This window comes from Bufo bufo, chromosome 1 (assembly GCF_905171765.1).
Source record: "Bufo bufo chromosome 1, aBufBuf1.1, whole genome shotgun sequence".
Classification (NCBI taxonomy): Eukaryota; Metazoa; Chordata; class Amphibia; order Anura; family Bufonidae; genus Bufo; species Bufo bufo.
This window is the reverse complement of record NC_053389.1, coordinates 840,701,266-840,773,354: the sequence shown is the minus strand read 5'-3', so window position 1 is coordinate 840,773,354 and position 72,089 is coordinate 840,701,266. Positions and strand designations below refer to the sequence as shown.

At 46.1% G+C, this 72,089-nt stretch overlaps 2 protein-coding genes across 2 annotated transcripts; both read right to left on the bottom strand.

Moving 5' to 3' along the window:
- Positions 1 to 26,078: 26,078 nt before the first annotated feature.
- Positions 26,079 to 28,926, bottom strand: LOC120990647 (uncharacterized protein K02A2.6-like). Its single transcript, XM_040419566.1, has one exon. The coding sequence runs from the start codon at positions 28,890 to 28,892 to the stop codon at positions 26,079 to 26,081; it is 2,814 nt and encodes a 937-aa protein (XP_040275500.1). The 5' UTR covers positions 28,893 to 28,926.
- A 15,278-nt stretch (positions 28,927 to 44,204) lies between these two features.
- Positions 44,205 to 56,284, bottom strand: LOC120986713 (asialoglycoprotein receptor 1-like). Its single transcript, XM_040415419.1, has 9 exons — positions 56,185 to 56,284; positions 54,645 to 54,696; positions 53,817 to 53,924; positions 52,386 to 52,481; positions 52,234 to 52,305; positions 51,757 to 51,834; positions 50,382 to 50,533; positions 49,029 to 49,135; positions 44,205 to 44,775 (listed from the first exon to the last, which is right to left on the bottom strand). Exons 1-9 carry the CDS (start codon positions 56,191 to 56,193, stop codon positions 44,631 to 44,633), a joined length of 819 nt encoding a protein of 272 aa, XP_040271353.1. The 5' UTR covers positions 56,194 to 56,284; the 3' UTR covers positions 44,205 to 44,630.
- Positions 56,285 to 72,089: the final 15,805 nt, after the last annotated feature.

Genomic DNA, 72,089 nt, shown 5'->3' with positions numbered 1-72,089 from the left:
GGATTTTTTGGCAGTGGTGTGACCTAAATATGGTGTCGTCTGGGGATCCCCCTGTGTTGTCCATACTCCAGTTTCTACAGGATGGATTAGATAAAGGTCTCAGACCATCGACCTTAAGGGTACATACCTCAGCTCTGTCTGCAAATTTTGGAAAACCGTTTTCTCAGGAACCTCTAGTCAAAAAGTTCCTTAAGGTAGCCGAAATAATACATCCCAGGATCCTGATCCCTATACCTCAGTGGGATCTGTCAGTTGTGCTCAGGGGTTATGCTCTCCACCCTTTGAGCCCTTTCAGAGCGTGGATTTAAAGTTCCTATCCTGGAAAACCAGTTTTTTGCTGGCTATTATGTCAGCAAAGAGTATCTGAGAATTGCAGGCCTTGGCCACGGTGGAGCCATACACACTCTTCTTACCGGATAGAGTCCTCCTACGTTTTCTCCAGAACCTTTGTTCCTAAAGTTCCTTCCTTCCACAACGTAAACCAGGTCATTTCTTTACCAGTTTTCCCTCCAGCTCCAGTATCGGAGCAACAACAGGTGCTTCAGACCCTAGATGTTGCCAGAAGCATGAAGGTATATTTAGAAAGAACTAAGGACTTTCGGAGATCCGATAATTTGTTCATTCTCTTTGCCGGAGGTAACAGAGGTCTTAAAGCTTCCAAACCGACATTAAGCCGCTGGATCAAGGAGGCAATCAGAGTAGCTTTTGTCGCTCAGGGAGTGACTCCCCCGGCTTTTGTCCACGCTCACTCTAGGAGAGCCGTCGCTACCTCAGTGGCTGAGAGAAGCCTAGTACCATTGGAGCACATTTGCGCTGTGGCCTGATGGAGTTCTCATGCTACATTTGTAAGCCATTATAGGCTTGATCTAAGAAGTTCAGAACATGCTGCCTTTGGCAGGTCTGTCCTGAGTTCAATTCAGCTGGAAGACCCTCCTTCATAGGGTTTCTTCTTGCTAAATCCCCAGTTATGCTGCTGTTTGGAAGTAAGGAAATCATTAATTTCTAACGATAATTTGTTTTCCCTTAGTCCTAACAGCAGCACACGTATATCCCTCCCTCTAGATTTTTGTTGTTGTTAGTACTTACTATTTTGCACAGTCTGTTTGTTGGGGGTGGGCTTTATAGGGGGTACTACTGGTTAATTACCACTTTGTTTTGCCTTAATTAATAAAAGTTCCACCTGTCCTGATTGTTTAAAGGGGTAGTAATACCCCTGGTTGTACTGCTGTTAGGACTAAGGGAAAATAAATTTTGGTTAGAAATTAACGAAAGTCCTACTACTAGGTGGTCACATGGAAGCCAGAGTCCTAAAGCACTAAGTTATCAGATGAAAGTCCTACAATACTAGGAGGTCACGTGGAAGCCAGAGTCCTAAAATAGTACATCATCAGTTGAAAGTCCTACACTACTACAAGGTCACACGGAAGCCAGAGTCCTATGTACTAAGTTATCAGATGGAAGTCCTACAATACTAGGTGGTCAAATGGAAGCTAGAGTCCTAAAGTACTATGTGATCACATGGAAACCAGACTCCTACACTACTAGGTGGTCACATGGAAGCCAGAGTCCTAAAGAAGTACATCATCAGATGAAAGTCCTACACTAGTAGGTAGTCACATGGAACCGACAGTCCTTAAGTACTAAGTGATAAGATGGAACTCCTACATTACTAGGTGGTCACATGGAAGCCAGAGTCTTAAAGTACTAAGTGATGAGATGGAAGTCCTACACTACTAGATGATCATATGAAAGGCAGAGTTTTTAAGTTGTACGTCATCAGATGGAAGTCCTACACTACTAAGTGGTCACACGGAAGCCATAGTCCTAATGTACTGAGTCATCAGATTAAATTCCAACACTATTAGGTGGTCACATGGAAGCCAGAGTCCTAAAGTAGTACATCATCAGTTGAAAGTCCTTTACTACTAGGTGGTCACATGGAAGCCAGAGTCCTAAAGTAGTACGTCATCAGATGAAAGTCCTACACTACTTGGTGGTCACATGGAAGCCAGAGTCCTAAAGTAGTACATCATCAGTTGAAAATCCTACAATACTAGGTGGTCACATGGAAGCCAGAGTCCTAAAGAAGTACGTCATCAGATGAAAGTCTTACACTAGTAGGTGGTCACATGGAACCGACAGTCTTAAAGTACTAAGTGATAAGATGGAACTCCTACACTACTAGGTGATCACATGGAAGCCAGAGTCCTAAAGTACTGAGTCATCCGATGAAAGTCCTACACTACTTGGTGGTCACATTGAAGTCAGGGTCCTAAAGTAGTACGTCATCAGATGAAAGTCCTACACTACTAGGTGGTCAAATGGAAGCTAGAGTCCTAAAGTACTATGTGATCAGATGGAAACCAGACTTCTACGCTACTAGGTGGTCACATGGAAGCCAGAGTCCTAAAGTACTGAGTCATCAGATGACAGTCCTACACTACTAGGAGGTTACACGGAATCCAGAGTCCTATGTACTAAGTTATCAGATGAAAGTCCTACATTACTAGTTGGTCACATGGAAGCCAGAGTCCTAAAGTACTAAGTGATCAGATGAAAGTCCTACACTACTAGGTGGTCACATGGAAGCCAGAGTCCTAAAGTAGTACTTCATCAGATGAAAGTCCTACACTAGTAGGTGGTCACATGGAACTGACAGTCCTAAAGTACTAAGTGATAAGATGGAACTCCTACACTACTAGGTGGTCACATGGAAGCTAGGGTCCTAAAATACTAAGTCATCATATGAAAGACCTACACTACTAAGTGGTCACATGGAAGCCAGAGTCCTAAAGTACTGAGTCATCAGATTAAATTCCTACACTACTAGGTGGTCACATGGAAGCCAGAGTCCTAAAGTAGTACTTCATCAGATGAAAGTCGACACTACCAGGTGGTCAAATGGAGGGCAGAGTCCTATAGTACTACGTGATGAGATGGAAACCAGAGTCCTACGCTACTAGGTGGTTACATGGAAGCCAGAGTTCTAAAGTACTGAGTCATCCGATGAAAGTCCTACACTACTTGGTGGTCACATGGAAGCCAGAGTCCTAAAGTAGTACGTCATCAGATGAAAGTCCTACACTACTAGGTGTAATGCCACCGACGGGGCGGCCTCTTGTTTGTCTGCCGCGGTCCTCTGCGTCCCACCGTGGAACGCGGAAGACGCGCGAACTCCGGGTTGTGACGCAGCGGCTGCGTTCCACGGTGGAACGCGGAAGTCGTCCGGACCAATCAGCGATCCCTTCTCACTTCCTGGCCCTACTTAAGGGCACTGATGAGGCAGCATGGCGTGCTGTGATTGTTGTCTGAACGCCTGCTGCCTCACGAACCTGTGTATGGGACTATCACCAACCGGACCCTTCTCATCCCTCGGCTGCCATCTGGAAGACGGACCCGCTCTGTCCTGATACTAGAGTCACCTGGGAGTCTCAGCCATCACACAGCTACTGCCAATCGCAAGTACCCTATCGGAGAGAGAGCACCTCTCCTCTGCCTGCATGCAGGCTGCAATAACTGTGTATTAGACTTACTGAGTACCCGATCTTAACCCTGCCGCAGCCACTGCATTATAGTGTTTCAACTACCAACCCACCGGCTATGAAGCAATAGTACTGTGTTGATTTGTGTTGGTTTTTCCTTTGATCACGTGATGGTAGAATCTCAAACTCACCGTTGAGATTGTGAGTGACGCCTGAGATTCCTATCTGATTGATCTTATTACTCCGCAGTTGAGATCCACTATTGTAGAAACTGCAGACGGGACAGAATCACAGCACCCGATAAAGATGGATCCAGCGGAACTCACTAGACATATGGTTACTTTATCCCAGAGAGTCGAGACCCTATCCACCTCTATGCAGGACCTACACGTAGAGAACCAAAGATTGCGTACTTTGGTTAACCAGAACACAGGAGCTACACCTCCCAGAGAGGGACCTGAACCCAAGGTCTGTGCCCCCGAACCTTTTTCCGGGGATAGGAAAATCTTTCGTCAATTCTTGAGTTCGTGTAGACTCATGTTCGACCTACGCCCACGCACTTATTACAATGATCGTATAAAGGTACTCACACTCATCTCCTACCTTAAAGGGGAACCCCGAGCCTGGGCCGAGACCTACTTTGATGAAGAGGATGAGGTCCTAGATTCTTTCCCCAGATTCATGGAGGCCATGGCACTCCTCTATGATGATAATTTGCTTCACAGTATTTCCACCTCGCCAGTGCGGCTAGCGGCTTCACTAATTCCACCCCGGTCAATTGTAATCCACCCGGATCCTTACAGTGAAAGGTCGGTTCCACTTCCCTCTCAGCGTTGGGCTCCAGTGATCCTCCAACTTCCGGTCTCCGTCGGACCGGAAGCGGAGCGGCACGAAGGGTTAAGGAGTTCGTTATCCTTAGTTCCAGCTAACTGGTAGCTAGGAGCTTTTACACATTTAGTCAGCTGTAGGCACTTTTTTTCTTTCTTTCTCTGTATTTGGAACTTTGAAGCGGCAGTAAAAGTTGGCTCCTCCCCTCTCTTAAGTAGGCCTTCCCTTCACCTGTCTCTAAGCCACCCTTGTGCTGAGAGTTGCTAACATTGGTGCAGTCTAGTGAGTACTACAGGCGGTTTCTCCCCGCTAGATTGTCCTTACACCTCTGCTGCTGTAAGCGTCCAACTAATATTTTCTGCAATTGCCTACTCCAGGCTCTGGCGAAATGCCCTCTTCGGGATGCAAAACTTCTTCCAAACACAGACACCTGTCATGTTGGGAATGTGACACTCCGCTGCCTGACGATTATCTATATAATAAGTGTCAGAGTTGTTGCCCCTCTCCTGAGACTGAGACCTAGTCTCTGGATATGATATCCTGGGTAAAGGAATTTGTAGGGAAGTCCATAGCTGATGTATTGGGCCACAGGAGACCTAGACACAAATGATGTCCATTCCTCTGCTTTGGATAGTGAGGAAGAGGAGAACACTACCACCCAGATATTTACGGTGGAAAAGGTGCAGCGACTTTTAAGATCCATCAGGTCAAGGGACCAGAATGTTGATCACGGGGAAGCTTCTCCATCCAGCTCTAGGGGGCCTATGGCCTTCAAGGTGGAAAAGTTGCTCAGGAGTCTGATGACAACTGAATGGAAGCATCCTGAGAAGGGACCGGTGATATCTAAGATATTCAAAACCTTATACCCCTTAATCCAGGACCAACTGGATGACTGGGGTCCGCCTCCTAAAGTGGATCTAGCCATAGCCAAGCTGTCGAGACACACTGTGGTCCTCTCTGAGGATGGGTCTAATCTCCAGGATCCACTAGATAGAAGAGTGGAATACACTTTACGAAGAGTCTATTCTGCCGTTTCCGCCTCAGTTTCGGTTGCATCATCAGAGGCTGCTAATTTTCTAAGAAAGAAGCTCCTGGAAATTCAGGCAGATTTAGACTCTTGCGTAGCTAGAACTGACATAAGTTCCCAGTTCAGGTCTGCTCAATTAGGTGCGGATTTTCTAACTGAATCAGCGTTTCAACAACTTAAGCTGTCTTCTAAGTCCATGGCCCTTTCCGTAGCCAGTAGAAGACCCCTCTGGCTTAGACCCTGGAAGGCAGACAATGCCTCCAAATACAATCTTTGTGGTCTCCCTTATGAACCTGGTAGACTATTTGGGTCCGAGCTGAATAAGATAATGGAGGGACTCTCCAATAAAAAAGGAATGTGTATCCCTCAGCAATCCTCTAAAGGGAGAAGTAGGCAATTTAGAGGATCCGGATCCCAATCCTACCGTAGATCTTGCAGGGGACAAGGCTTTCGCGGCAGAGGGAATCCGTGCACCCAGGAGCCTAGAGAAAAAAAGCCTTTGACGCCATCTCTACTCCTCTGCCAGACCTTATTGTAGACCCGTATTTCCCCCCCGGCTTGATCACTCCGGTAGGCGGACGTCTCCGCCACTTCCAAGGAGATTGGGAACATAAAACTTCGTACCCATGGGTCCTTCAGGTCATAAGAGAGGGATACAGAACAAGCTTCTCAGATCCTCCCCCTTCAAGATTCCTGAGAACCTCACTCCTTTCCCTGCTAAAACAAGCATGTTTAGAGCAGGCCATCCTTCTTTACATACAGAAGGAAGCGCTTCAGGAGGTATCCTCTACAGAGAGAGGCTTCGGAGTGTATTCACCAGTGTTTCTTTTTCCCAAACCGGACGGGAGTTGGTGAATGATTATAGACCTCCGCTATCTGAACCAGTTTGTAACTCAAAAGCAGTTCAGGATGGAGACCATTCGCTCGGTCATACAAAGTCTGCAACCAGGGCATCTCATACTCACTATAGACCTTAAAGATGCGTATCTTCATATACCTGTGCATCCAGAGTTCAGAAGATACATACACACATTGCTGTCTCCCTCAGGGGCACTGTCAGACATTTTCAGTTTGCTGTCCTGCCCATTGGAATCTCTTCTGCCCCCCACACCTTCACAAAGGTTGTGGTTGCGGTAGTGGCAGTTCTGAGGTTAGAAGGGTTAGAGATCATACCGTACCTAGATAACTGGCTACTAAAGGCCGCGTCTCTAGAGGTCTTGCAGAACCATCTTCATCGAGCTCTTACTTGTCTCCAGCAGTTAGGCTGGATAATAAATTGGGGGAAATCCGAGATCGTGCCGGCAACATCAAGAAGATTTTTGGAGTTCATAATAGACTCCTTTTCGGATGACTCTTTTCCTAACTCCGGAGAGGCGCCGAAAGGTAATCAGAGCCGCAGAGTTTCTATTGGTCCCCCGTGTGGTTTCCATAAGAACCTTGATGAAGATGTTGGGCCACATGTCAGCAACTGCAGAGGCAGTCCCTTGGGCCCTAGCACACTTCAGTCAGAAGTGTTGGGCCTGTGGAACCGCAACCCTATGGGGTTGGAAAATAAATGCACCCTGTCTCCTCGAAGTCGCCGCTCCCTCGGGTGATGGAAACAGCTAAAAGATGGGAGGTCCTTGATTCCACCCCGGTGGATCCTGTTGACTACAGATGCATCTCTTCTAGGTTGGGGAGTCCATCTGGAAGAAGTTCCAGTACAAGGTACTTGGACTCCCCAAGAGAGCTAGATGTCGTTGAATTTAAGAGAATTGAGAGCGGTCCGGTTGGCACTCCTGCAATTCGCGTCGCTAAGCAGTGAAGGTTCACTCGGACAATATGACTACAGTGTGTTACATAAACCGACAGGGAGGAACGAGGTCCCAATCTCTCCTCCAAGAAGTAGGATGGATCCTAGCTTGGGCAGAGAAGAATCTTACCGACCTGAACGCAGTTCACATCAGAGGAACGCTCAATGTGGTGACGGATCGCCCCCATCTAGAATTTAGATGGTTTTCGGCAGGGGTCCTGAGGACTTTATCTCATTCCAGAGCTGAGTCTAACAACAGAGCCTTTTCCAGAATCTGAAGGATTTTTTGGCAGTGGTGTGACCTAAATATGGTGTCGTCTGGGGATCCCCCTGTGTTGTCCATACTCCAGTTTCTACAGGATGGATTAGATAAAGGTCTCAGACCATCGACCTTAAGGGTACATACCTCAGCTCTGTCTGCAAATTTTGGAAAACCGTTTTCTCAGGAACCTCTAGTCAAAAAGTTCCTTAAGGTAGCCGAAATAATACATCCCAGGATCCTGATCCCTATACCTCAGTGGGATCTGTCAGTTGTGCTCAGGGGTTATGCTCTCCACCCTTTGAGCCCTTTCAGAGCGTGGATTTAAAGTTCCTATCCTGGAAAACCAGTTTTTTGCTGGCTATTATGTCAGCAAAGAGTATCTGAGAATTGCAGGCCTTGGCCACGGTGGAGCCATACACACTCTTCTTACCGGATAGAGTCCTCCTACGTTTTCTCCAGAACCTTTGTTCCTAAAGTTCCTTCCTTCCACAACGTAAACCAGGTCATTTCTTTACCAGTTTTCCCTCCAGCTCCAGTATCGGAGCAACAACAGGTGCTTCAGACCCTAGATGTTGCCAGAAGCATGAAGGTATATTTAGAAAGAACTAAGGACTTTCGGAGATCCGATAATTTGTTCATTCTCTTTGCCGGAGGTAACAGAGGTCTTAAAGCTTCCAAACCGACATTAAGCCGCTGGATCAAGGAGGCAATCAGAGTAGCTTTTGTCGCTCAGGGAGTGACTCCCCCGGCTTTTGTCCACGCTCACTCTAGGAGAGCCGTCGCTACCTCAGTGGCTGAGAGAAGCCTAGTACCATTGGAGCACATTTGCGCTGTGGCCTGATGGAGTTCTCATGCTACATTTGTAAGCCATTATAGGCTTGATCTAAGAAGTTCAGAACATGCTGCCTTTGGCAGGTCTGTCCTGAGTTCAATTCAGCTGGAAGACCCTCCTTCATAGGGTTTCTTCTTGCTAAATCCCCAGTTATGCTGCTGTTTGGAAGTAAGGAAATCATTAATTTCTAACGATAATTTGTTTTCCCTTAGTCCTAACAGCAGCACACGTATATCCCTCCCTCTAGATTTTTGTTGTTGTTAGTACTTACTATTTTGCACAGTCTGTTTGTTGGGGGTGGGCTTTATAGGGGGTACTACTGGTTAATTACCACTTTGTTTTGCCTTAATTAATAAAAGTTCCACCTGTCCTGATTGTTTAAAGGGGTAGTAATACCCCTGGTTGTACTGCTGTTAGGACTAAGGGAAAATAAATTTTGGTTAGAAATTAACGAAAGTCCTACTACTAGGTGGTCACATGGAAGCCAGAGTCCTAAAGCACTAAGTTATCAGATGAAAGTCCTACAATACTAGGAGGTCACGTGGAAGCCAGAGTCCTAAAATAGTACATCATCAGTTGAAAGTCCTACACTACTACAAGGTCACACGGAAGCCAGAGTCCTATGTACTAAGTTATCAGATGGAAGTCCTACAATACTAGGTGGTCAAATGGAAGCTAGAGTCCTAAAGTACTATGTGATCAGATGGAAACCAGACTCCTACACTACTAGGTGGTCACATGGAAGCCAGAGTCCTAAAGAAGTACATCATCAGATGAAAGTCCTACACTAGTAGGTAGTCACATGGAACCGACAGTCCTTAAGTACTAAGTGATAAGATGGAACTCCTACATTACTAGGTGGTCACATGGAAGCCAGAGTCTTAAAGTACTAAGTGATGAGATGGAAGTCCTACACTACTAGATGATCATATGAAAGGCAGAGTTTTTAAGTTGTACGTCATCAGATGGAAGTCCTACACTACTAAGTGGTCACACGGAAGCCATAGTCCTAATGTACTGAGTCATCAGATTAAATTCCAACACTATTAGGTGGTCACATGGAAGCCAGAGTCCTAAAGTAGTACATCATCAGTTGAAAGTCCTTTACTACTAGGTGGTCACATGGAAGCCAGAGTCCTAAAGTAGTACGTCATCAGATGAAAGTCCTACACTACTTGGTGGTCACATGGAAGCCAGAGTCCTAAAGTAGTACATCATCAGTTGAAAATCCTACAATACTAGGTGGTCACATGGAAGCCAGAGTCCTAAAGAAGTACGTCATCAGATGAAAGTCTTACACTAGTAGGTGGTCACATGGAACCGACAGTCTTAAAGTACTAAGTGATAAGATGGAACTCCTACACTACTAGGTGATCACATGGAAGCCAGAGTCCTAAAGTACTGAGTCATCCGATGAAAGTCCTACACTACTTGGTGGTCACATTGAAGTCAGGGTCCTAAAGTAGTACGTCATCAGATGAAAGTCCTACACTACTAGGTGGTCAAATGGAAGCTAGAGTCCTAAAGTACTATGTGATCAGATGGAAACCAGACTTCTACGCTACTAGGTGGTCACATGGAAGCCAGAGTCCTAAAGTACTGAGTCATCAGATGACAGTCCTACACTACTAGGAGGTTACACGGAATCCAGAGTCCTATGTACTAAGTTATCAGATGAAAGTCCTACATTACTAGTTGGTCACATGGAAGCCAGAGTCCTAAAGTACTAATTGATGAGATGAAAGTCCTACACTTCTAGGTGGTCACATGGAAGCCAGAGTCCTAAAGTAGTACTTCATCAGATGAAAGTCCTACACTAGTAGGTGGTCACATGGAACTGACAGTCCTAAAGTACTAAGTGATAAGATGGAACTCCTACACTACTAGGTGGTCACATGGAAGCTAGGGTCCTAAAATACTAAGTCATCATATGAAAGACCTACACTACTAAGTGGTCACACGGAAGCCAGAGTCCTAAAGTACTGAGTCATCAGATTAAATTCCTACACTACTAGGTGGTCACATGGAAGCCAGAGTCCTAAAGTAGTACTTCATCAGATGAAAGTCGACACTACCAGGTGGTCAAATGGAGGGCAGAGTCCTATAGTACTACGTGATGAGATGGAAACCAGAGTCCTACGCTACTAGGTGGTTACATGGAAGCCAGAGTTCTAAAGTACTGAGTCATCCGATGAAAGTCCTACACTACTTGGTGGTCACATGGAAGCCAGAGTCCTAAAGTAGTACGTCATCAGATGAAAGTCCTACACTACTAGGTGTAATGCCACCGACGGGGCGGCCTCTTGTTTGTCTGCCGCGGTCCTCTGCGTCCCACCGTGGAACGCGGAAGACGCGCGAACTCCGGGTTGTGACGCAGCGGCTGCGTTCCACGGTGGAACGCGGAAGTCGTCCGGACCAATCAGCGATCCCTTCTCACTTCCTGGCCCTACTTAAGGGCACTGATGAGGCAGCATGGCGTGCTGTGATTGTTGTCTGAACGCCTGCTGCCTCACGAACCTGTGTATGGGACTATCACCAACCGGACCCTTCTCATCCCTCGGCTGCCATCTGGAAGACGGACCCGCTCTGTCCTGATACTAGAGTCACCTGGGAGTCTCAGCCATCACACAGCTACTGCCAATCGCAAGTACCCTATCGGAGAGAGAGCACCTCTCCTCTGCCTGCATGCAGGCTGCAATAACTGTGTATTAGACTTACTGAGTACCCGATCTTAACCCTGCCGCAGCCACTGCATTATAGTGTTTCAACTACCAACCCACCGGCTATGAAGCAATAGTACTGTGTTGATTTGTGTTGGTTTTTCCTTTGATCACGTGATGGTAGAATCTCAAACTCACCGTTGAGATTGTGAGTGACGCCTGAGATTCCTATCTGATTGATCTTATTACTCCGCAGTTGAGATCCACTATTGTAGAAACTGCAGACGGGACAGAATCACAGCACCCGATAAAGATGGATCCAGCGGAACTCACTAGACATATGGTTACTTTATCCCAGAGAGTCGAGACCCTATCCACCTCTATGCAGGACCTACAGGTAGAGAACCAAAGATTGCGTACTTTGGTTAACCAGAACACAGGAGCTACACCTCCCAGAGAGGGACCTGAACCCAAGGTCTGTGCCCCCGAACCTTTTTCCGGGGATAGGAAAATCTTTCGTCAATTCTTGAGTTCGTGTAGACTCATGTTCGACCTACGCCCACGCACTTATTACAATGATCGTATAAAGGTACTCACACTCATCTCCTACCTTAAAGGGGAACCCCGAGCCTGGGCCGAGACCTACTTTGATGAAGAGGATGAGGTCCTAGATTCTTTCCCCAGATTCATGGAGGCCATGGCACTCCTCTATGATGACTCTAGTAAACAATTGACCGCTGAGACTACCATCAGAGGACTCAAACAAGGCCGACGACCAGTCGAAGATTATATTGCCGAATTTAAGCGGTGGGCTAGGGAGACGGAGTGGAATAATCTCAGTCTCCGTAACCAATTCCGCCTCGGCCTTTCGGAGCCCTTGAAAGATGAGATTGCCCGTGATGAATTACCTTCCACCTTAGATAAGCTAATCCAACGCTCTGTCACGATTGACCGCCGCCTCCGTGAACGGAGAGCAGAAAGGGTCTTCACCCCCACACCAGCCCCAAGAGGAGCCAGACCTCCCCCTAAGGAGGAGCCAATGGAGCTAGGAACCATGCGGGGACCCCTCACGCCGACTGAAAAGGCCAGGAGACGCACGTTGAACCTATGTCTCTACTGTGCCTCCCCCGACCACGTAGTGGACGACTGCCCGGCGGTTAAAAAGAAGACCGGAGGTAGGGAAATGCATATCTGCAAATTGACACGTAGTCTCTGCCACCGCAATTCTTACATATATATTTCTCTCATCCTACAGTGGGATACCGAGAGGATCATCGCTAAGGCCATGATAGACACCGGAGCCTGTGGCAACTTTATAGATTCACAGCTGGTTAAGTCCAATAAAATACCCCACACATTGAAGCAAAAACCGGTCACAATTACTTTTTTAGATGGGTCCACATCCCCTTCAGGCCCAATCTCTCACCACACCCAACCACTGCTGGTGGCCTGTGGAGAGGGTCACATCGAACACCTTATGTTTGATGTCATCTCCTCTCCCATGTTCCCTGTAGTGCTCGGGCTTCCATGGATCAGACTTCACCAACCTTCTCTTCTCTGGCCTAAAGGGGAGGTACAGTTGGATTCCCACTACTGTACCACCACTTGTTATCCAAACACTGCACTCATGCAGATCGCACCCACGGGGCTACCTCCCCATCTTGTTGAATTCGAAGACGTTTTCAGCCAATGTGGAGCAGCCACACTCCCCCCACATAGACCCTATGACTGCCCTATTGATCTTATTCCGGGCAGTCCTGTCCCTACGGGGCGTATCTATCCGCTTTCCCAACCTGAATTAGCCCACCTGAAGGCTTACTTAGACGAGAACTTAAAAAAGGGATTCATAAGGCCGTCAACCTCGCCTGCTAGCGCAGGGATCTTCTTTGTAAAAAAACAAAGATGGCGGATTAAGGCCAATAATTGACTATAGAGGACTCAACAAAATTACTGTAAAAAACCGCTACCCACTTCCACTTATCCCCGAACTGATCGAGAGGTTACAAACATCCCGTATTTTCACCAAACTTGACCTCAGAAGCGCATATAACTTGATCAGGATGCGGGAAGGGGATGAGTAGAAGACGGCATTCAGAACCAGATACGGGCTGTTCGAGTACATGGTAATGCCTTTCGGGTTGTGCAATGCCCCAGCGACGTTCCAGCATTTCGTTAACGATATTTTTCGAGATCTGCTGGACGTCTGCGTGGTGATCTATTTGGACGACATTCTGGTGTACTCGGACAGTCCTACCGACCACAGGAGGCACCTGAGATGGGTGTTGTCCCGTCTTCGGGTCCACTCCCTTTACGCAAAATTAGAGAAATGCATCTTCGAACAGCCTTCCATTTCCTTCCTGGGATATAACATCTCCCCCCAAGGGATTCAGATGGATCAGTCCAAAGTGGAATGCATCCAGGTTTGGCCTGTGCCTCACACACGCAAAGCACTCCAACGATTTTTAGGCTTTTCCAACTATTACCGGAAATTCATAAAAAATTTCTCGGCGATAGTAAAACCCTTGACAAGACTAACCAGTACTAAAATACCCTATACATGGTCCTCCGAGGCCCAAGAGGCTTTCGAAATACTCAAACAGAGATATACCTCAGCTCCCATACTCCAATTGCCCAACCCCGAATTCCATTTTGTTCTAGAGGTTGATGCTTCCCACCTCGCCATAGGGGCAGTTCTATCTCAACAACCATCCTCTTCTGAACCTCTGCACCCAGTTGCATACTACTCCCGGACTCTTAATACTGCCGAAAAGAACTACCCCATTGGGGAAAAAGAGCTGTTGGCTATTAGGGATGCTCTGGGCAACTGGAGACATCTCTTGGAAGGAGCCAAACATCCCATTATGATTTTCACTGACCACCGTAATTTACAGTTCCTCAAGACTTGCAAAACCATGTCGGCAAGGCAAGTACAGGGGAGCCTTTTTTTTGATCGTTTTGACTTTCACATATCCTATAGACCAGGTTCTAAAAACACAAAGGCTGACTCCCTCTCCCGGTTATACGAAGAGAGCGCTGTCGCAGAGCCTCCTGCCTTACTGCTCCCGGCAAACCGGTTTGTGGGACTCGCCACGGGATTCAAGGAGCTCTTAAAACATGCTCTCTCTGAAGGGGATCCTCCTGTTCCTCCTGGGTTGACATCAACCGAAGGATTCTTTCTCAAAAACGACAAACTTTACATCCCTCCTAGAATGCAACCTTCTGTCATTCGACTCATGCATGACACACCCCTAGCGGGCCACCCGGGCATCACCAAAACGTTGGAGCTTGTACGCAGAAAATTCTGGTGGCCAAACATGACCAAATCAATCCACGAATATGTCTCCACCTGTGATATCTGTGCCTCTACCAAAACCGATAGAAAGCCTCCCTATGGGTTACTGATGTCATTAGAAACACCCACCAGACCTTGGGAGATTGTCTCTGTCGATTTTATAGTCGACCTCCCTCGCTCAGAGGGTTGCAACACCATCATGGTTACTGTCGACCTACTAACCAAGATGGCTCACTTCTCCCCACTTAAAAAATTACCATCATCAAAAGAAACCGTCCAGACCTTCCTCAGCCAAGTCCTCCGATTACACGGTTTACCCTCCGGGATTATTTCCGACAGGGGCAGTCAATTTGTATCAAGATTTTGGAAGGCACTTTGCACAGCCCTCCAAATTGACCACAGGATGTCGACCGCATATCATCCACAAACTAACGGCCAGACAGAGCGAGTAAATCAGTGTTTAGAACAGTACATTCGATGCTATTGCAGCCATCTCCAAGATGACTGGTTTGATCTACTGCCTCTAGCCGAGTTTGCATACAACAATTCAATGAATTCCTCCACTCAATACTCTCCTTTCTATGCAAACTACGGTTTCCACCCGACCAACCTGCCACCTGATTACTTACCCGGTAACGTTCCTGCAGTTCAGGACTACCTCGAATGTCTAAAAGAAACTTCCCTCGCAATACAAGACAACCTAAAGACCGCGAAAGAACGACAAAAAAGACATTATGACACTCGACACTCTAGTCCCCCCACATACTGTGTATGAGACAAGGTGTGGTTGTCTACGAGAAATCTCCGCCTTAACGTGCCCACTAGGAAACTCTGTCGTCAGTACATAGGCCCATTTCCCATCGAGAAAGTCCTGAATCAAAATGCGGTACGCCTAACTCTTCCTCCCAACTGGAGAATCCATCCCTCCTTCCATGTGTCCTTGCTCAAACCGTACAAACCTAACCGGCTCCCTCTTAGGGCCTCTCCTCCTGCCCCTCCAATTGAGGTCCAGGGTGAGGTTGAGTACGAAGTCGACAAAATACTCGACTCCCGAAAAAGGGGATCATCTATACAGTATCTCATACGATGGAAAGGTTATGCTCCTGCGGATGACTCTTGGGAAGACTCACAGGATGTACATGCTCCTAGGTTGACCCGTTTGTTCCATCGTAGGTATCCGGATCGGCCTACTCCCAGGGGGAACTCCGGAGGTGTTCCTTTGAGGGGGGGATACTGTAATGCCACCGACGGGGCGGCCTCTTGTTTGTCTGCCGCGGTCCTCTGCGTCCCACCGTGGAACGCGGAAGACGCGCGAACTCCGGGTTGTGACGCGGCGGCTGCGTTCCACGGTGGAACGCGGAAGTCGTCCGGACCAATCAGCGATCCCTTCTCACTTCCTGGCCCTACTTAAGGGCACTGATGAGGCAGCATGGCGTGCTGTGATTGTTGTCTGAACGCCTGCTGCCTCACGAACCTGTGTATGGGACTATCACCAACCGGACCCTTCTCATCCCTCGGCTGCCATCTGGAAGACGGACCCGCTCTGTCCTGATACTAGAGTCACCTGGGAGTCTCAGCCATCACACAGCTACTGCCAATCGCAAGTACCCTATCGGAGAGAGAGCACCTCTCCTCTGCCTGCATGCAGGCTGCAATAACTGTGTATTAGACTTACTGAGTACCCGATCTTAACCCTGCCGCAGCCACTGCATTATAGTGTTTCAACTACCAACCCACCGGCTATGAAGCAATAGTACTGTGTTGATTTGTGTTGGTTTTTCCTTTGATCACGTGATGGTAGAATCTCAAACTCACCGTTGAGATTGTGAGTGACGCCTGAGATTCCTATCTGATTGATCTTATTACTCCGCAGTTGAGATCCACTATTGTAGAAACTGCAGACGGGACACTAGGTGGTCACATGGAAGCCATGGTCCTAAAGTAGTACGTCATCAGATGAAAGTCCTACACTACTAGTTGGTCAAATGGAAGCTAGAGTCCTAAAGTACTATGTGATCAGATGGAAACCAGACTTCTTCACTACTTGGTGGTCACATGGATGCCAAAGTCCTAAAGAAGTACGTCATCAGATGAAAGTCCTACACTAGTAGGTGGTCACATGGAACCGACAGTCCTAAAGTACTAAGTGATAAGATGGAACTCCTACACTACTAGGTGGTCACATGGAAGCCAGAGTCCTAAAGTAGTACTTCATCAGATGAAAGTCCTACACTAGTAGGTGGTCACATGGAACCGACAGTCCTAAAGTACTAAGTGATAAGATGGAACTCCTACACTACTAGGTGATCACATGGAAGCCAGAGTCCTAAAGTACTGAGTCATCCAATGAAAGTCCTACACTACTTGGTGGTCACATTGAAGTCAGGGTTCTAAAGTAGTACGTCATCAGATGAAAGTCCTACACTACTAGGTGGTCACATGGAAGTCAGAGTCCTAAAGTGGTACGTCATCAGATGAAAGTCCTACAGTAGTAGGTGGTCAAATGGAAGCTAGAGTCCTAAAGTACTGTGATCAGATGGAAACCAGACTCCTACACTACTAGGTGGTCACATGGAAGCCAGAGTCCTAAAGTACTGAGTCATCAGATGACAGTCCTACACTACTAGGAGGTCACACGGAAGCCAGAGTCCTATGTACTAAGTTATCAGATGGAAGTCCTACATTACTAGTTGGTCACATGGAAGCCAGAGTCCTAAAGTACTAATTGATGAGATGAAAGTCCTACACTACTAGGTGGTCACATGGAAGCCAGAGTCCTAAAGTAGTACTTCATCAGATGAAAGTCCTACACCAGTAGGTGGTCACATGGAACTGACAGTCCTAAAGTACTTAGTGATAAGATGGAACTCCTACACTACTAGGTGGTCACATGGAAGCTAGGGTTCTAAAGTACTAAGTCATCATATGAAAGTCCTACACTACTAAGTGGTCACACGGAAGCCAGAGTCCTAAAGTCCTGAGTCATCAGATGAAATTCTTACACTACTAGGTGGTCACATGGAAGACAGGATCCTAAAGTACTAAGTCATTATATGAAAGTCCTACACTACTAGGTGTTCAGATGGAAGCCAGAGTACTAAAGTAGTACATCATCAGTTGAAAGCCAGAGTCCTAAAGTAGTACATCATCAGTTGAAAGTTCTTCACTACTAGGTGTTCACACGGAAGCCAGAGTCCTAAAGTACTGAGTCATCAGATGACATTCCTACACTACTAGGTGGTCTCATGGAAGACAGGGTCCTAAAGTACTAAGTCATCAAATGAAAGTCCTACACTAGTAGGTGGACACATGGAAGCCAGAGTCCTAAAGTAGTACATCATCAGTTGAAAGTCCTTCACTACTAGGTGGTCACACGGAAGCCAGAGTCCTACAGTACTGTCATCAAATTGAAGTCCTACACTACTAGGTAATCACATGGAAGCCAGGGTCCTAAAGTAGTACTTCATCAGATGAAAGTCCTACACTACTAGGTGGTCACATGGAACTGACAGTCCTAAAGTACTAAGTTATCAGATGGAAGTCCTACATTATTAGGTGGTCACATGGAAGCCAGAGTCCTAAAGTACTATGCCATCAGATGAAAGTCCTACACTAATGTGTGGTCACATGGAAGTCAGAATCCTAAAGTACTAAGTCATCTGATGAAAGTCCTACACTACTAGGTGGTCACATGGAAGCCACAGTCCTAAAGTACTACGTCATCAGATGTAAACCAGAGTCCTACACTACTAGGCGGTCACATGGAAGCCAGAGTCCTAAAGTACTAAGTCATCAGATGGAAATCCTACAGTACGAGGTAGTCACATGGAAGCTAGGGTCCTAAGGTCCTAAGTCATCAGATTGAAATGCTACACTACTAATTGGTTACATAGAAGCCAGGGTCTTAAAGTACTAGGTAATCATGGGTAAGCCAGGGTCCTACACTACTAGGTGGTCACATGGAAGCCATGTTCCTAAAGTAGTAGATCATCAGATGGAAGCCTGGGTCCCTGACTTCTAGGGGGTCAGATGGAAGTCAGGGTCAACTTAACTAGTTGGTCAGATGAAAACCAGGATTCTTTACTATAAGGTGGTCAGATGGAAGCCAGGATTCCTCACTATCAGATGGTCAGATGGAAGGCACAGTCTTATACAATAGATGGGAGCCAAATTCCTAAAGTACTAGGTGGTCAGATGAAAGGCACAGTCCTATACCATATGTACTCAGATGGAAGCCAAAGTACTACATTTCTAGGTGGTCAGATGGAAGCCATAGTCCTATACCGTAGATAGTCAGATGGAAGCCAGGGTTCAGTGCTATGTGGTCAGATGGAGGCCATGGTTCTGCAATGCAAGGTGGTCAGATGGAAGGCAGGGTCCTACACTGCTATGTGGTCAGATGGAAAGCAGGGTGCTACCCTGCTAGGTGGTCACATGAAAGTCAGGGCCCTACACTGCTAGGTGGTCAGATGCAAGCCAGGATCCGACACTAGTAGGTGGGCTGTTGTATGGTTTTTATGAATACGTCGGCTGATTCTATACCTTTTGCTACTTTCACACCTGCATTCGGGTGTCCGCTTGTGAGCTCCGTTTGAAGGGTCTCATAAGCGGCCCTGAACTGATCCGTACTGCCCTAATGCATTCTGAGTGGATGCGGATCCGCTCAGAATGCATCAGTCTGGCAGCGTTCAGCCTCCGCTCCGCTCAGCAAGCGGACACCTGAACGCTGCTTGCAGCGTTCGGGTGTCCGCCTGGCCGTGCGGAGGCAAGCGGATCCGTCCAGACTTACAATGTAAGTCAATGGGGACGGATCCGTTTGAAGATGACACTATATGGCTCAATCTTCAAACGGATCCGTCCCCCATTGACTTTCAATGTAAAGTCTGGACGGATCCGTCTGAAGCTACTTTCACACTTAGAAATTTTTTTCAACTATAATGCAGACGGATCCGTTCTGAACGGATCCAAACGTCTGCATTATAGGAGCGGATCCGTCTGAGCAGACATCAGACAGACCCGCTCTGAACGCTAGTGTGAAAGTAGACTTAATTTACCTGATTGTTTGATTCTGACCCTACTAGTTCTTAAAGTCTAAAAGTCTGCCATGGAATATACAGCTCCTTTTATAATCCAATTTGACTCAAGGCTAAAAGTGGAGTCGCTGTGGAACTGCAGACACGGGGCCCCTTCCCAGCATGCCTCCAAGATCTTTTATTGCATACCAGAATCTGAGTGAATGTATCATAAGTAAAAGTCCGGGTTCGGTGTTCGGCGCTTTCTTGGCGCTTTTTGAAAGGCTGCAAAGCAGCCAATCAACAAGCATCATACTACTTGCCCCAAGAGGCCAGCACAAGCTATCACCAAGTCCATTTAACCATCAATAGTGTGGTTATTTTTTGGCCATATACTACATCAGGGGCAAGCTGTCACCAAGTCCATTTAACCATCAATAGTGTGGTTATTATTTGCTATATCCTACATCAGGGGCAAGCTGTCACCAAGTCCATTTAACCATCAATAGTGTGGTTATTTTTTGGCTATATCCTACATCAAGGGCAAGCTGTCACCAAGTCCATTTAACCATCAATAGTGTGGTTATTTTTTGGCCATATACTACATCAGGGGCAAGCTGAGCCTGTCACCAAGTGCATTTAACCATCAATAGTGTGGTTATTTTTTGCTATATCCTACATCAGGGGCAAGCTGAGCCTGTCACCCAAGTGCATTTAACCATCAATAGTGTGGTTATTTTTTGGCTATAGCCTACATCAGGGTCAAGCTGTCACCAAGTGCATTTAACCATCAATAGTGTGGTTATTTTTTGGCTATATCCTACATCAGGGTCAAGCTGTCATCAAGTGCATTTAACCATTAATAGTGTGGTTATTTTTGGGCCATATACTACATCAGGGGCAAGCTGAGCCTGTCACCAAGTGCATTTAACCATCAATAGTGTGGTTACTTTTTGGCCATATACTACATCAGGGGCAAGCTGAGCCTGTCACCCAAGTGCATTTAACCATCAATAGTGTGGTTATTTTTTGCTATATCCTACATCAGGGTCAAGCTGTCATCAAGTGCATTTAACCATCAATAGTGTGGTTATTTTTTGCTATATCCTACATCAGGGTCAAGCTGTCATCAAGTGCATTTAACCATCAATAGTGTGGTTATTTTTTGGCCATATACTACATCAGGGGCAAGCTGAGCCTGTCACCCAGTGCATTTAACCATCAATAGTGTGGTTATTTTTTGGCCATATACTACATCAGGGGCAAGCTGAGCCTGTCACCAAGTGCATTTAACCATCAATAGTGTGGTTATTTTTTGCTATAGCCTACATCAGGGTCAAGCTGTCATCAAGTGCATTTAACCATCAATAGTGTGGTTATTTTTTGGCCATATACTACATCAGGGGCAAGCTGAGCCTGTCACCCAAGTGCATTTAACCATCAATAGTGTGGTTATTATTTGCTATATCCTACATCAGGGTCAAGCTGTCATCAAGTGCATTTAACCATCAATAGTGTGGTTATTTTTTGGGCATATACTACATCAGGGGCAAGCTGAGCCTGTCACCAAGTGCATTTAACCATCAATAGTGTGGTTATTTTTTGGCCATATACTACATCAGGGGCAAGCTGAGCCTGTCACCCAAGTGCATTTAACCATCAATAGTGTGGTTATTTTTTGCTATATCCTACATCAGGGTCAAGCTGTCATCAAGTGCATTTAACCATCAATAGTGTGGTTATTTTTTGGCCATATACTACATCAGGGTCAAGCTGAGCCTGTCACCAAGTTATTCTCAATAACTTCCCACACACGCTACAGTGCAGATCCAAGTCTAATTCTGTGATTAAACGTATACCTGTCACCCAGCGCCTAAAAAATAGGCCTCACATTTATATTCATCCAAATCTGTCATTACTGCTTTAGCTGGTCAAGTTATTTAGAGTCCGACAAAGCACAGTTTTTGTTCTGGGTTGAAATACAATTCCCAATTTTGCAATTCTCTAAATTAGTGGTTTCTGCTGTATCAGGCCTACTTTAAATCTATCCCTAAAAGGGTATATTAGATTCAAGGTGCTGATAGGGTAATTCTCAAGAACTTCACACACACGCTACAGTGCAGATCCAAGTCCAATTCTGTCCGTAAATGTATACCTGTCACCCAGCGCCTAAAAAATAGGCCTCAAATTTATATTCATCCAAATCTGTCATTACTTGTGTGCCTGTATTAGTGTAATACGGTACCTAAATAGATAGCCAGATAGTGTTAGGTGTCTGTAAAAAAAAAGGCCTGAATTTGAATTCAATACATTGGGCCAAATAATATTTTTCTTATTGTGGTGAACGGTAACAATGAGGAAAACATCTAGTAAGGGACGTGGACATGGTCGTGGTGGTGTTAGTGGACCCTCTGGTGCTGGGAGAGGACGTGGCCGTTCTGCCACAGCCACACGTCCTAGTGTACCAACTACCTCAGGTCCCAGTAGCCGCCAGAATTTACAGGGATATTTGGTGGGGCCCAATGCCGTTCTAAGGATGGTAAGGCCTGAGCAGGTACAGGCATTAGTCAATTGGGTGGCCGACAGTGGATCCAGCACGTTCACATTATCTCCCACCCAGTCTTCTGCAGAAAGCGCACAGATGGCGCCTGAAAACCAAGCCCATCAGTCTGTCACATCACCCCCATGCATATCAGGGAAACTGTCTGAGCCTCAAGTTATGCAGCAGTCTCTTATGCTGTTTGAAGACTCTGCTGGCAGGGTTTCCCAAGGGCATCCACCTAGCCCTTCCCCAGGGGTGGAAGAGATAGAATGCACTAACGCACAACCACTTATGTTTCCTGATGATGAGGACATGGGAATACCACCTCAGCACGTCTCTGATGATGACGAAACACAGGTGCCAACTGCTGCGTCTTTCTGCAGTGTGCAGACTGAACAGGAGGTCAGGGATCAAGACTGGGTGGAAGACGATTCAGGGGACGATGAGATCCTAGACCCCACATGGAATGAAGGTCGTGCCACTGACTTTCACAGTTCGGAGGAAGAGTCAGTGGTGAGACCGAGCCAACAGCGTAGCAAAAGACAAAGAGGGAGCAGTGGGCAAAATCAGAACACCCGCCGCCAAGAGACTCCGCCTGCTACTGACCGCCGCCATCTGGGACCGAGCACCCCAAAGGCAGCTTCAAGGAGTTCCCTGGCATGGCACTTCTTCAAACAATGTGCTGACGACAAGACCCGAGTGGTTTGCACGCTGTGCCATCAGAGCCTGAAGCGAGGCATTAACGTTCTGAACCTTAGCACAATCTGCATGACCAGGCACCTGCATGCAAAGCATGAACTGCAGTGGAATAAACACCTTAAAAACAAGGAAGTCACTCAGGCTCCCCCTGCTACCTCTTCTGCTGCTGCCGCCTCGGCCTCTTCTGCTGCTGCCGCCGCCTCGGCCTCTTCTGCTGCTGCTGCTGCCGCCTCGGCCTCTTCCTCCGCCTCTGGAGGAACGTTGGCACCTGCCGCCCAGCAAACATGGGATGTACCACCACCACCACCACCTGCGTCACCAAGCATCTCAACCATGTCACACGGCAGCGTTCAGCTCTCCATCTCACAAACATTTGAGAGAAAGCGTAAATTCCCACCTAGCCACCCTCGATCCCTGGCCCTGAATGCCAGCATTTCTAAACTACTGGCCTATGAAATGCTGTCATTCAGGCTGGTGGACACAGACAGCTTCAAACAGCTCATGTCGCTTGCTGTCCCACAGTATGTTGTTCCCAGCCGCCACTACTTCTCCAAGAGAGCCGTGCCTTCCCTGCACAACCAAGTGTCCGATAAAATCAAGTGTGCACTGCGCAACGCCATCTGTGGCAAGGTCCACCTAACCACAGATACGTGGACCAGTAAGCACGGCCAGGGACGCTATATCTCCCTAACTGCACACTGGGTAAATGTAGTGGCGGCTGGGCCCCAGGCGGAGAGCTGTTTGGCGCACGTCCTTCCGCCGCCAAGGATCGCAGGGCAACATTCTTTGCCTCCTGTCTCCTCCTCCTCCTACTCAGCTTCCTCCTCCTCTTCTTCCACCTGCTCATCCAGTCAGCCACACACCTTCACCACCAACTTCAGCACAGCACGGGGTAAACGTCAGCAGGCCATTCTGAAACTCATATGTTTGGGGGACAGGCCCCACACCGCACAGGAGTTGTGGCGGGGTATAGAACAACAGACCGACGAGTGGTTGCTGCCGGTGAGCCTCAAGCCCGGCCTGGTGGTGTGCGATAATGGGCGAAATCTCGTTGCAGCTCTGGGACTAGCCGATTTGACGCACATCCCTTGTCTGGCGCATGTGCTGAATTTGGTGGTGCAGAAGTTCATTTGCAACTACCCCGACAAGTCAGAGCTGCTGCATAAAGTGTGGGCCGTCTGTTCGCGCTTCCGGCGTTCTCATCCTGCTGCTGCTCGCCTGTCTGCGCTACAGCGTAACTTCGGCCTTCCCGCTCACCGCCTCATATGCGACGTACCCACCAGGTGGAACTCCACCTTGCACATGCTGGACAGACTGTGCGAGCAGCAGCAGGCCATAGTGGAGTTTCAGCTGCTGCACGCACGGGTCAGTCGCACTGCGGAACAGCACCACTTCACCACCAATGACTGGGCCTCCATGCGAGACCTGTGTGCCCTGTTGCGCTGTTTCGAGTACTCCACCAACATGGCCAGTGGCGATGACGCCGTTATCAGCGTTACAATACCACTTCTATGTCTCCTTGAGAAAACACTTAGGGCGATGATGGAAGAGGAGGTGGCCCAGGAGGAGGAGGAGGAAGAGGGGTCATTTTTAGCACTTTCAGGCCAGTCTCTTCGAAGTGACTCAGAGGGAGGTTTTTTTGCAACAGCAGAGGCCAGGTACAAATGTGGCCAGACAGGGCCCACTACTGGAGGACGAGGAGGAGGTGGAGGAGGATGAGGATGAAGCATGTTCACAGCGGGGTGGCACCCAAAGCAGCTCGGGCCCATCACTGGTGCATGGCTGGGGGGAAACACAGGACGATGACGATACACCTCCCACAGAGGACAGCTTGTCCTTACCTCTGGGCAGCCTGGCACACATGAGCGACTACATGCTGCAGTGCCTGCGCAACGACAGCAGAGTTGCCCACATTTTAACGTGTGTGGACTACTGGGTTGCCACCCTGCTGGATCCCCGGTAAAAAGACAATGTGCCCACCTTACTTCCTACACTGGAGCGTGATAGGAAGATGCGCGAGTACAAGCGCACATTGGTAGACGCGCTACTGAGAGCATTCCCAAATCTCACAGGGGAACCAGTGGAAGCCCAAGGCGAAGGCAGAGGAGGAGCAAGAGGTCGCCAACGCAGCTGTGTCACGGCCAGCTCCTCTGAGGGCAGGGTTAGCATGGCAGAGATGTGGAAAAGTTTTGTCACCACGCCACAGCTAACTGCACCACCACCTGATACGGAACGTGTTAGCAGGAGGCAACATTTCACTAACATGGTGGAACAGTACCTGTGCACACCCCTCCACGTACTGACTGATGGTTCGGCCCCATTCAACTTCTGGGTCTCCAAATTGTCCACGTGGCCAGAGCTAGCCTTTTATGCCTTGGGGGTGCTGGCCTGCCCGGCGGCAAGCGTTTCCCCTGAACGTGTATTCAGCACGGCAGGGGGCGTCATTACAGACAAACGCAGCCGCCTGTCTACAGCCAATGTGGACAAGCTGACGTTCATAAAAATGAACCAGGCATGGATCCCACAGGACCTGTCCATCCCTTGTGCAGATTAGATATTAACTACCTCCCCTTAACAATATATTATTCTACTCCAGGGCACTTCCTCATTCAATACTATTTTTATTTTCATTTTACCATTATATTGCGGGGCAACCCAAAGTTGAATGAACCTCTCCTCTGTCTGGGTGCCGGGGCCTAAATATGTGACAGTGGCCTGTTCCAGTGGTGGGTGACGTGAAGCCTGATTCTCTGCTATGACATGAAGACTGATTCTCTGTTGACATGAAGCCTGATTCTCTGCTATGACATGAAGCCTAATTCTCTGCTGACATGAAGCCAGATTCTCTGTTACGCGACCTCTCTCCTCTGTCTGGGTGGCGGGGCCTAAATATCTGACAATGGACTGTTCCAGTGTTGGGTGACGTGAAGCCTGATTCTCTGCTATGACATGAAGAGACTGATTCTCTGCTGACATGAAGCCAGATTCTCTGCTATGGGACCTCTCTCCAATTGATATTGGTTAATTTTTATTTATTTTATTTTTATTTTTATTCATTTCTCTATCCACATTTGTTTGCAGGGGATTTACCTACATGTTGCTGCCTTTTGCAGCCCTCTAGCTCTTTCCTGGGCTGTTTTACAGCCTTTTTAGTGCCCAAAAGTTCAGGTCCCCATTGACTTCAATGGGGTTCGGGTTCGGGACGAAGTTCGGGTCGGGTTCTGTTATGTCCCCTGGACACTCTGTGTCTCTCAGGTGCTGCTGGCAATGCTGCCAGTATCTGCTCAGCAAGTTACACACACAGGCCGATGTACTACTTAACCAGAGCAAGGTTTATTACTCGGAACATTATGGCATTCTTACATGGAGGAGTCTTATTCCAAACAGCTTCTGTCCTTATCAGATGCAATCCCTTCTCAGCCTCATGTGTCTGCTTCCGGTTCCCCTCACACACTGTCTGACTTCCTGGTACAGCTCCTCCTCCCCCATCATGCATCAGGAGAAAGAGGGTAAAGGTCACAGTGATCTATCACAAACATCACACCTCCTTTCCTTCCCAAAAAAAAAATAAAAAATAACAAGAGAACAAAATGTTGAACACATAACATAACAAGGCAAGCGAGATCAGTTCAGCAAGTAGTATCTCCAACTCAGTTCTGTGATTTCCGCAGCACTTCATGAGCCCTTTGTCTCTGTTCCCTGACCTCCAATGTGTCCCGTAATATTTCAGCACTTTGCCAGCGAGGCGTTTGACGTCTTTGACGGGTAGACTTACGCAGAGGCACAGCACTGGGAGGGATAGAGTCAGTCAAAGGTTCTGGAGATGTCAGTGGGCGTCCCACAGACAAATCAGTCTCTGTAACTCCAGGCACATGTCCGGGCTCCTCAGGAATCTGGTCACCAACCGGTTCAGGGTTTGGTTGTAAACTTGTGGGATCATGCCAGACACCATGCCATATGTCACCAGCAGAGTTCAGAGTAGACTCTGGTGGGTGGTTAGAAAGAGGGGTCGGTTTTGTCACTAGTGGCCGGCAAATGCGTTTCCTCAATTGTGAAAGGTGTCGCCGAACACAAATGCCTTCCTCCAGGCGGACAAGGTACATTCTTCTGCCAAACGTTCCATCAATAACGCCAGGAAGCCAAGGAGGCAAAGCTCTGTAATTCCGAGACCATACAAGATCACCGGCACGGAATCCCAGACGGCCCGGCGGAGGAGGTGTTGGTGACTGTTCCTGCGGACGAACTAAATCAAGTTTGGTGCGGAGATGCCTGCCAAACATAAGAAAAGCCGGTGACAGCCCAGTAGTAGCGTGTTTCGTGTTACGGTACATGATCAAGAATTCCAGCAGCTTCTCTTCTGACAGTCCAACCTGGTCCAGAGTGGACAGTAAGTGCTTCTTAAATGTCTGCACAAATCGTTCTGCCAGCCCATTTGAAGCTGGATGATAAGGAGCTGTTTTGTAGTGTTGGACGCCCAAGCCACTAAGGAAGGATTGAAACTCATGCGATGTAAATTGAGTTCCATTGTCGGAGACTATGGCTGTTGGCAAGCCATATTGAGCAAAGAGCTTCCTTAAGACTAGAATGGTAGCAGCTGAGGTAATAGAAGGCATTTGAAAAACCTCCGGCCATTTTGAATGCGCATCTACCACGATCAAATACATTTTACCCTGGATGGGGCCAGCAAAATCAAGATGGAGTCTGGACCACGGTTCTGTTGGCCATGGCCAAGGTTGCAGGGTTCCTCTCTTTTGGGGTCGCTGGGCTTGACAGCACCCAGGACATTGAGCAACATAATCTTCAATTGCTGTATCCATTTGTGGCCACCAAACATAGCTCCGGGCTCGCTGCTTCATGCGCACCACACCAGGATGGCCTTCATGCAGTATCCTTAGCATGGTTGATTGCAAGTACTGGGGTACAATCACTCTATTGCCCCATTGTAGGCAACCAGCATTAGTCACAAGCTCACATTTTCTGGCAAAGTACGGACGAAATTCACCTGAAACTCTCTCTGGCCATCCAGTCTGAACATAAGAGAATATCTGAGACAGGAAAGGATCTGTGGCTGTATGTCTGGCAATCAGGGAGGTGGACATGCAAGATTGTGGCCTGTGTACTTCCACTACACGTACCTCTCTTAGTGGGTGGTCATCTCTTAGTGGCAATCTGGAAAATGCATCTGCATTGCCATGGGTATCATGGGAGCGGTATCTGATAGAATAAGCATAAGCTCCTAAAAATAAAGCGTACCTTTGTAAGCGAGATGCGGTTGTTGTAGAAATTCCTTTCTGAGGGTTCAGTATTGACAACAGAGGTTTGTGGTCAGTGATAAGTGTGAACTCCCGACCATAGATGTACGCGTGAAATTTTTTTGTGGCCCATACAATGGCCAAAGCTTCCTTGTCAATCTGGGAGTAGTTTTGTTCTGCTGAGGTTAAAGACCTGGAGGCAAAAGAAATGGGGCGCTCCGTGCCATCCGGCATGACATGGGAAAGCACGGCACCCAGTCCATAAGGCGAGGCATCACAAGCCAGGATGACAGGTTTCTTTAAATCATAGTGGACCAGAACTCGAGAAGACAGAATGAGTTCTTTAGAAAGCCGAAAAGCTTCTTCACATTTGTCTGTCCATATCCATTTAGCTCTTGCATCCAGTAAGCGATGTAATGGGTAGAGCTGGTGTGCTAGGTTCGGCAAGAAACGGTGGTAGTAATTTAGGAGGCCAAGGTAGGACCTGAGCTGGGTGACATTCCGGGGGGTAGGGGCATGGGTAAGGGCTTTAACCTTTTCTTCAGTAGTGTGTAACCCATGTCGGTCCACCGTGTGGGCACAAAACTCCAGTTGAGACTTGAGAAATTCGCATTTTGAAAGATTGACACGTAAACCATACTTTTGGAGTCTCTCTAGCACAGCTTCAACATTCTTTCTGTGTTCTTCATCAGTGGGACCAGTGATGAGCATGTCATCCAGTAGACATTGGGTGAAAGGTATTCCTGCCAGTACCTCATCCATGATCCGCTGCCAGATGGCTGGAGCTGGGGCTATGCCAAAAACCATGCGGTTATACTGGAATAATCCTTTATGAGTGTTAATGGTCAACAGATGGCGTGAATCTGGGTGTACTTGCAGTTGCAGGTAAGCTTGCTTTAAGTCTATTTTTGTAAACTTTTGCCCCCCAGCCAGTGAGCCAAATAAATCTTCAAGTCGAGGCAATGGGTATTGATCCACAAGAAGTTGGTTGTTCAGAGCTACCCTGAAATCACCACAAATCCTAATGTCTCCATTCTTTTTCTTGACAGGCACAATTGGTGATGCCCATTCACTTCTATCCACTTTCGTTATGATCTTTTCAGCCAATAGGTGGTCCAGCTCTGCTTCCACTTTTTTTCGCAAGGCAAAAGGTACTGATCTTGCCTTACAAAAACGAGGTGTAGCACCAGGCTTCAAGAGGAGGTGGGCCATCTTTCCTTTTACGGTGCCCAAAGAGTCCTCAAAAACCTCGTTAAAACGTGACTTCAGGGATTCCACCCAATGGTCTACTTTAGAAAGCAATGTACATTGGGCAATGGAAAAAGGAGGCATGCCCAGGGCTTTGATCCAGTCCCTTCCATACAGCGGAGGACCTCCATTCCTTACAACATAAAGGCGTAGACTTTGACTGCGGTTGCCTAATGTAACAAGGGGTTTTACATAACCCAAGGGCTGTAGTAGTTCCTTGCTGTAGGTTTGTAGTGTGAGCTTTGTAGGTTTTAGCGGCAGGGACAGACCCGATGCCTTTAAATCAGTCCATGAAATGACAGACACAGCTGCCCCTGTATCAACATCCATGGAGACAGGACAGCCATTGAGTGTGACATCCACTTTAATCGCCGGAGTACTCCCAGCTACTTGAAACAGTCCAACATGCTGGACACATGTCTCCTCATCAGAGCTAAAACCGTTATTGTCCATATCCACACGGAATGTCTGTTTACGTCTATCTTTTGTGGTAGTGTTCGGGGAGCGAGAGCTGCGGCAAACGCGCCCAATATGACCAGTCTTTCCACAGCGAAAACAAACGACATCCTTGAACTTGCAAGCAGGCGCACTGTGAGTAGTGTTACCACAACGGTAGCAAGTCGGGGTCCCAGAGACAGAAGAATTAGGGTGGCGAGGTTTAAGCTGAGTGGCAGGGGACGGCCGTCTCGAGCGTTGAGTGATAGCGGTGTGGAATATTTCCTCACCCTGGCTTGCAGGAGTTGTAGGTGGTGCCTTCAGTAGGGTGGCGTCCCGTGTTGCCAACTCCATGACCGTAGCAAGGTCAGTGGCTTTCGTCAGAGTCAAGTCGGGTTCTGTGAGTAAACGTTTCTGTATGGCTGGGTCGCAGAGTCCCATGACGAACATGTCACGGAGAGCCGTCTGTAGGTAGTCTCCAAACTGACAAGTGGCAGCTAGTTTACGTAAAGCAATGATATATGTCTTTATATCCTCCCCGGCCTGCTGCCTTCTACTGTAGAATTTAAACCGCTCTGCGATTTCTAACGGCTTCGGGTTGTAGTGTGTATGTAGCGTCTGAATTAACTCAGGCAGGGACTTAGAGGCTGGCTTGTCTGGAGAAACAAGGTCTCTGAGGGTTCCATATGCAGCTTGACCCAATGCAGTGAGAAAAACTGCAACTTTCTTTTCAACAGTCACATTATTTGCTTCCATATACTGTTCCAGCCTCTCCACCCAGGAGATCCATGACTCAGCTGCAGGATCAAATGGTTGAATAAACCCTATGAAGGCCATGTGTGCTAAAATCCACAATCCTCGTCGCCACTGTTATGTCCCCTGGACACTCTGTGTCTCTCAGGTGCCGCTGGCAATGCTGCCAGTATCTGCTCAGCAAGTTACACACACAGGCCGATGTACTACTTAACCAGAGCAAGGTTTATTACTCGGAACATTATGGCATTCTTACATGGAGGAGTCTTATTCCAACAGCTTCTGTCCTTATCAGATGTAATCCCTTCTCAGCCTCATGTGTCTGCTTCCAGTTCCCCTCACACACTGTCTGACTTCCTGGTACAGCTCCTCCTCCCCCATCATGCATCAGGAGAAAGAGGGTAAAGGTCACAGTGATCTATCACAAACATCACAGGTTCAGATCCCGAACATTTCCGGGAAGTTCGGCCGAACTTCTCGAACCCGAACATCCAGGTGTTCGCTCAAATCTAATCATAAGCTGTAACTGATTCCTAGTACAATGCACATTTTAGTAACTGTAATTGGCGGGTTTGGTATAATGTGGGCATCACAGGGAGTCTCCCCAGTCCCCACCCCACCCCTAATGGCCAGCATTCCCACATAATGAGTATCTCCTATTCTGGGACCCCTACACAGGTCATATTTTGTATTATATTGATACATGGATCATTTCTTTTCACTTCACACAGACTTCTGCTTTGTGTCAGTCAATCCCATAAAATCCTAGTTTGTGGGTGTAACGTGAAAATGTGGAAAAGTTCAAGGGGTGTGAAGACTTTTTCAAGGCACTGTTTGTTCAGTCTGTGGCCTGTGTTTACGGGAGTGCTAGACTTAGTGTGTGAGATAGATCGACCATTGGTAGTTGCACCCTGTACGTGACACAAAGCCTTACATTACTAGGTGGTCAGATGGAAGACAGAGTCCTACACTGCTAGGCGGTCAGATGGAGACCATGGTCCTACACTGCTAGGTGACAGATTGAGACCCAACACTATTAGGTGGTCAGATGGAAGCCCAGGCCCAACATGACTAGCTGTTCAGGTGGAAGCCACAGTCCTATACCAAAGGTGGTCAGATGGAAGCCAGGGTTCTACACAGTTAGGTGCTCAGATGGAAGCACAGGCTCAATATTATTAGGTGGTCAGATGGAAGGATGAGCCCAACACTATTAGGTGGTCAGATGGAAGCCTGGACCCAACACGACTAGGTGGTCAGATGGAAGCCACTCTTCACTACTCCTATTACTGATCTTTGTGTTCTCCATTAGTCCTGGTACAGATCATTGTGGTCTCCATTGCTCCTGGTACAGTTCCTTGTTTTCTCTACTCCTGGTGCAGTGGACGGGTTTGTGGTGGCCCCAACGCTATGCTGAGTCCCAAGGACACCATTAAGGTGTCACCACATGTTTCTGCTTCTGGAAGGGATGGTATGGCGTGGTGCACCCCAATGAGAAATAAGTACGGAGAGTCAAGGTCTTCAGTAAACCAGTCTTCTTCTTTACTGGATGAATTCAGGTTCAAAACAATACAGGTGAGGAATAGGGATGGCTTCGCCAGTCTCCTCCCTGGCAGAAGTGTTTAATGCTGAGGAAAGGCCTGAGCTAGCTGTGCCTCTCTCTAGAAGGCTGTTACCCTGGCCCAAGGCTGGTGGCCCCGAGTCTGTGGCAGATTATCCCAGTCTCAGCATCTTCTTCTGGTCACTCAATAGTCTGGCAGAGTCTTCCCCTCCAAGCACTGTACCCTAACTGCAAAACACTAGGGCTCTGACTGCTCTCCTTATATACCATCTCTAGCTAGACTAGATCCTTCTGGTGGGAAGGGTGGAGTGGAGAAACGCAGCATAAACAAATACAATGTTACAATTTCTGCCTATTATAGACTTACATTAGAGCTTCAATGATACTCAATGGCAATGACACAGCAGGCTTTCCAGACACAAACAAGTTTCCAGACATAACATCAGAGCTAAAACTAGACATTCACGAGGTCAGTCCGTCTGGTTTTCATCATAAACAATGTCTGGCTTTTTCCCTCCAAAACATGGTCTTGCAGCTGTGAAAAATTACCACCTCAGCCGTGTTAGCCCCCCCCATATCAAAATTTTTGAACAAAACATATGCAGTTGGTTAGATCTTTGTTTGATCCGGTTGGATTAATTGTTTGCGTTAGATCTCACACAGAAGTAGAGATATTAACAGTTATTTGCAGGGGGGGGCTAACCCGTCATCAGCCCCCCCTTATCAAAAAATTGACCAAAAAATTTGCTATTTTGAAATATATTTGTTAGATCCGGTATGATCAACTAGTTGTTTTGTTAGATCTCACATAATTACAGACTTATTAAGTGATTAATGAGGGGGGGCTAGCCCCCCCACATGCAATTTTCAGGTAAAATTTGATGAAGAGTAATAGGCCTTCGTTAGATCCGGTAAGATCAAGGGGTTTCAATGTTAGATCTCATATAATTACAGAGATATTTCACATGAAAACACAGATATTGGGTAGTATTAAATAGGGGGGCTAGCCCCCCCACATGCAATTTTCAGGTATAATTTGATGCAGACTAATAGGCCTTCGTTAGATCTGGTAACATCAAGTGGTTTCAATGTTAGATCTCATATAATTACAGAGATATTATGGATATTTGGTATTACGTCAGGGGGGGCTAGCCCCCCACATGCAATTTTCAGGTATAATTTGATGCAGACTAATAGGCCTTCGTTAGATCCGGTAAGATCAAGTGGTTTCAACGTTAGATCTCATATAATTACAGAGATATTATGGATATTTGGCATTACATAAGGGGGGGGGCTAGCCCCCCACATATAATTCTCGGGAAAAAACTCATTCAGGCTAATAGGCCTTCGTTAGATCCGGTAAGATCAAGTGGTTTCAACGTTAGATCTCATATAATTACAGAGATATTATGGATATTTAGTATTATGTCGGGGGGGGGGGGGGGGGCTAGCCCCCCCACATGCAATTTTCAGGTATAATTTGATTCAGACTAATAGGCCTTCGTTAGATCCGGTAAGATCAAGTGGTTTCAACGTTAGATCTCATATAATTACAGAGATATTATGGATATTTGGCATTACATAAGGGGGGGGCTAGCCCCCCACATATAATTCTCGGGAAAAAATTCATTCAGGCTAATAGGCCTTCGTTAGATCCGGTAAGATCAAGTGGTTTCAACGTTAGATCTCATATAATTACAGAGATATTTCACATGAAAACACAGATATTAGGTAGTATTATTAAATAGGGGGGCTAGCCCCCCCCTTATGTGATACCAAATATCCATAATATCTCTGTAATTATATGAGATCTAACGTTGAAACCACTTGATCTTACCAGATCTAACGAAGGCCTATTAGCCTGAATCAAATTTTACCCGAAAATTGCATGTGGGGGGGCTAGCCCCCCCTCATTAATTACTTAATAAGTCTGTAATTATGTGAGATCTAACAAAACAACTAGTTGATCATACCGGATCTAACAAATATCTTCCAAAATAGCAAATTTTTTGGTCAATTTTTTGATAAGGGGGGGCTGATGACGGGTTAGCCCCCCCTGCAAATAACTGTTAATATCTCTACTTCTGTGTGAGATCTAACGCAAACAACAATTGATCCAACCTGATCTAACAAAGATCTAACCAACTGCATAGGGTTTGTTCAAATATTTTGATATGGGGGGGCTAACACGGCCGAGGTTATGGGGGGGCTAACACGGCCGAGGTTATGGGGGGGCTAACACGGCCGAGGTTATGGGGGGCTAACACGGCCGAGGTTATGGGGGGGCTAACACGGCCGAGGTTATGGGGGGGCTAACACGGCCGAGGTTATGGGGGGGCTAACACGGCCGAGGTTATGGGGGGGCTAACACGGCCGAGGTTATGGGGGGGCTAACACGGCCGAGGTTATGGGGGGGCTAACACGGCCGAGGTTATGGGGGGGCTAACACGGCCGAGGTTATGGGGGGGCTAACACGGCCGAGGTTATGGGGGGGCTAACACGGCCGAGGTTATGGGGGGGCTAACACGGCCGAGGTTATGGGGGGGCTAACACGGCCGAGGTTATGGGGGGGCTAACACGGCCGAGGTTATGGGGGGCTAACACGGCCGAGGTTATGGGGGGCTAACACGGCTGAGGTTATGGGGGGGGCTAACACGGCTGAGGTTATGGGGGGGCTAACACGGCTGAGGTTATGGGGGGGGGCTAACACGGCTGAGGTTATGGGGGGGCTAACACGGCTGAGGTAAAATTACCAGCTTCTCATTTAAAGTCCCAAAAGTCTCTCAGTATTCATTAACCATTTCCACAGAGCCTCACAGATACAGTGCTAATGAACAGGCTATATATCACAACATACATATAAAATGCAGTTACACAGTATAAGATCATGCAAATTAACCTTTTAAAGCAGTGGTCCCCAACCTTTTTTTGTGCCAAGGACCGCTTCATGCAAAACAATTTTCCCGCGGATCGGTGGTGGTGGGCAGTGTCGGACTGGGGAACCTTGGGCCCACCAGTAAAATTTATTTTGGGGGCCCACCGTACGGATACATTCAAATATAATACATATTTTAACAAGTTTTTTATATGAACATAGGCCGGTTGAGGTGCTGTACATTGTATATATGTATGTAGTGCAGTAAGTCTACTGTATTATGTGCCACTTGTGCAGGGGGTGGGAGACTAGGGGCCCACCTTGCTCAGGGGCCCACCGGGGGATTCCCCTGTACCCCTGTGGGCCAGTCCGAGCCTGGTGGTGGGGATCACAGGGATAAATCACGCACATAACTAAACACAGTCATTAGTAATCCCGTTTAGGCCCCTACTCAGTTACTTACAAGTGAGCTCTCCTCTGGCTGGAGTCGTTCTATTTAATTTTTCTCAGTCCTGCGCAGATCCCCATGATGACGTCTCCTGACAGTGGCGTACCTCCAATAGAGGCAGACCACGCAGCTGCTATTTGGCCCCTGGGGGAAGGGGGCCCGCAGTGGAGGATAGGCCCCGCCCACTAATTACACTTGTATGGCTACCTGAGAATGTAAGAGGTGGAGAAGGACCTTTGGTGATGTCATCAACCATGTGACCAGTGCAGGAAGCCAATGAATAGCAGAGCAGCAGAAGGCTAAAGGACCTTTGGTGATGTCATCATCATGTGACCAGTGCAGAGGACTGGTGAAAGGCCTGTGGCATATCCCTGTGAGGGGGCGGAGCTTCTGTGTGGTGCCTGGAGGAGAGGTTAGTGGTGTTCTGGGATAACCCATAACATCCTAGAAAAGCTGGGAGTTGTAGTTCTGTCCTATTATATCTTTCTCCATGTAATTTAAATGTATGCCCTAGTACAGTCTGGTAATGCTGGGAGTTGTAGTTCTTCTGTCCTATTGTATGCCTCTCCATGTATTTTCAATTTATGCCCTAGTACAGTCTGGTAATGCTGGGAGTTGTAGTTCTCTCCTCTTATACCCCCTCTTTGGGGTTATAGTTATTTCTTTTCAAAGTTCTCACCTGGTACAACTAGATGTCCTATAATAATCTGGACATGCTGAGAGTTGTAGTTCTCTTTTCTTAGGCTGGATTCTCATCACCGTTTAGTTTTCCGTTTTGCATGCAGGACTTTTTTCTGTCTAAAATAACGGATCTCCGACAGAAATGGCATAAACGGATGCGGAATGTGCAGAACTGACGCTTGAAATACAGGATCCGAAGAACTGACGGATCAGAAGAACGGAAAACTAAACAGTGATGTGATCCCGGCCTTATACTCTGTGTGATATCTACTTGTATCCGATAATAACATACTGGACATGCTGGGAGTTGTAGTTCTTTTCATTTTACCTCTCCTGTGTTGCTCCCTAATTTCCAATAATAACAAAACATCTAGTGATGATGAGACTTATAGTTCCCTTGTCACTATTATAATGTTCTGCAGCAGCTGAGGTGTGTATTAGGAGGTTCTGCAGCAGCTGAGGTGTGTATTAGGAGGTTCTGCAGCAGCTGAGGTGTGTATTAGGAGGTTCTGCAGCAGCTGAGGTGTGTATTAGGAGGTTCTGCAGCAGCTGAGGTGTATATTAAGATGATCTGCGGCAGCTGAGGTGTGTATTAGGAGGTTCTGCAGCAGCTGAGGTGTGTATTAGGAGGTTCTGCAGCAGCGGAGGTGTGTATTAGGAGGTTTTGCAGCAGCTGAGGTGTGTATTATGAGGTTCTGCACATGTGCCTCTTTACATATGGTGCCCCCAGTAGTGCCTCTTTACATATGGTGCCCCCAGTAGTGCCTCTTTACATATGGTGCCCCCAGTAGTGCCTCTTTACATATGGTGCCCCCAGTAGTGCCTCTTTACATATGGTGCCCCCAGTAGTGCCTCTTTACATATGGTGCCCCCAGTAGTGCCTCTTTACATATGGCCCACCCCCAGTAGTGCCTCTTTACATATGGTGCCCCCAGTAGTGCCTCTTTACATATGGTGCCCCCAGTAGTGCCTCTTTACATATGGTGCCCCCAGTAGTGCCTCTTTACATATGGCCCACCCCCAGTAGTGCCTCTTTACATATGGCCCACCCCCAGTAGTGCCTCTTTACATATGGTGCCCCCAGTAGTGCCTCTTTACATATGGCCCACCCCCAGTAGTGCCTCTTTACATATGGCCCACCCCCAGTAGTGCCTCTTTACATATGGTGCCCCCAGTAGTGCCTCTTTACATATGGTGCCCCCAGTAGTGCCTCTTTACATATGGTGCCCCCAGTAGTGCCTCTTTACATATGGTGCCCCCAGTAGTGCCTCTTTACATATGGCCCACCCCCAGTAGTGCCTCTTTACATATGGCCCACCCCCAGTAGTGCCTCTTTACATATAGTGCCCCCAGTAGTGCCTCTTTACATATGGTGCCCCCAGTAGTGCCTCTTTACATATGGTGCCCCCAGTAGTGCCTCTTTACATATGGTGCCCCCAGTAGTGCCTCTTTACATATGGCCCACCCCCAGTAGTGCCTCTTTACATATGGCCCACCCCCAGTAGTGCCTCTTTACATATGGTGCCCCCAGTAGTGCCTCTTTACATATGGTGCCCCCAGTAGTGCCTCTTTAAGTAGTGCCTATTTACATATGGCCCACCCCCAGTAGTGCCTCTTTACATATGGTGCCCCCAGTAGTGCCTCTTTACATATGGTGCCCCCAGTAGTGCCTCTTTACATATGGCCCACCCCCAGTAGTGCCTCTTTACATATGGTGCCCCCAGTAGTGCCTCTTTACTTATGGTGCCCCCCAGTAGTGCCTCTTTACATATGGTGCCCCCAGTAGTGCCTCTTTACATATGGCCCACCCCCAGTAGTGCCTCTTTACATATAGTGCCCCCAGTAGTGCCTCTTTACATATGGTGCCCCCAGTAGTGCCTCTTTACTTATGGTGCCCCCAGTAGTGCCTCTTTAAGTAGTGCCTCTTTACATATGGGACCCCCAGTAGTAAATTCACTGAACGTTCCTCTCTCTGACTATATATCACTGAATGACGGAACGTTGTAAAGAAATGATAAAATCACCTTTATTAAATATTATTAAAATACAAGGAGGGAGAACACAAATTGTAACTAATTAATGGCCGACTATGACAATCCACACATGAGAGACCAGAAGTGAGTCTGATGCATTGAACAGCTGTGTCGCCGAGAATCGATGTAACTGGACATCCACATGTGAAACAGCGAGTCAACCATGTCCACCACTTAGGACTATGACCACACCATAGGCTTTAACAAGTGGTGGTTATTGCACCTCTAATAAACCAGTCCGGTTACAAAGGGTCAGCACCACTAGCGAGATGTGGTCACAGTATTACCTGCTGGTGCATCACGCTGACATATGGGCTGCAATTCTGGGTGTAGGCGCCCTACCAAAAGAGCCTCTCTGCCCGATGTCCTAGAGGAGGCTGATAGACATCTGCTCACATCCTGGTATGCCTCCACATTACAGCGACGGGATGCACCCAGTATCTGAGATGTGAGCCCGAATCAATCTCCCATCTAAGCCCCCATCCTCAGGATCAAAAACGCCAACCGCCTCGTGTTCTGAGGCCGGCGGCAGCGGTGCTAGAATGGCCGTACGCGGCCGCTAAGATACTCAGGTTATGATGAGGAGGCCCCTCCCCTAGGTTGGATTGAGCCCCTGGGTTGGCCAATAGCGTAGAGGGGGCGCGGCTAACTGCCACTCAACCCCGCCCCACTGAATGGAGCGATACCAGCCGGAGTGTCGAAACACTCCCAAGATAACCGGGGACCAAACGGCGGTAATTCATTGCTATAAGTGGATCGACGGAGTCTCCACCCCATTTAGGCTCGTGATGTTTATTTACTTTTTATTATCCTGTATGTGATTCCTTTGTGTTATCGTATATTTAATCACTTAGTAAATAGATTTATTCACGTAGCCTGCGTAAGCTTATTCATTCTCAAATCTTTCAAATTTTCTTTACGTTACAGTCCCTCTATGATTTACCCTTTATGACTGTCTCTCCATGATTGACCCTCCGTGATTGTCCCTGTAAGATTATCTCTCCATGACTGTCTCTCCATGATTGTCGCTCCATGACTGTCTCTCTATGATTGTCGCTCCATGACTGTCTCTCTATGATTGTCGCTCCATGACTGTCTCTCTATGATTGTCGCTCCCTGACTGTCTCTCTATGATTGTCGCTCCATGACTGTCTCTCTATGATTGACCCTCCGTGATTGTCCCTGTAAGATTATCTCTCCATGACTGTCTCTCTATGATTGTCGCTCCCTGACTGTCTCTCTATGATTGTCGCTCCATGACTGTCTCTCTATGATTGTCGCTCCATGACTGTCTCTCTATGATTGTCGCTCCATGACTGTCTCTCTATGATTGTCGCTCCATGACTGTCTCTCTATGATTGTCGCTCCATGACTGTCTCTCTATGATTGTCGCTCCATGACTGTCTCTCTATGATTGTCGCTCCATGACTGTCTCTCTATGATTGTCGCTCCATGACTGTCTCTCTATGATTGTCGCTCCATGACTGTCTCTCTATGATTGTCGCTCCATGACTGTCTCTCTATGATTGTCGCTCCATGACTGTCTCTCTATGATTGTCGCTCCCTGACTGTCTCTCTATGATTGTCGCTCCATGATAGACCCTCCGTGATTGTCCCTGTAAGATTATCTCTCCATGACTGTCTCTCTATGATTGTCGCTCCATGACTGTCTCTCTATGATTGTCGCTCCATGACTGTCTCTCTATGATTGTCGCTCCATGACTGTCTCTCTATGATTGTCGCTCCCTGACTGTCTCTCTATGATTGTCGCTCCCTGACTGTCTCTCTATGATTGTCGCTCCCTGACTGTCTCTCTATGATTGTCGCTCCATGACTGTCTCTCTATGATTATCTCTCCATGACTGTCTCTCTATGATTGTCGCTCCATGACTGTCTCTCTATGATTGTCGCTCCATGACTGTCTCTCTATGATTGTCGCTCCATGACTGTCTCTCTATGATTGTCGCTCCATGACTGTCTCTCTATGATTGTCGCTCCATGACTGTCTCTCTATGATTGTCGCTCCATGACTGTCTCTCTATGATTGTCGCTCCATGACTGTCTCTCTATGATTGTCGCTCCCTGACTGTCTCTCTATGATTGTCGCTCCATGACTGTCTCTCTATGATTATCTCTCCATGACTGTCTCTCTATGATTGTCGCTCCATGACTGTCTCTCTATGATTGTCGCTCCATGACTGTCTCTCTATGATTGTCGCTCCATGACTGTCTCTCTATGATTGTCGCTCCATGACTGTCTCTCTATGATTGTCGCTCCATGACTGTCTCTCTATGATTGTCGCTCCATGACTGTCTCTCTATGATTGTCGCTCCATGACTGTCTCTCTATGATTGTCGCTCCATGACTGTCTCTCTATGATTGTCGCTCCCTGACTGTCTCTCTATGATTGTCGCTCCATGACTGTCTCTCTATGATTGTCGCTCCATGATAGACCCTCCATGAGTGTCCGTTTATGATTGTTCCTCTATAAGGGATGCACTATGATTGACCCTCCGTGATTGTCCCTGTAAGATTATCTCTCCATGACTGTCTCTCTATGATTGTCGCTCCCTGACTGTCTCTCTATGATTGTCGCTCCATGACTGTCTCTCTATGATTGACCCTCCGTGATTGTCCCTGTAAGATTATCTCTCCATGACTGTCTCTCTATGATTGTCGCTCCCTGACTGTCTCTCTATGATTGTCGCTCCATGACTGTCTCTCTATGATTGTCGCTCCATGACTGTCTCTCTATGATTGTCGCTCCATGACTGTCTCTCTATGATTGTCGCTCCATGACTGTCTCTCTATGATTGTCGCTCCATGACTGTCTCTCTATGATTGTCGCTCCATGACTGTCTCTCTATGATTGTCGCTCCATGACTGTCTCTCTATGATTGTCGCTCCATGACTGTCTCTCTATGATTGTCGCTCCATGACTGTCTCTCTATGATTGTCGCTCCATGACTGTCTCTCTATGATTGTCGCTCCCTGACTGTCTCTCTATGATTGTCGCTCCATGACTGTCTCTCTATGATTGTCGCTCCATGACTGTCTCTCTATGATTGTCTCTCTATGACTGTCTCTCCATGAGTGTCCGTTTATGATTGATCCTCCATAATGGTCCTGCTAGCAGTATTTCTATCAAGGAAAGTTAAGGTGAAATTCTGAGGAATCACAAGGTTTCTGAAGAACGGAAGTGACTCGAGATTACACGGAGCGACATTCTGGAGCCTGGAACCAGTCTTGCAGTGGAGACAGAAGGGGCCCTCTTCCAGGTCACTTCCTGTTGTCCTCCATGCTCTACAGTCCAGGCACACATTGCTGGACATTTAGATGTGTGTGTGGAAATGATTGATCAGCCGCCCTCACACAGGAAGGTTGGGATCTTATCTGCTGGTGCAGCGGTGATGGGCTCCACTGCTAGGAATAACACTCAGCACTTCAGTAATGGCTTGTAGGAAAACACTAGTTTATGATCTGTATAAAAAGGAGAGGAGCTCCATCCTGGGGGTGGTCTGCACCACCACAGCCTGCCATGCATGGGCCCCTATATATGGCAGGTGGTTGTTAGGCTCCACACTTGGGCCCCTATGCATGGTAGGTAGTGGTGGGGCGCCATACAATAGGCTCAATACAATAAGCTCCTTGTATAGACATCATACAAAGACTCCATATGAAGCCTCCATAAATAGACTGCATACATGAGCTCCATACATATCCTCCATATATGGACTCCTCGCACAGGTTCTATACTATAGACTCCATACATAGGCTTTACCCATAGACTTCATACAGAGACTGCATACATGGGCTTTGTACCTAGGTTCCATACATAGACTCCATACATGAGTTCCATATATAGACTCCATACATAGCCTTCATATATGAGCTCCATACATAGACTCCATACATACCTATTATACATAGACTCCATACATGAGTTACATACATAGATTCCATACATGGACTCCTCACACAGGTTCTGTACTATAGACTTCATACATGGACTCCTTACATAGACTACATACATAACCTTCATACGTGGACTCCATACATAGCTTTCATTCATGGGCTACATACATAGCCTTCATACATGGACTCCATACATAGCCTTCATACTTGGGCTCCATATATAGCCTTTATACATAGCCTTCATACATGGTCTATATACTTAGCCTTCATACATACCCTTCATATATGGGCTCCATACATATCCTTCATACATGGGCTCCATACATGGGCTTCTTACATAGCCTTCATACATGGACTACATACATAGCCTTCATACTTGGGCTCCATATATAGCCTTTATACATAGCCTTCATACATGGTCTATATACTTAGCCTTCATACATACCCTTCATATATGGGCTCCATACATATCCTTCATACATTGGCTTCATACATGGGCTTCATACATAGCCTTCTTACAAGGGCTCTATACATAGCCTTCATACATGGTCTCCATACATAGCCTTCATACATGGACTCCATACATAGCCTTCATACTTGGGCTCCATATATAGCCTTTATACATAGCCTTCATACATGGTCTATATACTTAGCCTTCATACATACCCTTCATATATGGGCTCCATACATATCCTTCATACATGGGCTCCATACATGGGCTTCTTACATAGCCTTCATACATGGACTCCATACATAGCCTTCATACTTGGGCTCCATATATAGCCTTTATACATAGCCTTCATACATGGTCTATATACTTAGCCTTCATACATACCCTTCATATATGGGCTCCATACATATCCTTCATACATTGGCTCCATACATGGGCTTCATACATAGCCTTCATACATTGGCTCCATACATAGCCTTCATACATGGGCTCTATACATAGCCTTCATACATTGGCTCCATACATGGGCTTCATACATAGCCTTCTTTCAAGGGCTCTATACATAACCTTCATACATGGGCTTCATGCATAGCCTTCATACATGGGCTCTATACATAGCCTTCATACATGGGCTCTATACATAGCCTTCATACATCAGGTCCTTACATAGCCTTCATGCATAAACTTCATACAAACCCTTCACACATGGACTCCATACATAGCCTTCACACATGGGCTGCATACATAGCTTTTATACATGGGCTCCATACATAGCCTTCATTCATCGGCTCCTTACATAGCCTTTATACATTGGCTCCATACATAAGCTCCATACTTAGACTTCATACATGGGCTCCATACATAGCCTTAATACGTGGGCTCTATACATAGCCTTCATACATAGCCTTCATACATGGGCTCCATACATAGGTCTCATACATGGGCTCCATACATAGCCTTCATCCATGAGCTCCATACATAGCCTTCACACATGGGCTCTTTACATAGCCTTCATACATCAGCTCCTTACATAGCCTTCATACAAAAACTTCACACATAGCCTTCATACATCGGCTCCTTACATAGCCCTCATATTTTGGCTCCTTACATAGGCTTCATACATAGACTCCATACTAAGACTTCATACATGGGCTCTATGCATAGCCTTCATACATCAACTCCTTACATAGCCTTCATACATAAACTTCATACATAGCCTTCACACATGGGATCCTTACATAGCTTTCATACATCGGCTCCTTACATAGCCTTCATACATTGGCTCCATGCATAGCCTTCATACATTGGCTCCATGCATAGCCTTCATACATAGATTTCATACATTCACTCAATAACCTAGACTCCATACAAAGACTTCTGGGGTCGTTTTAGACACCGGTCGTAATACCCCTGAGCTGGTGCATGATGCGCCTAAGTTATGTAGATTCGCCGGACTTCCTTGCTGGCGTAGATTTACATATTTTTCTACACCTAAAACAGCGTATAAAATGGTAAGTGAGACGGGCCGGCGCGCCCCCTTCCCCACCCATGCCACACACCCTTTCGTAGACCTGGCGTGAGCCAGGAAAATAAGCAGATTTGTCCGCAAATCCCCTTTGCAACTGAATCTGGGACAGATATACGCCCAAAATTGGTGTATATTTATTAATAAAGGAGCCCCTTCATACATTGACTCCATACCAAGACTTCATATGTAAACTTCATGCATTGACTCCATACATGAAAGATAGCTTAGATATAGGACCTATAGCTTCATGACTGTAAAATTGAAAAAGTAAGAGATGGAGAGGTAAGTACTGTCTGGTGAGGCTGAGGGTGGCTCTTACAGTCTCCACATGTGATGGTGCACTTGTCTACATCGAGGTCGATGGCTCCTCACACTTTATAGCATTTTTTTTCCCATGGGCTCATACATAACCCTCACCCACTCATCTTTGGTCCTTGACAAATAAGCTCCGATCCCAGGAGGCACCATGTTGTCACTGTCACCTCCAGGGGTTCGTGGCGCAATGAGGTCTTACCCTCATACTTTATCTTCTCCCCTCCATAGATGTAAGAGTGATAGGTTCCTAGGGTCCCTATAGGTAAGGGGGCTTCATGTGGTCTGGTGTTCTCATCACATATCATCGTATATTGATCAGAATATCACAATTTATTTCATTACACTAGTCATTAAAGTATAAGATGAGGATCGGGAGGGTCTTCTTCACCTGAGGAGCCTTGTAAGAACTTCACAGGTGACATGAGAAGTGACCATTGGAAGATACCTTCTGAAGCTGCAGGAAACGCCAGGAGCGATCATTGCGGATTAGTTTATCGATTTAGTATATTCTCACATGAAGTGTCATCCACACGGACCTTCTACATGATCCTTCAGGATAGTCCTCCTATAGGACATACATGTATCTCCTACCAGACCTCCAAGCTCCATACATTTCTATATATTTCTCCATCGTGTCTAAATGGCATGTCAGATGTCATAGATGATAGTCCGCAGAGATGTCATCGAAGCCTTGTACCTTCTGTTCCTATCACATGTTCACTTCACAAATGTACCCATAGGGTCGTGAGCAGTGATCGTCATTCCATTGGCCAGTCGTATGGAGATGAGCACAGTCTTCTCCTCCACCAAGTCCATGGCCAAAAAACTCATCAGGCTGACCTGGCAGCCAGTTCCTAGCGCATGAAGGGAAAACAAAGGGTCAAAAACACAATGAAACTTGAGGTACACGAAATGATACACTGACACTTGGGGTACAGGATAATGACACTGACGCTTGGGGTACAGGATAATGACACTGACACTCGGGGTACAGGATGATGACGCTGACACTCAGGGTACAGGATGATGACACTGACACTCGGGGTACAGGATAATGACACTGACACTCGGGGTACAGGATAATGACACTGACGCTTAGGGTACAGGATAATGACACTGACACTCGGGGTACAGGATGATGACACTGACACTTGGGGTACAGGATAATGACACTGACACTCGGGGTACAGGATAAAGACACTGACACTCGGGGTACAGGATAATGACACTGACACTCGGGGTACAGGATAAAGACACTGACACTCGGGGTACAGGATAAAGACACTGACACTCGGGGTACAGGATAAAGACACTGACACTCGGGATACAGGATGATGACGCTGACACTCGGGATACAGGATGATGACGCTGACACTCAGGGTACAGGATAATGACACTGACACTCGGGGTACAGGATGATGACACTGACACTCACGGTACAGGATGATGACACTGACACTCGGGGTACAGGATGATGACACTGACACTCGGGGTACAGGATGATGACGCTGACACTCAGGGTACAGGATGATGACACTGACACTCGGGGTACAGGATAATGACGCTGACACTCGGGGTACAGGATGATGACACTGACACTCGGGGTACAGGATAATGACGCTGACACTCGGGGTACAGGATAATGACACTGACACTCGGGGTACAGGATAATGACGCTGACACTCAGGGTACAGGATGATGACACTGACACTCGGGGTACAGGATAATGACGCTGACACTCAGGGTACAGGATGATGACACTGACACTCGGGGTACAGGATAATGACGCTGACACTCGGGGTACAGGATAATGACACTGACACTCGGGGTACAGGATAATGACGCTGACACTCGGGGTACAGGATGATGACACTGACACTCGGGGTACAGGATAATGACGCTGACACTCGGGGTACAGGATAAAGACACTGACACTCGGGGTACAGGATGATGACACTGACACTCGGGGTACAGGATGATGACACTGACACTCAAGGGACAGGATAATGACGCTGACACTCGGGGTACAGGATAAAGACACTGACACTCGGGGTACAGGACAATGACACTCGGGATACAGGATAATGACACTGACACTCGGGGTACAGGATGATGACGCTGACACTCGGGGTACAGGATGATGACACTGACACTTGGGGTACAGGATGATGACACTGACACTCGGGGTACAGGATAAAGACACTGACACTCGGGGTACAGGATAATGACACTGACACTCGGGGTACAGGATAAAGACACTGACACTCGGGGTACAGGATAAAGACACTGACACTCGGGGTACAGGATAAAGACACTGACACTCGGGATACAGGATGATGACGCTGACACTCGGGATACAGGATGATGACGCTGACACTCAGGGTACAGGATAATGACACTGACACTCGGGGTACAGGATGATGACGCTGACACTCGGGGTACAGGATGATGACACTGACACTCGGGGTACAGGATGATGACGCTGACACTCAGGGTACAGGATGATGACGCTGACACTCGGGGTACAGGATGATGACGCTGACACTCAGGGTACAGGATAATGACACTGACACTCGGGGTACAGGATAATGACGCTGACACTCGGGGTACAGGATAAAGACACTGACACTCGGGGTACAGGATGATGACACTGACACTCGGGGTACAGGATGATGACACTGACACTCAAGGGACAGGATAATGACGCTGACACTCGGGGTACAGGATAAAGACACTGACACTCGGGGTACAGGACAATGACACTCGGGATACAGGATAATGACACTGACACTCGGGGTACAGGATGATGACGCTGACACTCGGGGTACAGGATGATGACACTGACACTTGGGGTACAGGATGATGACACTGACACTCGGGGTACAGGATAATGACGCTGACACTCGGGGTACAGGATAATGACACTGACACTCGGGGTACAGGATAATGACACTGACACTCGGAGTACAGGATAATGACACTGACAATTAGGGTACAGGATAATGACACTGACACTCGGGGTACAGGATAATGACGCTGACACTCGGTGTACAGGATAATGACACTGACACTCGGGGTACAGGATAATGACACTGACACTCGGGGTACAGGATAAAGACACTGACACTCGGGGTACAGGATAATGACACTGACACTCGAGGTACAGAATAATGACACGGACACTCGGGGTACAGGATAATGACACTGACACTCGGGGTACAGGATAATGACACTGACACTTGGGTACAGGATAAAGACACTGACACTCGAGGTACAGAATAATGACACGGACACTCGGGGTACAGGATAATGACACTGACACTCGGGGTACAGGATAATGACACTGACACTTGGGTACAGGATAATGACACTGACACTCGAGGTACAGAATAATGACACGGACACTCGGGGTACAGGATAATGACACTGACACTCGGGGTACAGGATGATGACACTGACACTTGGGGTACAGGATGATGACACTGACACTCGGGGTACAGGATGATGACACTGACACTCGGGGTACAGGATAATGACAATGACACTCGGAGTACAGGATAATGACACTGACAATTAGGGTACAGGATAATGACACTGACACTCGGGGTACAGAATAATGACACGGACACTCGGGGTACAGGATAATGACACTGACACTCGGGGTAAAGGATAATGACGCTGACACTCGGGGTACAGGATGATGACGCTGACACTCAGGGTACAGGATGATGACACTGACACTCGGGGTACAGGATAATGACACTGACACTCGGGGTACAGGATAAAGACACTGACACTCGGGGTACAGGATGATGACACTGACACTCGGGGTACAGGATAATGACGCTGACACTCGGGGTACAGGATAAAGACACTGACACTCGGGGTACAGGACAATGACACTCGGGATACAGGATAATGACACTGACACTCGGGGTACAGGATGATGACGCTGACACTCGGGGTACAGGATGATGACACTGACACTCGGGGTACAGGATAATGACACTGACACTCGGGGTACAGGATAAAGACACTGACACTCGGGGTACAGGATGATGACACTGACACTCGGGGTACAGGATAATGACGCTGACACTCGGGGTACAGGATAAAGACACTGACACTCGGGGTACAGGACAATGACACTCGGGATACAGGATAATGACACTGACACTCGGGGTACAGGATGATGACGCTGACACTCGGGGTACAGGATGATGACACTGACACTCGGGGTACAGGATAATGACACTGACACTCGGGGTACAGGATAAAGACACTGACACTCGGGGTACAGGATGATGACACTGACACTCGGGGTACAGGATAATGACGCTGACACTCGGGGTACAGGATAAAGACACTGACACTCGGGGTACAGGACAATGACACTCGGGATACAGGATAATGACACTGACACTCGGGGTACAGGATGATGACGCTGACACTCGGGGTACAGGATGATGACACTGACACTCGGGGTACAGGATAATGACGCTGACACTCGGGGTACAGGATAAAGACACTGACACTCGGGGTACAGGATGATGACACTGACACTCGGGGTACAGGATGATGACACTGACACTCAAGGGACAGGATAAAGACACTGACACTCGGGGTACAGGACAATGACACTCGGGATACAGGATAATGACACTGACACTCGGGGTACAGGATGATGACGCTGACACTCGGGGTACAGGATAATGACACTGACACTCGGGGTACAGGATGATGACACTGACACTCGGGGTACAGGATGATGACACTGACACTCGGGGTACAGGATAATGACACTGACACTCGGAGTACAGGATAATGACACTGACAATTAGGGTACAGGATAATGACACTGACACTCGGGGTACAGGATAATGACACTGACACTCGGGGTAGGATAATGACACTGACACTTGGGGTACAGGATAATGACACTGACACTTGGGGTACTGGATGATGACACTGACACTCGGGGTACAGGATAATGACACTGACACTCGGGGTAAAGGATAATGACACTGACACTCGGGGTACAGGATGCCTTCTTATATCTGGGGGTCCGTTGACCAGATATAATTGCCCCCCAGCTTTTTCTACTTACTTTAGGGCCGAGTCGTACTTGGTTCCGTCCACCCACTTCCAGTCTCCGGTCACGTCCGTCAGCCCGATCCAGGTGTATTTCCCTTTTGTTATTCCAAATAAGAAATTCTGTGGAGAGAAGAGAAGGTTTTCATGGCCGCCCTGCTTCTCCCCTCTCCCTCGCTTTCTGAGGGGTTTGGGGAGGTGGTTGATAATGGGGCTCCATGCCCACCCTGCAGTGACCCACCCCGGAGGGTGTAATGCACCCTCCCCTCTCTACCTGTCTATATATTCAGACTCCCTCTACTAATGGCTTGTTCACACGAACGTGCCATGTTTTGCGGTCTGCAAAATGAGGATCCGCAAAACACGGATGCCGCCTGTGTGCATCCGTGTTTTGGGGTCATCTTTCTAAACCCCGAAACGCGTTTGGTATTACCCCTATCTCCAAGAAACGCACATCGACCGATTGAGGAGGCGTGGACGCTATTACTGGAAATACCGAACCGCTTAAAGCAACTTTCGCTGCACAGACAAAACCCTGTTTTATCCCGGGGTCACGTGTGTTCGAAGGATTGGCGCGGAATTCAAACAAAAGTAACAGCCCTTGAGACCGGAACCCTGATTTCTACAGAAGTTATACCGTGTCAAGGGCAACGAAGTCCATTAAAGACCTCCCGGTAAGATCGTGCTTGTGCGATCACAGTTTGTGGAGTATCCAGCGGGACGCCGCTGTTTGCATCAAGTGAGCGGGACGCTGGTATACTGCTTTGGCCCTTGGAAGAACTTTTTGTCATTATCGTATTGCGAACTTTTTATTAACGAATATTTATACCATCGAACATTTCACATCATCGAACATTTTATAACATTAACGTTCTGGTTGATTGTTGCATCGCGAATATTTCAAATTATCAGAGGTCTGGTAGACTGCTGGCTCTAGAGATTGAAATCGACCAATTGGATGTACATTTTATCATGAACACGTGTGTATGTGGTTTTAATATATATTTGTATCCACTTTCTATCATTGCTGCTATTCATTTTGAGTACAATATTTGTTTTATTAACCAATCTATACAATTGTACCAATCATTATCTGAATTTTATCTTACATTTAATAAAATCCCAATACTATAGGGAGTGCCCCACTACTATTTATTTAAGAATAGGACATGACTTATACTTTTTGCGGGGCCTTCGGAATGGAGCAACAGAATCGTACACCACACGGAGTGCTGTCCGCATCTTTTGTAGCTCCATTAAAGTGAATGGGTCCACACCCGAGCCGCAACGAATGCGGCTCGGATGCAGAACCAAACCACGGTCGTGTGACTGAGCCCTAAAACTGAAGAACCCATACATCTACACTCACCTGCTCTTCCTCTGTGTTGATGACGACCAAATGAGCTTTCTTAGCTTCACAGATTCCTTTGGCAGCGTTCCATGAATTTCCCTCTCTGGAGTAGAAGTAACAGCTGAGGTCATTCTTAACCCAGCCAGTAGCACAGACAATATCTTCAGAGCCTTCATATAGAAGAGGAGACAGTTTCAATGAGAGACCAAGAGGTGAGAACATGACCTGGAGATGACATTATGACCAGGAGATGACATCAAGACCAGCAGAGGACAACATGAACTGGAGAGCACATGACCTGGTCATAACATCATAACCTGGATGACATCATGACCTGGATATGACATTATAATCTGGAGGCAACATTATGACCCAGAGATGATGTCCTCATCTGGTGATAACATCATAGTGAGGACATAGTCACCTGTAGAAGACATCATGACCTGGAGATGATACATACATAGAACTACAAGTAGCAGCACACTGCTTAATGTACAAAGACATCAGTGAACGGTGAATTCATGGGGAAAAAGGAAACTGCATTGTTACGGTCCGTACTGTAAGAAAAAGGAGAAGCTCTTTGTGCATATTATTGATCAAAAACATCTACCCTCTACAAGGTGGCTTACAACAGATGGCACCTACTCTAACACAGGCCTCTCCTGGGCTATCAGCCTGCTATCTGGGCAACGTAAGGTCCTGCTATGTGATACTTTCTACTGTAACACAGGCCTCTCCTAGGCTATCAGCCTGGTATCTGGGCAACGTAAGGTCCTGCTATGTGATACTTTCTACTGTAACACAGGCCTCTCCTGGGCTATCAGCCTGGTATCTGGGCAACATAAGGTTCTGCTTTGTGATACTTTCTACTGTAACACAGGCCTCTCCTGGGCTATCAGCCTGGTATCTGGGCAACGTAAGGTCCTGCTTTGTGATACTTCCTACTCAAATACAGGACTCTCCTGGGCAATCAGCCTGCTATCTGGGCAACGTAAGGTCCTGCTATGTGATATTCCTACTCTAACACAGGCCTCTCCTGGGCAATCAGCCTGCTATCGGGGCAAAGTAGGATCCAGCTATGTAATGCTACTGATTAAAAGCACCATGTAGCTGGAGATGATGTGATCTGGTGAGGTCTGAGGACATGATCACCTGGAGATGACATCATGACCTGGTGAGGATATCATGACCCGGAAATGACATTATGACCTGGTGAGGACGTCATGACATCAATACGACTGTAGTGGAGGACATGTAGAATAGTTTCTTTTGCTTCCATCTCTTGCTTTTGTTGCCTCCCTTGCATTCAGCTTCGATTTGTGTCTAGTTCATTGATGGGTCATTGGCCATTTGCCCCCATGAGCTACAATACAGTTTTTCTTCTGAAACTCACTATTATCAAGTCTCTTTATCCGATTGGACATTCTGCTGATGGCAGCCAGCACTCTCTGCATATCGCTCTGCAGCTGACCTGAAAAAGCAAATGACAAATCAGATGACAAAGAAAAGTATTGAAATAGAGTGAAGTTTACCCTTGTGCCTATTCTCGTGACACCCTAAACCCACTGGTCACGCAATTTACTTACGTTAGAAAGTCCAGCCAATGACTGATGAAATCTTACCATTGTTTATAACTTTGACAAGAAGACATGTTGTGCTTAAGGCCCCAAGGTCGTAACTATAATTCACAGGGCCCATATGTTAGGAATGGCCCACATACTTTTACTACACCCACATGGTGGAAAGAGACCACCAGAAATCCACCACCACAGAAAAATATACGTTTCTGCATCTTAGTGGCCCCTTAACCTCTGGGCCCATAGCTCACCCTTTCTGCTTCCCTCACCTCCTGCCCCACCAATGAGTTTACCTATGGAGGTGTCTCCTTGGATGGTTTTCAAAGTGGTGTCCATCTGCTGTAATTTCTCCATCAGCTTGGTTCCTATGAAAAGAAGGCTGGAATAAGACAAGTTCTGTTTCTTGGATTGGGGTATTATTCTCCTCCGCTCATTAATGACTCACCGTCCTGAGACAGCTGACCAACCTTCATGTTTAAGCTCTCACTTAGGTTACCAATCCGGAACTCAGTGCTACGGTCAGCTGGCTTTTCCCCTGGGGCTGTGATTGCAAACATTCAACATTTTCAGTAAAAATCTAAGATTAAATCAATATATAAATTGGGAACGACATAAATGCGGTGGGAGGGAGCCCCTGTTGCAATGCTGAAATAACCTTGGCACCTTCACAGAGCTTGTGAGGAGACCACAGAACTGGTGTGATCTAGCGCTCCGAACAAAGAAAAGGTGCAAGGGAAAATGAAGTAAGTGATGGATACTATTATAGTTCTAGATAAGGGGTCTTCAACCTATGGTTCTCAGCTTGTGGCAAAACTACAACTCTTAGTATACACAGGCTATAAGGGCAGCAAAAGCCTGGAAACCATCGTGTAGACTGTGTACAGTACAGACCAAAAGTTTGGACACACCTTCTCATTCAAAGAGTTTTCTTTATTTTCATGACTATGAAAATTGTAGATTCACACTGAAGGCATCAAAACTATGAATTAACACATGTGGAATTATATACATAACAAACAAGTGTGAAACAACTGAACATATGTCATATTCTAGGTTCTTCAAAGTAGCCACCTTTTGCTTTGATTACTGCTTTGCACACTCTTGGCATTCTCTTGATGAGCTTCAAGAGGTAGTCCCCTGAAATGGTCTTCACTTCACAGGTGTGCCCTGTCAGGTTTAATAAGTGGGATTTCTTGCCTTATAAATGGGGTTGGGACCATCAGTGGCGTTGAGGAGAAGTCAGGTGGATACACAGCTGATAGTCCTACTGAATAGACTGTTAGAATTTGTATTATGGCAAGAAAAAAGCAGCTAAGTAAAGAAAAACGAGTGGCCATCATTACTTTAAGAAATGAAGGTCAGTCAGTCAGTCGAAAAATTGGGAAAACGTTGAAAGTAAGGGCTATTTGACCATGAAGGAGAGTGATGGGGTGCTGCGCCAGATGACCTGGCCTCCACAGTCACCGGACCTGAACCCAATCGAGATGGTTTGGGGTGAGCTGGACCGCAGAGTGAAGGCAAAAGGGCCAACAAGTGCTAAGCATCTCTGGGAACTCCTTCAAGACTGTTGGAAGACCATTTCAGGGGACTACCTCTTGAAGCTCATCAAGAGTGTGCAAAGCAGTAATCAAAGCAAAAGGTGGCTACTTTGAAGAACCTAGAATATGACATATTTTCAGTTGTTTCACACTTGTTTGTTATGTATATAATTCCACATGTGTTAATTCATAGTTTTGATGCCTTCATAGTCATGAAAATAAAGAAAACTCTTTGAATGAGAAGGTGTGTCCAAACTTTTGGTCTGTACTGTATATATCTTCTCCTTTTCTTCTAGATTGAGAGATTAGTGGTGAATGAAGGACATGGGGGCACTTACTTCTAAACAAGATGATGAGAATGATTATGATGAAGAAGAGCAAGGCACAGAGAGTATACAGGCCATAGAGAAATCTTGAGGATGGCTGAGGAATCCACATCTTAATTTCTAGGAAAGAAAAGAAGAACGTTGTCAGTCATGGCTGTTTTCTGGTCTTCACCCTAGTCCTGATATAGAAACTCCATCTGTTAATCATAGATGAACCAACAGCCTGACAAAGCATAGATTCCCCGTTTCCCCTGGGTAGTCAGCCATTAGAACGACCAATCTATGAATATGGAGCGACCAGATTGAGAAGCAATTCACAGACAGGTCTGTCCTATCTGGAGAGCTGACAGGGTGATCCAAACAGTGGAAAATCTAAGGAAGTTAAGTGTTCTTAGCTTTAATCTCGAGACTGGAAAGGAGGGTGACTGGTGGTGCTGGTGGTACTACTGGGCTCAGATCTATGATGGGACCTATCTTTACTACCATCTTACGTCCAGACATCACTTATAGGCAGAAACTAAAGAAAATGACCAGGACATAATTGGTTGACTGTGTGTGCATGAGCATGAAGGAAGAGGCTTGAAGCCTTTAAACCATTCAGCTTCCAACAAGATGCTACAAGATTATTAGACGTTTGGTCTGATAACCAGGGAAATCTTGGAGACAACCAATATGGCCTCCATTATCGTTACGACAAAGGTTGTTGCTCATCTTCCCAGACTCTTGTGTGAGATGTATCAATGGTCAAAAGTTAGAGCTGCAATCCAGGAATGTGATGGATGATGATGTCTCAAGTATGTTACTTAAAGTTGTTCGACCTCCTCCTCTGGACACATTTACCTTCACTATCAGATGAGGCTTTCTGCAGGTCTTTGTAGTCTAGCAGCGTCTCCTGAAAGTGGAGGGAGAAGCTGTTAAGTTTATACTCATGACACTTGAAGTCCTATAACCTTATACTCCAGGTACAAATCCAGAACATCTCACCCCTTACCTTTTACTCCAGGTAGAACTCTAAACATCCAGTCCCTTACCCTGTACTCCAAGGAGAAATGCAGAACATCTACATTCTTCAACCCTAAACTCGTCCCTAACCTTTTACTCCAGGTAGAAACCTAAAACATTTAGTCCCTAACCCTAAACGCGAGGGAGAAATCCAGAACATCTACGGTATATAACCCTATACTCCAGGGAGAAATCCAGAACATCTATGTTTCTAACCCTATACTAGAGGGAGAAATCCAGAACATCTAGTCCCTTACCCTATACTTAAGGGAGAAATCAAAATCATCTACAGTCCCTAACTCTATACTCCCTGGGGAAATACAGAACATCTAGCCCCTAATCCTATACTCCAGGGAAAAATCCAGAACGTCTACACTCTCAAACCCTGTACTCCAGGGAGAAATCCAGAACAGCTATGGTCGCTAACTCTATACTAGTGGGATAAATCCAGAACATATATGGTCTCTAAACCTATACTAGAGGGATAAATCCAGAACATCTAGTCCCTTACCATGTACTAGAGGGAGAAATCCAAAAAATCTATGGTCTCTAACCCTATACTCCAGGTATAAATCCAGAACATCTACAGTCAGTAACCCTATACTCCAGGGAGAAATCTAGAACATCTAGTCTCTAAGCCTATACTCCAGGTACAAATCCAAAACATATAGTCCCTAACCCTACACTCCAGGGAGAAGTCCAGAACATCTAATCACTAGCCCTATGCTTCAGGGAGAAATCCAGAACATCTAGTCCCTAACCCTATCCTTCAGGTAGAAATCCATCATGTCCAGTCCATCACCCTATACTCCAAGTAGAAATCCAGAACATCTACAGTCCATAACTCTATACTCCAGGTACAAATCCGGAACATCTATAGTACCTAACTCCATGCTTCATGTACAAATCCAGAACACCTATGGCCCTTATCCCTACATTGCAGTTACTAATCCAGAGCATCTATAGTTCCTAACACTTTACATCTGGTGCAAATCCAGAATATCTAAGGTTTCAAACCCCATACTATGACTACAGAGGCAAGGCATCTACTAGATCAGGGACCTTCAGCACTCCAGCTGCTATGAAACTACAACTCCCAGCATACACACCAACTCAGCTGCTCTTGTAACTCCTATAGAACTGAATGGAGCATTCTGGGAGTTGTAGTTACACAACAGCTGAAGTGCGGGATGTTGCTAACACTTGTACTAGAACATTAACTACTACATTTACTACTAGGAGCAACATTCACCAACAGCACAACCACCAGCTTCCACTGTCACCACCTCACAAGGAGAAGACAGGAGTAGATGACTATAGGAGGACCACTAACCAGCTGTAGATGGGGGTAGGTATCAGGATCTTAGGTCTGTATTACCTGAGGCATGCTCTTCTTCCTTTCTTCTTCCTCTGGGCTGTCTGCTGTCCCATCACTTGGTTTATAGGTCCAGCTATCCCTCTCTTGTCACGTCCCTTTATCAGGGAATTTGCAGCATGTGCATAAATCGGTTTCCTCTCCTTCCATGGAAAAGATTTGCAAGTTCCTCAGAACAGTTCCTTCTAGTTTTAGCATCAGATTGTGGAGATGATAGAAAGCCCCGATACTCCACACCAGTGCAGACTGTAGTATATCTGACTATAAATCCTACATTCTGCATGGAGTTTGTATCTTCTCCCCGTGTACGTGGGTTTCCTCCGGTTTCCTCCCACACTCCAAAGACATACTGATAGGGACCTTGGATTGTGAGTTGGATGATAATCTCTGTAAAGTGCTGAGGAATATAGTAGCGCTATATAAGTGCATAAAATAAGTAAATAAATTACCCCCTCCTGCCCACAGTTAGGTGCCCCCCATCTACTGAGCTTGGCTTGTAAAAGCTCCTCTGTTCCTGTGCCTAATACACCCTAACGCCAAAGCAACGTTCATCCCCCCGTGGGGTCCTAGGGACATGTGACTCAAATGTTTGGAGTTTGGAGTGTCAGTTAGGCAAAAAAAAAAATCCCACTAGGGACCCCTCTAGGGAATACTAAAACCTAACCTTTATTCAGTGGTATGGACCAAAAATACCCCATGTATGAAAGGGTGAAATGGATGGATGTGAAATGAGGGGGCAGCGTGTGGAGAACCTGTCCTCAGAGGCTGGACCACCAGCAGTCAGGGAAGATATTACCTGCATTAGAGTAGTAACCGTGTGGCCAATGTCCCCCAGATACCAGTGCGGCTCACGGGCTATTTCCGCTATTGTTGAGCAGTAAGTGATTGGGGAGTCAGTGGGGTCAGTCGTGGTGTGTAGGTCGCTGGACCTCTTCAGCCATCTTATGAAGGACAGTAATCTGTGTACAGCAAGCAATACTAGTGAATGGAGTTGCTGGTGCATTGCACAGTTGTAGTGGAGATTGAGTTGCTGGTGTCTTACACACTCATTCTTCATACACTTCCACCTTCTCCTGGCCGTTACTACCACTGTACCGGTCACAAACATGCCCGCTCCCTCGTAAAGATGGAGGTCTCCACCGTCACTCATCCAGAACTCTCTCCCTGCTGGTATTGGATTGCTAGCTCTGCTGTCACAACTCACTCACACAGACGGATTTTCCTTCTCTCTATTGTCTAAGTTGCTGAAATTAGCCTAAAAAGCCAAGTGCAACCCTCCCGACATGTTTCTCCGACTTGCGGTTTGTTGCCCCAAGACGCCGAGTTCACCCTCTTATATAGACTTACAGGACCCCCCTCCTCCTCAGTGTTGCCCCAATGGGGCAAGGCTGCCAACCGTCCAGAAATTTCTGGATAATCCGTAAAAGTAGGCGTCTTTTTTCCTGTCTGAGATTTTTTTGAGTCTGGTGGTAGCTGACTAGGTTATTGTGGTGGTAATTCTCATCATGGTCCAGCTCCCAGTACATGCTGGTGATAGGTTTGTATCAGTACACTGAGCTGTATATGTGGATCACTTATAAGCTTTATTATTCATTATTGTTTTCCAATTTGTCCATAAAAAATGTTGCCTGTCCGTGATTTTGGGATAACTTGTCCAGAAAAAAGAAAACTTCTGTTCGGCAGCCCTGCAATGGGGAGACGCTGGTTTGATTGACAGCACACTGGGACCTATCACGCTGTCCTTCTCCGCCTCAGTGGTTGGTACCAGGAGAATGGTACCAGGAGTCTGCGGACTCCTACGTATTCAGCTCTAGTCATGGGAGCTCTGGTCTACGCACTGGCCGTGATGATGACGCCTTATAGACGCACCGTCCTGTATATTAGTGTCAGGGGTCCCATCGTATCGGACCAGGTCAGCGTCTCCATAGGAAGTGGTCGCACTCATCATTCTCCTGCAGGATATAATCAGCTGGATCAGGTCGTAACGATCGGATTCCTGGTGAATACTGCCGAGCGTACACTGACATAGACAGAGTAATACACCGACGATACATCAACTGTACAGATGTCCGATAACTGAAGGTCCAAGTAGTAGAGAGGGGAGGAGGGGTGAGAAGGGGCCACACGTGAAAGGTCACATAATGGGCCCTAGAAATGAGCTGCTTGTCGGTCCCTATGGGGATATCGGATCTATTTAATATAATATCAATACTTACTGATTATTATTGAAGGCAGTAACGGGAAATCCCTCATTAAGGACATTGGGGCTCAGTCTTTCTATCCTTTTAGCTTCCTCCTGAAGCAATTTATTATCTAGAATCCCTCCTTTTGGGTCGTTTTCCCCGTTTAATTCCCCAAAACCTCCACACGTTGATATCACCATGATGGACCTGGCGGTACCTTTTTTTGTACTGATGGTGCTGATATGTCTGATCCCTTCTTCTCAGCTTGTGGACTTTTACCCACATATCACATTGGGCATGGTCACCCATATTCTCGGGAAACGCTGCCAGTGACTATATTGATGCTATCTTCAGACCTTTCGTCACCTCCCTGTCATCTTACATATGGGACAGCGAGGACGTGGTCACCAGGATCAGTGATAGAGTCTGATCAGAAGAATCCCTACTTGTCAGTCTGACCGTGGAGTCTCTCTATGATGATGTACATCGGACTGACAGCAGTTAAGCACTTCTTTCCGGTCACACAACAGATTTATGCTGACAGTCTCGAAGTTCACGCTCACTCACAATATCCTTCTCTTTAAAGGTGTTGTGCATTTTCATACGTATACAATATTATCTAATGACATTATAATCAAAATGAATGCTCATCTCATTGCCTTTAAGAATAAGATCAGCCTGAACCAAAGTTATATTATGTGGCTGAGGAAGCCAAGATGAGTTCATGGCAAGTTCAGTCTATATAAACGGACATTGTATTAAAAGTTATTGCTAAAGATATGAGACCATCTGGTAAGGAGTATGCCAACTCCCTAAAACATGTCTGTCTGGAGGAAACAAGGTTACTTGATAAGGAACTCATATCCTTGGGGCACACCTGCTATAAGAGGTTCAATTTATATATTCATAATTATATTATATATATCTTTGCATGGTATATTTATTTTACAACATATGTTAATCAATAATTCATATAATGTGTTATCTATGTGTAACAATGTATCGATTTATATATATGTTATACCATGTATTTACCATTTAGAAGGTACAGAAACAAAGTAAGTTTAAGTTAATTGGGTTTCTGGGAGAAGTAAATGCCATTTCAAAATAATAGTTATTCATGTACGTAGATAAGTGAAATGTACAAGTTCCGATGCCAAGCATCAAAGCCGCTATATAAAACTTTCACCAAGTCAACCTATATTTCAAAAAGATAGGAGAAGACAGTCAACTCCAACAAGTCCAGGATATAGGTAATTAAAAGTGTTAGGAAAAGACCTTCCTCAATGATTTATCGTGAGAAAGGTCAACGAGGTCCTGTAAACATATTATTAGATATTTAATTTTAATGCTTAAAAGTTGGGATGTTCACCTACAGTACCGCAGTGCCATCTGGAGGCAGATGGGCAACATTATATTATTTCATTATTTGTTCTATGCCATATTAGAAGTTGAGATAATATCATGATGTTATTAGCATGCGAATACACCCACCCTACCTGATTGGGAATCCATAATCTAAAGGGGATGATTCTTAGATAAGGGGGGAATAATTACTCGTGTGCGGAATAGCATGAAAGGTTAGCAAGAAAAAAAAAAAGGGCTAGAGGAAAAGATCCATATATCCATTGATCCATCCATTCATTCAATCAAAAAGAAAAACTTTACCAGAAGAAACTTGGATTATTCTTTTTGGATTACTAGGAAAGTTCCTCAGAACTGGTCCCATCTGAACTCTGTCTACCTTTGACCCGGTAACGTATATTTTGCCTACTACTCATGATATTAATAAGATATTTCTCTCTGTATATAGCCAAGAGTCCCCATACTGTGGGAATATATAGTGTTAGGTGCCTCCATAATGCTGATTATTCTCTTAGCAAAGATGCATATTGTTAATGGAAGATCTGACATTATTTGAAAAGAGGACCAAATCCTTGGGAAGTTATTTTCTGTAACGGACCGTTTCCGCAGACAAGGGGTTAAAATCCGTTCAGGCGATGTGCCCCTTTCTGAGAGACAGGCCCAGCTACTGCAGAACACCAATGTCCCGAACTGGATACAAAGTAGCACTCCAAACTGGAACCTCACGAATTGCTGCTAGCTGACGAACAGGAATCAGCTTACACTTCTGGCAATCGGTCTTCTAACAGCATACAGTGAATCCCCCCAATAACGAGACAAGGCTCCGTGTTGAGGGTCAAGCAGTGGTCTGACTGTACTTCACGTACAGCCTCTTTTATTCATAAACCACAAACATAGTACTGCCCACAGGCGTTTGAAATACAACCAATCAGTAATTTACAACACATACAATGTAACTACAGCAACCAATCATTCACGCCCCCAGAGGACCAGAATGAAGACTGTGACATAGGACAAATACAACATATCCCCACAATGCATCATGGTCTCCTCCTCTCTGTCCCGGAGACAACCTGAGGAGCAATCCAATTATCTCTGAGGACAAAGGGAGATCGCCAATACACATGTGAGGACAACAGAACAGACATCACCATTTAAACACACAATGGGACAATGGCACAATAGAAACACACCCAGCATTTCCTCCCAAGCTGACAAGTTACACTTATTATAAATTGTTACAACTTTGTGAGTTTACATTGGCCATACATATAACTAACATCAATTTAAACAGTATAACTTGGGGACAAACCTATCCAAAATTCACTTGAATAGGTTCAGGGGTTTAAAAGTTAGTATATGGCCCATAATCCAGGGGCAAGAGGCCAGCAGCCAGTCCTCTCCAAAACCCAGTGGCGAGGTTGGTTTCGCCACACATCTCCCCTTCCCCCAGGGAAGACTAACCAGATACCTGACCTCACGCCGGTCGGTACCTGAGTTAGTCTGGCAGCCCACCCACAACCCAATACTGGACCTGTTGCATTTGGTAGCCTGTCTCTGTCCAGTGAGTCCACCAAGGTTATGTTGGAAGCTGGTACTCCCAGTCTCTGTGTTGCTCCCTGGCTTAGAGTCTGGTTGTTGGAGGGGGAGACCGACTGTCTCTACCCCCTGTGCTGTAGGTGCCGAGACCACGGTCCCATCTGCACTGTTGTGGGGGTTACTGTCTCCCCCTGGTGCGTTAAGCTGCCGCTGGGGAGAGGGGGTAACGAGCTCCTCTCCTATACATACTTCCAGCCGCTGGGGAGGGCGACCGACCATCTCCGCTCTCAATACAGTGTCCTGCTGCTGGGGAAAGGAGACTGGGCTCTCTATTCCCTGCTGGACACTCTCCCGCTGGGGGACAGGACCGACTGTCTCTGCCCCCTGTAACTCCGCCTGCCGCTGGGGAATGGAGACTGGGATTCCAATTCCCGGCACATCACTCTGCCGCTGGGGAATGGAGACTGGGCTCCCAATTCCCAAAAAATCATGCTGCTGCTGGGGGACAGGAACAACTACCTCTGCCCCCTGTAACTCAGCCTGCCGCTGGGGAGGGAGGACACTGCTCTCCTCTCCCTGCATTTCACACTGCCTTCCCGGCATATCACCCTGCTGCTGGGGAACAGGACCGACTGTCTCTGCCACCTGTAACTCCGCCTGCCGCTGGGGAGGGAGGACACTGCTCTCCTCACCCTGCATTTCACACTGCCTTCCCGGCATATCACCCTGCTGCTGGGGGGCAGGAACAACTACCTCTGCCCCCTGTAACTCAGCCTGCCGCTGGGGAGGGAGGACGCTGCTCTCCTCTCCCTGCACTTCACACTGCCTTCCCGGCATATCACTCTGCTGCTGGGGGGCAGGAACAACTACCTCTGCCCCCTGTTTTGCTACATTTTCCTTAGTCTGATTGCCGAGCTGAATATTTTATCATATTAATATCATATATTTTTGATTGGTCATAGGAAAACAGAGTCAAAGGATAACAGTTATTTTCCTGTAAATCCGTGTTTTATTGTTATAGCCTGTTTGATAACAGAAGATCCTAAGTTTCTCTTGGTATATGAGTCCGTTTGTTAAAAGTATGACACTGGTCGTCATAAATCACTAAGTCACACTGTGCTGATCAGATAGGGGTGTGTTAGCACCATCGTGTGGTACATTTCGGATGTTACGTTGTAACTTCATCATTTGTTTTGCAGTTGTATTGTTTTTATATTCTTTGTTTTTATAATAAACAATTATATATTTTGCATATACAATTGTTCCTTTGTTTCACTGCTTGCACAAATCAAATTAAGATACTTGATAAAAATAACTTAGAGGCGTTTTTTATGTCCGCCTGAAGAATAATATATTTTTATATTTTTTTATCCTCTCTTTTATATGAAGATTCTTTTTCATATAGAAGATATATGACAAAGGGAAATATTACCATCAAACAAAAGGTACCGCCATGGGCACGCGGCACACACCAAATTACTGTATGCTGGTTTATTTCTTGGGTGGTGGGAAGATGAAGTTGTCTTCACTGAGGGCCTTTCACTTTACATCGGGCATATTCTCTTTTGGGGAAGATTTATAGATGATGTTCTCATTTTTTGGGAAGGGGATCAACACATCTTTTTGGATTTTGTGCACTCGATCAGAATAATATTGGCAGGCATTTCACCTATGAGATACATCCTGAGGAAATTTGCTTTCTAGATTTGAGGATAATGAAGGGTCATGGTGGCCGCAAACCGACGTCCACAAATCACCTTCTACACTGGTCAAGCTGGCACCCTACCCCCCTAAAAATGTAATTCTGATTGGCCAATACCTCTGTGTCCTGAGGAATTGTGCGACAGATGATGCTTTTCAGAAAGAATGTGGTGAATTACTTCACAGATTTATGTCAAAGGGTTATCTCAGAAAACCCCCGAAAAACATCCTACAATAGGGGGAAGAAGGAGAAGAGCTAAACCTTGTACCTAGCAGCAAAAGTGATAAAAAGAAGGAAGGAAAAAGCATAAGATGTGGGGGACTTTGGATCACCGAGAGATCAATCAAATCTTATGAAAGCCTTAGCATGTACTCACCACTGACCCTGATCTGAAGGAAGTGCTCACAGCATGTCCGAGTCTGACGTACCGGACGGGGTGTGATCTCAGCCACTATCTGCTCCATCTGATCTGTTTCCTTCTGAAAATTGTACATTTTACCAAAAGAGGGTAACAAATCCCATAGATGGTCGGGAATATGACATCAGGGGGTTCTTCGGCTGTAAGAGCAGCGGAATCCTATATGTTGGATCATGTATGTGCCCAATCTGATACATGGGTAAAAGACTTCATAGCTGAGAAGAAGGGATCAGACATATCAGCACCACCAGTACTAAGAAAGGTACCGCCAGGTCCATCATGGAGATATCAACGTGTGGAGGTTTTGGAGGATTACACTGGAAAAATGGCCCAAGAGGAGGGATTCTAGATAATAAATTGCTTCAGGAGGAAACTGAAAGTATAGACAGACTGAACCCCAATGTCCTTAATGAGGGATTTCCCGTTACTGCCTTCAATAATCATCAATAAGCAGAAATAGCCCGTTAGCAGCACTGGCATCTGGGGGACATTGGCCACACGGTTAATCTAATGCAGGTAATATGTTCCCTAACTGCTGGTGGTTCAACTTCTGAGGACAGGTTCTCCAGACGCTGCTCCCCTCATTTCACATCCATCCATTTCACCCTTTCATACATTGGGTATTTTTGGTCCATAGATTCTTTTAATACCACTGAAAAAAGGTTAGGTTTTAATATTCCCTAGAGGTATCCCTAGTGGGATTCTTTTTGTCTAACTGACCATAGCATTTCTAATACAGTCCGTAGTCTCACTGCTCTTACAGTAAAGAGTCCATAGTCTCACTGCTCTTACACTAAAGAGTCGATAGTCTCACTGCTCTTACAGTAAAGAGTCCATAGTCTCACTGCTCTTACAGTAAAGAGTCCATAGTCTCACTGCTCTTACAGTAAAGAGTCCATAGTCTCACTGCTCTTACAGTATAGAGCCCATAGTCTCACTGCTCTTACAGTAAAGAGTCCATAGTCTCACTGCTCTTACTGTAGAGAGTCCATAGTCTCACTGCTCTTACAGTATAGAGTCCATAGTCTCACTGCTCTTACAGTAAAGAGTCCATAGTCTCACTGCTCTTACATTAAAGAGTCCATAGTCTCACTGCTCTTACAGTAAAGAGTCCATAGTCTCACTGCTCTTACAGTAAAGAGTCCATAGTCTCACTGCTCTTACAGTAAAGAGTCCATAGTCTCACTGCTCTTACAGTAAAGAGTCCATAGTCTCACTGCTCTTACAGTAAAGAGTCCATAGTCTCACTGCTCTTACAGTAAAGAGTCCATAGTCTCACTGCTCTTACAGTAAAGAGTCCATAGTCTCACTGCTCTTACAGTAAAGAGTCCATAGTCTAAATGCTCTTACAGTAAAGAGTCCATAGTCTTGCTGCAATTACTCTAAAGAGTCCATAGTCTCACTGCTCTTACAGTATATAGTCCATAGTCTGACTGTTCTTACAGAAAAGAGTCCATAGTCTCACTGCTCTTACAGTATAGAGTCCATAGTCTCACTGCTCTTAAAGTAAAGAGCCCATAGTCTCACTGCTCTTACAGTAGAGTCCATAGTCTCACTGCTCTTACAGTACAGAGTCCACAGTCTCACTGCTCTTACAGTAAAGAGTCCATAGTCTCACTGCTCTTACAGTAGAGTCCTTAGTCTCACTGCTCTTACAGTAAAGAGTCCATAGTCTCACTGCTCTTACAGTAGAGTCCATAGTCTCACTGCTCTTACAGTAAAGAGTCCTTAGTCTCACTGCTCTTACAGTAAAGAGTCCATAGTCTCAGTGCTCTTACAGTATAGAGTCCATAGTCTCACCGCTCTTACAGTATAGAGTCCATAGTCTCACTGCTCTTACAGTATAGAGTCCATAGTCTCACTGCTCTTACAGTATAGAGTCCATAGTCTCACTGCTCTTACAGTATAGAGTCCATAGTCTCACTGCTCTTACAGTATAGAGTCCATAGTCTCACTGCTCTTACAGTATAGAGTCCATAGTCTCACTGCTCTTACAGTATAGAGTCCATAGTCTCACTGCTCTTACAGTAAAGAGTCCAAAGTCTCACCGCTCTTAAAGTAAAAAGTCCATAGTCTCACTGCTCTTACAGTAAAGAGTCCATAGTCTCACTGCTCTTACCGTAAAGAGTCCATAGTCTCACTGCTCTTACAGTAAAGAGTCCATAGTCTCACTGCTCTTACAGTAAAGAGTCCATAGTCTCACTGCTCTTACAGTAAAGAGTCCATATTCTCATTGCTCTTACAGTAAAGAGTCCATAGTCTCAATGCTCTTACAGTAAACAGTCCATAGTCTCACTGCTCTTAAATTATAGAGTCCATAGTCTCACTGCTCTTACAGTAAAGAGTCCATAGTCTCACTGCTCTTACAGTAAAGAGTTCATAGTCTCACTACTCTTACAGTATAGAGTCCATAGTCTCACTGCTCTTACAGTAAAGAGTCCATAGTCTCACTGCTCTTACAGTAAAGAGTTCATAGTCTCACTGCTCTTACTGTAAAGAGTCCATAGTCTCACTGCTCTTACAGTATAGAGTCCATAGTCTCACTGCTCTTACATTTCAGAGTCCATAGTCTCACTGCTCTTACATTATAGAGTCCACAGTCTCACTGCTCTTACAGTAAAGAGTCCATAGTCTCACTGCTCTTACAGTATAGAGTCCATAGTCTCACTGCTCTTACAGTAAAGAGTCCATAGTCTCACTGCTCTTACATTTCAGAGTCCATAGTCTCACTGCTCTTACAGTAAAGAGTCCACAGTCTCACTGCTCTTACAGTATAGAGTCCATAGTCTCACTGCTCTTACAGTATATAGTCCATAGTCTCACTGCTCTTACAGTAAAGAGTCCATAGTCTCACTGCTCTTACAGTAAAGAGTCCATAGTCTCACTGCTCTTACATTTCAGAGTCCATAGTCTCACTGCTCTTACATTATAGAGTCCACAGTCTCACTGCTCTTACAGTATAGAGTCCATAGTCTCACTGCTCTTAGAGTAAAGAGTTCATAGTCTCACTGCTCTTACATTTCAGAGTCCATAGTCTCACTGCTCTTACAGTAAAGAGTCCACAGTCTCACTGCTCTTACAGTATAGAGTCCATAGTCTCACTGCTCTTACAGTAAACAGTCCATAGTCTCACTGCTCTTACAGTAAAGAGTCCATAGTCTCACTGCTCTTACAGTAGAGACCTTAGTCTCTCTACTCTTACAGTATAGAGTCCATAGTCTCACTGCTCTTACAGTAAAGAGTCTCATAGTCTCTCTGCTCTTACAGTAAAGAGTCCATAGTCTCACTGCTCTTACAGTAAAGAGTCCATAGTCTCACCGCTCTTACAGTAAAGAGTCCATAGTCTCACTGCTCTTACAGTAAAGAGTCCATAGTCTCACTGCTCTTACAGTAAAGAGTCCATAGTCTTACTGCTCTTACAGTAGAGTCCATAGTCTCACTGCTCTTACAGTAAAGAGTCCATAGTCTCACTGCTCTTACAGTAAAGCGTCCATAGTCTCACTGCTCTTACAGTAAAGAGTCCATAGTCTAACTGCTCTTACAGTATAGAGTCCATAGTCTCTCTGCTCTTACAGTAAAGAGTTCATAGTCTCACTGCTCTTACAGTAAAGAGTCCTTAGTCTCACTGCTCTTACAATAAAAAGTTTATAATCCCACTGCTCTTACAGTAAACAGTCCATAGTCTCACTGCTCTTACAGTAAACAGTCAATAGTCTCACTGCTCTTACAGTATAGAGTCCATAGTCTCACTGCTCTTACAGTATAGAGTCCATAGTCTCACTGCTCTTAGAGTAAAGAGTCCATAGTCTCACTGCTCTTACAGTACAGAGTCCATAGTCTCACTGCTCTTACAGTAAAGAGTCCATAGTCTCACTGCTCTTACAGTAAACAGTCCACAGTCTCACTGCTCTTACAGTATAGAGTCCATAGTCTCACTGTTCTTACAGTAAAGAGTCCATAGTCTCACTGCTCTTACAGTAAAGAGTCCATAGTCTCACTGCTCTTACAGTAAAGAGTCCATAGTCTCACTGCTCTTACAGTAAAGAGTCCATAGTCTCACTGCTCTTACAGTAAAGAGTCCATAGTCTCACTGCTCTTACAGTAAAGAGTCCATAGTCTCACTGCTCTTACAGTATAGAGTCCATAGTCTCACTGTTCTTACAGTAAAGAGTCCATAGTCTCACTGCTCTTCCAGTAAAGAGTCCATAGTCTCACTGCTCTTACAGTAAAGAGTTCATAGTCTCACTGCTCTTACAGTATAGAGTCCATAGTCTCACTGCTCTTACAGTAAAGAGTCCATAGTCTCACTGCTCTTACAGTAAAAAGTCCATAGTCTCTCTGCTCTTACAGTAAAGAGTTCATAGTCTCACTGCTCTTACAGTAAAGAGTCCTTAGTCTCACTGCTCTTACAATAAAAAGTTTATAATCTCACTGCTCTTACAGTAAACAGTCCATAGTCTCACTGCTCTTACAGTATAGAGTCCATAGTCTCACTGCTCTTACAGTATAGAGTCCATAGTCTCACTGCTCTTAGAGTAAAGAGTCCATAGTCTCACTGCTCTTACAGTATAGAGTCCATAGTCTCACTGTTCTTACAGTAAAGAGTCCATAGTCTCACTGCTCTTACAGTAAAGAGTCCATAGTCTCACTGCTCTTACAGTAAAGAGTCCATAGTCTCAATGCTCTTACAGTAAAGAGTCCATAGTCTCACTGCTCTTACAGTAAAGAGTCCATAGTCTCAATGCTCTTACAGTAAAGAGTCCATAGTCTCACTGTTCTTACAGTAAAGAGTCCATAGTCTCACTGCTCTTACAGTAAACAGTCCATAGTCTCACTGCTCTTACAGTAAAGAGTCCATAGTCTCACTATTCTTACAGTAAAGAGTCCATAGTCTCACTGCTCTTACAGTATAGAGTCCATAGTCTCACTGCTCTTACAGTAAAGAGTCCATAGTCTCACTGCTCTTACAGTAAAGAGTCCATAGTCTCACTGCTCTTACAGTAAAGAGTCCATAGTCTCACTGCTTTTACAGTAAGGAGTCCATAGTCTCACTGCTCTTACAGTAAAGAGTCCATAGTCTCACTGCTCTTACAGTATAGAGTCCATAGTCTCACCGCTCTTACAGTATAGAGTCCATAGTCTCACTGCTCTTACAGTACAGAGTCCACAGTCTCACTGCTCTTACAGTAAAGAGTCCATAGTCTCACTGCTCTTACAGTAGAGTCCTTAGTCTCACTGCTCTTACAGTATAGAGTCCATAGTCTCACCGCTCTTACAGTATAGAGTCCATAGTCTCACTGCTCTTACAGTATAGAGTCCATAGTCTCACTGCTCTTACAGTAAAGAGTCCAAAGTCTCACCGCTCTTAAAGTAAAAAGTCCATAGTTTCACTGCTCTTACAGTAAACAGTCCATAGTCTCACTGCTCTTACAGTAAAGGGTCCATAGTCTCACTGCTCTTACAGTACAGAGTCCATAGTCTCACTGCTCTTACAGTATATAGTCACATAGTCTCACTGCTCTTACAGTAAACAGTCCATAGTCTCACTGCTCTTACAGTACAGAGTCCATAGTCTCACTGCTCTTACAGTATATAGTCACATAGTCTCACTGCTCTTACAGTAAACAGTCCATAGTCTCACTGCTCTTACAGTATAGAGTCCATAGTCTCACTGCTCTTACAGTAAAGAGTCCATAGTCTCACTGCTCTTACAGTAAAGAGTCCATATTCTCATTGCTCTTACAGTAAAGAGTCCATAGTCTCAATGCTCTTACAGTAAAGAGTCCATAGTCTCACTGCTCTTACATTTCAGAGTTTATAGTCTCACTGCTCTTACAGTATAGAGTCCATAGTCTCACTGCTCTTACAGTAAAGAGTCCATAGTCTCACTGCTCTTACAGTAAAGAGTTCATAGTCTCACTGCTCTTACTGTAAAGAGTCCATAGTCTCACTGCTCTTACATTTCAGAGTCCATAGTCTCACTGCTCTTACAGTAAAGATTCCACAGTCTCACTGCTCTTACAGTATAGAGTCCATAGTCTCACTGCTCTTACAGTAAACAGTCCATAGTCTCACTGCTCTTACAGTAAAGAGTCCATAGTCTCACTGTTCTTACAGTAAAGAGTCCATAGTCTCAATGCTCTTACAGTAAAGAGTCCATAGTCTCACTGCTCTTACAGTAAAGAGTCCATAGTCTCAATGCTCTTACAGTAAAGAGTCCATAGTCTCACTGCTCTCACAGTAAACAGTCCATAGTCTCACTGCTCTTACAGTAAAGAGTCCATAGTCTCACTGCTCTTACAGTAAAGAGTCCACAGTCTCACTGCTCTTACAGTAAAGAGTCCATAGTCTCACTGCTCTTACAGTAAAGAGTCCATAGTCTCACTGCTCTTACAGAAAAGAGTCCATAGTCTCACTGCTCTTACAGTATATAGTCCATAGTCTCACTGCTCTTACAGTAAAGAGTCCATAGTCTCACTATTCTTACAGTAAAGAGTCCATAGTCTCACTGCTCTTACAGTATAGAGTCCATAGTCTCACTGCTCTTACAGTAAAGAGTCCATAGTCTCACTGCTCTTACAGTAAAGAGTCCATAGTCTCACTGCTCTTACAGTAAAGAGTCCATAGTCTCACTGCTCTTACAGTATAGAGTCCATAGTCTCACTGCTCTTACAGTAAAGAGTCCATAGTCTCACTGCTCTTACAGTAAAGAGTCCATAGTCTCACTGCTCTTACAGTAAAGAGTCCATAGTCTCACTGCTCTTACAGTAAAGAGTCCATAGTCTCACTGCTCTTACAGTAAAGAGTCCATAGTCTCACTGCTCTTACAGTAAAGAGTCCATAGTCTCACTGCTCTTACAGAAAAGAGTCCATAGTCTCACTGCTCTTACAGTATATAGTCCATAGTCTCACTGCTCTTACAGTAAAGAGTCCATAGTCTCACTATTCTTACAGTAAAGAGTCCATAGTCTCACTGCTCTTACAGTAAAGAGTCCATAGTCTCACTGCTCTTACAGTAAAGAGTCCATAGTCTCACTGCTCTTACAGTAAAGAGTCCATAGTCTCACTGCTCTTACAGTATAGAGTCTATAGTCTCACTGCTCTTACAGTAAAGAGTCCATAGTCTCACTGCTCTTACAGTAAAGAGTCCATAGTCTCACTGCTCTTACAGTAAAGAGTCCATAGTCTCACTGCTCTTACAGTAAACAGTCCATAGTCTCACCGCTCTTACAGTAAAGAGTCCATAGTCTCACTGCTCTTATAGTAGAGTCCATAGTCTCACTGCTCTTACAGTAAAGAGTCCATATTCTCACTGCTCTTACAGTAAAGAGTCCATAGTCTCACTGCTCTTACAGTAAACAGTCCGTAGTCTCACTGCTCTTACTCTAAAGAGTCCATAATCTCATTGCTCTTACGGTAAAGAGCCCATAGTCTCACTGCTCTTATAGTAAAGAGTCCATAGTCTCACTGCTCTTACAGTAGAGTCCTTAGTCTAAATGCCTTACAGTAAAGAGTCTATAGTCTCCCTGCTCTTACTCTAAAGAGTCCATAGTCTCACTGCTCTTACAGTATAGAGTCCATAGTCTCACTGCTCTTACAGTAAAGAGTCTCATAGTCTCTCTGCTCTTACAGTAAAGAGTCCATAGTCTCACTGCTCTTACAGTAAAGAGTCCATAGTCTCACTGCTCTTACATTTCAGAGTCCATAGTCTCACTGCTCTTACAGTAAAGAGTCCACAGTCTCACTGCTCTTACAGTATAGAGTCCATAGTCTCACCGCTCTTACAGTACAGAGTCCATAGTCTCACTGCTCTTACAGTATATAGTCCCATAATCTCACTGCTCTTACAGTAAACAGTCCATAGTCTCACTGCTCTTACAGTAAAGGGTCCATAGTCTCACTGCTCTTACAGTAAAGAGTCCATAGTCTCACTGCTCTTACATTTCAGAGTCCATAGTCTCACTGCTCTTACAGTAAAGAGTCCACAGTCTCACTGCTCTTACAGTATAGAGTCCATAGTCTCACCGCTCTTACAGTACAGAGTCCATAGTCTCACTGCTCTTACAGTATATAGTCCCATAGTCTCACTGCTCTTACAGTAAACAGTCCATAGTCTCACTGCTCTTACAGTAAAGGGTCCATAGTCTCACTGCTTTTACAGTATAGAGTCCATAGTCTCACTGCTCTTACAGTATAGAGTCCATAGTCTCACCGCTCTTACAGTACAGAGTCCATAGTCTCACTGCTCTTACAGTATATAGTCACATAGTCTCACTGCTCTTACAGTAAACAGTCCATAGTCTCACTGCTCTTACAGTATAGAGTCCATAGTCTCACTGCTCTTACAGTATAGAGTCCATAGTCTCACTGCTCTTACAGTAAAGAGTCCATAGTCTCACTGCTCTTACAGTAAAGAGTCCATAGTCTCACTGCTCTTACAGTAAAGAGTCCATAGTCTCACTGCTCTTACAGTATAGAGTCCATAGTCTCACTGCTCTTACAGTAAAGAGTCCATAGTCTCACTGCTCTTACAGTAAAGAGTCCATAGTCTCACTGCTCTTACAATAAAGAGTCCATAGTCTCACTGCTCTTACAGTAAACAGTCCATAGTCTCACCGCTCTTACAGTAAAGAGTCCATAGTCTTACTGCTCTTATAGTAGAGTCCATAGTCGCACTGCTCTTACAGTAAAGAGTCCATAT

Bases quoted from the DNA above. Each gene is read 5' to 3' on its own strand.
- LOC120990647 (XM_040419566.1), bottom strand. From the start codon at position 28,892: ATGGCCCACCTCCTCTTGAAGCCTGGTGCTACACCTCGTTTTTGTAAG.
- LOC120986713 (XM_040415419.1), bottom strand. The intron at 49,136-50,381 runs GTGAGTGTAGAT...TTCTCTCCACAG, and splicing joins TCAACACAGAGGAAGAGCAG to AATTTCTTATTTGGAATAAC. The intron at 44,776-49,028 runs GTAAGTAGAAAA...TTCATGCGCTAG, and splicing joins AAGTACGACTCGGCCCTAAA to GAACTGGCTGCCAGGTCAGC.